Source organism: Somniosus microcephalus, unplaced genomic scaffold, assembly GCF_052327205.1.
Source record: "Somniosus microcephalus isolate GS21.2 unplaced genomic scaffold, FLI_Smic_1.0 scaffold119, whole genome shotgun sequence".
NCBI lineage: Eukaryota > Metazoa > Chordata > Chondrichthyes > Squaliformes > Somniosidae > Somniosus > Somniosus microcephalus.
In genome coordinates, this window is record NW_028225306.1 from 90,671 (window position 1) to 157,015 (window position 66,345).

The following is a 66,345-nucleotide window of genomic DNA, read 5'->3' on the forward strand; positions in this document are numbered from 1 at the left end:
AGGTATTCAACTATAGTCGAATGGAATATTTCGACAGGCTCCACTGCTGGTGCTTCCTCCGCAGTAGGCAGTGGCAGGCGTGATAGCCCATCAGCATTTCCATGCTGTTTCGTGCCCTTATATTCAATCTCACAGTGGAGCGCCCCTAGAAAAAGTGACCATCTTTGTAGTCGTTGCGCAGTCATCACCAGAACGCCCTTCTTCGGATTAAAAATGGAGACAAGAGGCTGGTGATCAGTCAGCAAGGTGAATTTCTGCCCGTGCAGATAGTGATTGAACTTTTTCACTCCCCATACTAGGCTGAGGGCCTCCCTGTCAATCTGGGCGTAGTTACGCTCGGCTGAGGTTAGCGATCATGACGCAAAGGCTACTGGCCTCTCCGAGCCGTCTGAGAATTTGTGCGACAGCACCGCTCCAATGCCGTAGGGTGACGCATCACATGCCAACCGAATTGGTAATGCTGGGTTGTAATGGGCCAATACCTCTTTCGTTGTGATTATTGTCTTGCTCTTCTGGAAAGCTCATCTACATTCGTCACTCCACTTCCATGGCACCCCAGTTTGCAGTAGGGTATTCAGTGGGTGTAGTATTGTAGACAAATTTGGCAAGAACTTATGGTAGTAGTTTACCAGCCCGAGGAATGACCTCAGTTGTGACACATTTTCCGGTGCTGGAGCCTTGACTACTGCCTCAACCCCTCTTTATCGATAATGTGGCCACAATACGAGATCTGTTTTCTAAAAAACTCGCATTTGGGGTGGTTAGCTCGGAGCCCATATTCCTGCAATCTAGTGAGCACCTGCTCCAGGTTGGCAAGGTGATCACTGTCATTTTCGCCCATGACCAGGATGTCGTCCAAATAACACTGGATCCCTGGGATCCCTTGCAGGACTTGTTCCATTGCCCTCTGCCAAATAGCCGGAGCTGATGCTACCCCGAATACCAGCCGGTTGTATTGGTAGAGACCTTTATGGGTGTTGATTGTGACGTATTTTTTTGATGCATCTTCTACCTCCACTTGCAGATACGCCTGGGCCAGATCAATCTTAGTGAAGCGTTTCCCTCCAGATAGCGAGGCGAAAATATCTTCAATCCGCGGAAGTGGATATTGTACGGTGTGAAGGACCGGGTTCACTGTTACCTTGAAAGTCCCCACAGATGCGAACCTTCCTTGGTTCCCCAGGCATGCTGCTCAACGACTTTTTCATCACAGGGACGATGGGTGTAGCCCACTTGCTCCAGTCTACCTTGGACAGTACACCTGAACGTTCCAGACTCTCCAGCTCTGCTTCGACGGCTGGGCGGATCGCATAAGGCCTTAAAAAATTTTGGCCTTGCGTTTTCTTCAATTTTAATCGTCGCTGTTATGCCTTTGTGTTCCGAGTCCTTGCTGGAACACTTCTTTCGCGTCAGTTAGGATCTTTGACAGTCGCCCAGGTGTGACGTCATCATCCTTTTTGTCAGCCACAGTCAGTGCCTGTATGGAATGCCAATCCAGTTGTATTTTCCTGATCCATTCATGTCCCAGTAATGGTGGTCCTCCATCTTGCAATACATACAGGTCTAGTTTTGGTGTTTCCTTACCGTTATATATAACGGTTGTGATAAAAATGATAACTTCCGGGAAATTATGTCATCACTTCCTGTGAACTATGAACTATGAACTGTGTACATACCTCACTTCCTGTCATATGTCACTTCCTGTTGGACTGGTATAAATACTGGTCTGTTCAGTATTGTAAGAGGCTTCTACCAGAGGCATGGTAAAGACCTCTCTTGTGTATATAGTGTGTTTATAAGTTACTTAAAGCTTACTTTAAAGTTACTTGATGGTAAGTCTCCTTTTTCTTACATCAATTTAAGTAACTTAATATTTACACTGACAAATACTAGACCTTCAGACAAACTCGGAAGTTAAGGATCCAGGGAACCACCCATCATGGAGAAATTCCTTAGACCTATTCGTCTGGACTTGGACCCGAATACACCAGCAGCTGGCAGGGTATGGAAGCATTGGTATCGTACTTTTGAGAATTTTCTGGATGAATGTAAAGCGGATGCTCCTGCTAAATTGAAGATACTTGTCAATTATGTGACCCCAAAAGTGTTCGAATATGTTGATGACTGGGATAATTACGAAGAGGTGATTCGGGCACTTAAGAAGCTGTATGCGAAGACCCCAAATGAGGTCTATGCTAGACATCTACTGGCCACAGCCCGACAAGGGCCAGGGGAATCAATTGACGAATTCCTGCAAGAACTTCGCAGGCTCAGCGTAGATTGTAACTTTCAGGCAGCCTCAGCTGAGCTGTACCGCCAAGAAATGATTTGTGATGCTTTCATCTGCGGGATTGCCTCTCCATTTATACGCCAGCGTCTACTAGAAAGTAAAACACTTGAGCTACAAAAAGCTTTTGACCTAGCTTGTTCACTGGATTTGGCAAAGAGAAATGCAGACCTCTATCAGCTGCCCAGATCTCGATCTGCTGCTGTAGCTGCAACCAGACAATTCAAGCGGTCTCAGGTGAACCCTATCATGGGGGAATCTAATTCTGATAATTCTGATGAAGAGGAGGAGGACGACCCCACTTTAGCAGCCTCTTGGCAATCTAGGAAGGAATGCTTCTTTTGTGGAGATGCTTTTCACCCTAGGAAAACCTGCCCTGCTCGCAATGCAATCTGCAGTTATTGCGGGAAAAAAGGACACTTTGCTAAAGTTTGCCTATCAAGGGCCTCTACGAGGGCCAATCCAGCTAAGGCCTACCGAACTGCCCCAATTAGGGCCTATCAAGATGCTCCAGCTAGGACCTATCAAGCTTCCTCTCGAGCTCTCTCCCGAAGAAGCACACCAAGAGTTTTAGCCACTCTCTGTGCAACGACACCAATTACAGCTGCTTGCCCACAGAACCTGTCTCATGCAGCCACAAAAATTTCAATTAAAGGGCATACCTTAGATGCCTTAATTGACTCAGGAAGTACTGATAGTTTCATTAAGGAACAGATTGTTGCGAAATTGAAACTACATGTCTTCCCATCGGACCAGGCAATTGCGATGGCCCAGTCATCACTTAATACCAGAATCTCCGGCTTTTGTGTTGTTGATATGACACTTCATGGTCGTATGTATCCCTCCACCCGACTTTCGGTGCTCAAGGACTTATGTAGTGATCTCCTCTTAGGGCTGGACTTCCAAAAACAGCATAAGAAACTCACCATTGAGTTTGGTGGATCCAAACCCGGACTTACTATTTCTAATATACCGTCTAAATTACCATTTTGTGCATTATCAGCAGCTTCACTTGATGAACCCTCATTATTTGCCAGTATTCCGCCTCAATGCCAACCGATAATAACGAAATCACGGCGCTTTAATCAGGAAGACCAATCTTTTATTGCGGCTGAAATCTCTCGACTTCTAGCAGAGGATATCATTGAACCATGTTCGTCGCCCTGGCGGGCTCAAGTCGTCATTGTCAAGAACCCTCTAAAACCTCACAAACAGCGACTATGCATCGATTATTCGCAAACCATCAATCAATATACCGACTTGGACGCCTACCCATTGCCACGCATTGATGATATGGTTAATAAACTGGCCGAATACAAAGTGTTCTCAACTTACGATTTAAAAAGTGCCTATCATCAGTTACCCTTGAAGGTCTCAGATAAGCAGTACACAGCCTTTGAGGCTAATGGACGGCTGTACCAATTTCGTCGCCTCCCATTCGGGGTTACTAATGGAGTGGCTGTCTTTCAACGGGCAATGGATGGCCTGGTTAAGCAGGAAAACCTAAGGGACACTTTTCCCTATCTTGATAACATTACCATTGCAGGTCACGATCAACAGGAACACGACTCCAACCTCCAAAAATTTCGGGATGCCCTCCATCGCCGTAATTTGACCCTGAATGAATCCAAATCTGTTGAGTCGCAACCGACCATCAACATCCTTGGCTACTGCGTAGGCAATGGTATCATTAAGCCAGACCCAGAAAGACTTTGCCCGCTCCAAGAGCTCCCGTCACCTAAGAATCCGGCTTCTTTACGTCGGGCTCTCGGTCTGTTTGCATACTACGCTAAATGGATTCCTCATTTTTCGGACAAAATCCAACCCTTGCTGCATGCTAGATCATTTCCACTGGGAACAGCGGCTGTTGCAGCCTTTAACCTTCTCAAAAAACAGTTGGAGAAAGCGGCTCTTCACTCCATTGATGAGAATCTCCCTTTCGTGGTTGAATGTGATGCCTCGGAGGTGGCGATCTCGGCTACTCTGAATCAGGCAGGTCGTCCTGTAGCATTTATGTCCAGGACCTTACAAGGTGCCGAGCTACATTATCCTCCGGTTGAGAAAGAAGCCACAGCCATCATAGAGGCAGTACGGAAGTGGAACCATTTTCTAGCTCGCCAGCACTTTACATTGATCACGGACCAACGATCAGTCGCCTTCATGCTCGATAATCGAAAACGAACCAAAATTAAGAATAATAAAATACAACTTTGGAGGATGGAACTGGCCTCTTTTGGTTATACCATTCTCTATCGGCCTGGCAAGGAGAATGTGGCCCCGGACACCCTCACACGGGCATTCTGCTCCACTATGTCATTCTCCACTCTCATGGATGTCCACAATGGTTTGTGTCATCCTGGCGTTACGCGCATGCTACATTTCGTACGATCACGGAATCTCCCTTTTTCCACTGGAGATGTAAAGAAAATATGCTCAGAATGCCGGCTTTGTGCGGAATTAAAACCTCAGTTCTTCCGCCCCTCAGATGGTATACTCATACATGCAACCCAACCGATGCAACGACTTAGCATCGATTTTAAGGGCCCAGTGCCCCTCTTCAACTCGGAACACATATTTGCTCACCATGATCGACGAATATTCACGTTTTCCGTTTGCCTTCCCCTGCTCCAATATGCTGGCGTCCACAGTAATCTGCTGCCTTGAGCAGGTATTTTCTCTCTGTGGCATGCCGGCTTATATTCACTCAGATCGGGGTCCATCCTTTATGTCAAGGGAACTCAAGGACTACCTCTCAGAACGGGGAATTGCTACAAGCAAAACAACACCATACCATCCCATCGGAAATGGGCAGGTAGAGAGGTATAACGGTATCATCTGGAATTCCGTACGTCTCGCTTTAAGATCTCGGGGCCTACCAGACCAGCAATGGGAAACAGTGCTTCCGGATGCATTGCACTCTATACGGTCCCTGCTTTCTACAGCCACAAATACTACACCTCATGAGCGGTTCTTTGGATTCCAGCGTCGCTCATCTCATGGGACATCACTCCCGTCATGGCTAACTACTCCTGGACCTGTATTACTCCGAAGATACGTTCGGACGTCTAAAAATGACCCTCTTGTAGACGAGGTCGAACTAACCGATGCCAACCCCACCTATGCAAATATACGATATTCTGACGGCCGAGAATCTACCGTATCATTACGGGATCTGGCTCCCTGCCCACCAGGACCTAGTGGGACATCGGGTGATGGCATTTCACCAGGAAACTCTTGGGACCTATCGGGTACCCCTCTCCAGGATCCTGATTGGACACCAACTAGCTTGGTGCCGGTAGAACCCCGTGCTCAAGGTTGCGACCCTCCCAGTACCGCGCATGAAAGTACTGATCCACCACAGACCAGCTCTGCACCTCCCTCTGAACAGAGGCAGTCCGACTTTGAACCTATTGGGGCTCGTACTCGAAGCCATGATCTCCCCGACCCTTCACAGGGCAATCCAGGCCACACAGACTCTGACCAATGGCCAACCGCATGTAAGCGGACCAGCGACCCTCTACGACGGGAATCCAAACGGGTGCGACTCTTCCTTGTTCGGCGGCTGCGGACCAAAAGGTAGACCACAGCCTCCTAATCCTGCAGGAGGGAAGAATGTGATAAAAATGATAACTTCCGGGAAGTTATGTCATCACTTCCTGTGAACTATGAACTATGAACTGTGTACATACCTCACTTCCTGTCATATGTCACTTCCTGTTGGACTGGTATAAATACTGGTCTGTTCAGTATTGTAAGAGGCTTCTACCAGAGGCATGGTAAAGACCTCTCTTGTGTATATAGTGTGTTTATAAGTTACTTAAAGCTTACTTTAAAGTTACTTGATGGTAAGTCTCCTTTTTCTTACATCAACGGTCACCCTTATTTTTCCTTTGGGGTAGCCTTTTTGCCCCGTGTACGTCTTCAAAATAATTTTTGTGTCTCTCAAGGGTATGTGTGAGAATAGCCGCTCGTAGTCCCGTTGGTTTATGACTGTTAGGGCTGATCCTGTGTCCAATTCCATCTTTACCTGGACTCCTGCTATCTTGAGAGTGACCCAAATGGTTCGGTGATCCTCCGTTGTGATCACATTATGTAGTTTCAGACAACTCAGTTCTCTGCTTTCGGAGTCGTTATCGCTCTTTTGTTCGTCTGAACTATTCTCCGTCATCTTATGTACCTTCTTGTACTTTTCTTTGGTAGGTTTCTTATTGCTGGTTTTCTTTCCCGACCTGCAGACTCGTGCTATGTGTCCTACTTTTCCACACTGTCTGCACACTTTGTCTTTGAACCAGCAATCATTCTGGTCGTGTGTTGTTCTGCCGCCGCGATAGCACTTCTCTGTTCCATATGACATTTCGTTTGTGCCATATTCTTGCGGTCTCTGTTGTATCTCTGCAGCGCCCCGTGCTGCTGCTTCATATGATACCGCAATGCTGAAAGCCTTTTCCAGCGTAAGGTCCTTTTCAGATAAAAGCCGTTTCTGTGTTCCTTCACTTTGAAGCCCACACATAAACTTGTCCCTTAAGGTATCTGCCAGTCCCGCTCCAAAGTGGCAGTGTTTCGATAGTTTGCGCAGTTCTGTTAAATAATCAGCATTGCTTTCATCCTTATGCTGGTTCCGTTTGTGAAACTTGAATCTTTCTGCTATCAGCAGCAGTGTGGGGTTTAAATGTTCCTGTAGTATCGTTACTATGTCTTCAAAACTCTTTTCCATTGGCTTCGTTGGGGTTACTAGATTTCGTAATAAACCATACGTCTTTGCACCCATTAAATTTAACAATACCGACGCTTTCTTGTCATCTGACACCTCATTTGCCTTGCAGTATACCTCTATTCATTCGACATATGTAGTCCAATCTTCGACTTCATTGTCAAACGCGGTGATACTGCCACTCTTTGGCATTTTGGGTGTGGTTTAAAATGGTGTCTCCCAATGGCTTAAAATGGCGTCTCCCGCGCTTTCCTTCCTCCCCCGCTGCTGCTAACGCCGCTCTCGGCGGTCCTCGTGGCAATGGCGGCGCCTCGTGGGTTTCTGTGCGTCTCTCCCTCTCTTCGACGCTGCTTGGCCCCTGAACACCGGCTGTGCCCTGTGCGCTCTGCCCTCTCTCTCTCTCCCCCGCCGACGCTGCTCGGCCCTTTGCTGTGCCGCTCGGTCGGGCTCTAGCCCGCCGCTGTCCAGGAAGGGTCTGCACACTACCTGTTGCCAGCCCGTTTCGCTGGACCACCTCGACTGGAAAGCCAAGCCTGGCTCTCAACAGCCTCCCCCGCAATTCTCGAGTCTCTACTGGATGACTGGGCGGTTGCCCGTGGTCGACGCCCGAGTCTCTGGCCTTGACCTCCAATCCACTGATCTCCAGGAACGAATCCCCAGGAGGTGATGCAGAGTTGCAGGTAGGTTCGAACTTGCCTTGTCGCCAATGTTGTGTCTGTGTATAATAAGACACAGACTGCAGGAGAACGGTACAACAGGTGTTTACTCAACGTGGCTCACACGGGAACTGATCTGTACAGATTACTACTCAGTGCTATATACAGGTGTGGTCACTGCCGGTACTGCAGTATACATGAGCTGTAAAAGATAGTTCCCCCCTTAAAGGTATATACATTACACTGATCATACCTCCTACATTCATATCTAATTAATTAATGTACACTACAAACAGCAAAGGACCCAGCACTGATCCCTGCAGTACATCACTGGACACAGGCTTCCAGTCACAAAAACAACCTTTGACCATCACCCTCTGCCTCCTGCCACTAAGCCAATTTTGGATCCGATGTGCCAAATTGCCCTGGATCCCATGGGTTCTTACCTTCTTGACCAATCTCCCATGTGGGACTTTGTCAAAAGCCTTACTGAAGTCCATGTAGACCACATCAACTGCACTACCCTCATCCACACACCTAGTCACCTCCTCGAAAAATTCAATCAAATTGGTTAGACATGATCTCTCCCTGACAAAGCCATGCTGACTATCCTTGATTAATCCTTGCCTCTCCAAGTGGAGACTAATTCTGTCCCTCAGAATTTTTTCCAATAATTTCCCTACCACTGATGTTAGGCTCACTGGCTTGTAATTTCCTGGTTTATCCCTACTACCCTTGTTGAATAATGGTACTACGTTAGCTGTCCTCCAGTCCACCGGCACCTCCCCTGTGGCCAGAGAGGTTCTGAAAATTTGTGTCAGAGCCCCTGCAATCTCCTCCCTTGCCTCACACAGCAGGCTGGGATACATCTTGTCTGGGCCTGGGGATTTATCCACTTTTAAGCCCACTAAAACCACTAGTACCTCCTCCCTCGCAATACTAATTTGTTTAAGTATATCACAATCCCCCTGCCTGATTTCTATGCCAACATCGTCCTTCTCCATAGTGAACACAGATGCAAAATATTCATTTAAAACCTCACCCACATCTTCTGGCTCTACACAGAGATTGCCACTTTGGTCCCTAATGGGCCCTACTCTTTCCCTGGTTATCCTCTTGCCCTTAATATACTTATACTTTATTTCGCCCTCCAATGATTTTTAATGCCCCCTCTTCGCTCTCCTAATTGCTTTTTTAAGTACCCCCCTGCACTTTCTATACTCCTCTAGGGCTTCCACTGTTTTTAGTCCTTTGTATCTGCCAAAAGCCTCCCTTTTTTTCCTAATCCATTCTTGTATGTCCCTTGACATCCAGGGTTCCCTGGGCTTGTTGGTCCCACCCTTGACCTTTACGGGAACATGTTGCCATTGTACTCTCTCTATTTTCTTTCTGAAAGATTCCCATTGCTCCGATGTGGATTTTCCTACAAGTACCTGATCCCAGTCCACTTTGGCCAGATCCTGCCTTATCATATAAAAATCGGCCTTCCCCCAATTTAGAACCTTTATTTCTGGTCTATCTTTGTCCTTTTCCATGACTACCTTAAATCTCACCGAATTATGGTCACTGTCACCAAAATGCTCTCTTACTGACACTTCTACCACTTGCCCGGCTACATTCCCTAGAATTAGGTCCAGTACCGCCCCCTCTCTTGTAGGACTTTCTACATGCTGGCTCAAAAAGCTCTCCTGGATGCACTTTAAGAATTCCGCACCCTCTGAGCCTTTCACACAGATGAATGCTGGAGGAGGGGTGTGTCTGAAGTAAAAAGGCGGAGGTTGTGAATATTTATTTTATATTTAATCATATTTTCTAAAGTATTGTCTTATTTTAAATTAAATTGAAAAGGGTTTATTTTTTGCTTTGTGGTGCCTGCTGTACATGGTCCATGTCTCTGAGGCATACAGGAGGGCGGGTATCACTACTGCCCTGTAGACCATGAGCTTGGTGCCAGGTTTGAGGTCCTGGTCTTCAAACACTCTCTTCCTCAGGCGACCGAAGGCTGCACTGGCACACTGAAGGCGGTGTTGGACGTTGTCGTCGACGTCTGCCCTTGTTGACAGTAGGCTCCCGAGGTATGGAAAGTGGTCCACGTTGTCCAAGGCCTTGTCGTGGATTTTGATAATCGGGGGGCAGCACTGCATGGCGGGGGCAGGTTGGTAGAGGACCTTTGTCTTACGGGTGCGCTCCGCCAAATTGAAGAAGCTCCGCTCGGGGCCCGGATCCGCGGACTCTCAGGTTTGGATTCCCCTTTATTCTCTCCCCTTCTCTGATCTCAATCGGATCTGGGGGAAAACTCACTTTCCCTCACTGATTGCGGCTCTTCACCAACACCGACTTTACAAAGAAAGCCCCGAGCGGCAGCCTGGAGCTCAGGCCCAGCGCGCAGGCGTGGGGGAGGATGATTGACAGGGGCCCAGGGTGTGTGCTGAGCATGCGCGGTGCGGGCCGGGCGCCTGTGGAGCAGGAGAGGGGGGGGCCATGGGGCGCATGTGTGGGGTCAGCCACAACTCAGCGCAGCGGCCGGAGCGCTTTCTGGAGCGCGGGGGCTTGTGGGGATTGCAGCTGCCATTACTGTTGATCCTTTCAACCAACCTGTGCAGCAGCTGGGGCCTGAAAATCAGCTTCACTGCCCCTGGGCTGGGAAAAGGGGGACATGAGTACAGGTACCGTACCATAGTGGTTATGTTACTGGACTAGTTATCCAGAGGCCTGGACTAGTGATCTGGAGAAGTGAGTTCAAGTGAAAACTATATCTAACTCCTTCTTGAATATATTTAACAATTCATTAAATATATTCAAGAAGGACTTAGATATATTTTTTAAGGCTAAAGGGATCAAGGGATATGGGGAGAAAGCAGGGACAGGGTACTGATTTTGGATGATCAGCCATGATCTCATTGAATGGCGGAGCAGGCTCGAGGGGCCGAATGGCCTACTCCAGCTCCTATATTCTAAGTTTCCATGTAATCCCAGCCCGGCAGTTGCAGAACTTAAATTCAGTTAATTAAATAAATCTGGAATTAAAAGGCTAGTAATGGTGACCATGAAACCGTCGTTAAAAACCCATCTGGTTCACTAATCTGACTGGCTTATATGTGACTTCAGACTCACAGCAATGTGGTTGTCTCTTCACTGCCCTCTGAAGTGGCCTAGCAAGCCCCTCAGTTATACCAAACCACTGTAAAGAAGTGTAACCGCACTGTGGGAGCACCTTCACCACACGGACTGCAGCGGTTCAAGGCGGCGGCTCGCCACCACCTTCTCAAGGGCAACTCGAGATGGGCAATAAATGCTGGTGTTGCCAGCGATGCTCACATCCCGTGAAGGCTGAAGGGATCAATTGAATGGCAGAGCAGGCTCGAGGGGCAGAATGGCCGACTCCTGCTCCTATCTTCTATGTTTCTATGAATGATTATATAAAAAAAATGGAGACCACATTCTCCCTCTTACCCCTTTCTACACTCCTTTCACAGGGTTTTAGAAGTGGAGCCTTTACAGACAGGAGGCTGAGACCTAACATCACGTCAAGATCTGACGGAGTTACAGGATTCTTCAGGACCCGATGCAATCGGTCCTCCAATCTGCTGGCACATCAGTGAACCAGCGAGTTCACACTGATGAGAGACCTTTTAAATGTTCTGAGTGTGGGAAGAGCTTCAAGATCTACAAGCACCTGAAGCGACACCAGTGGCTACACACTGGGGAGAGCCCGTTCACCGGCCCCGTGTTCCAGAAGGGATTCACTCAGCCATCCGCTCTGATGATACACCAGCGAGTTCACACTAGGGAGAGACCTTTAACCCGCTCCGTGTGTGGGATGGGATTAATTGCACCCTCCGTGCTGCTGAGACACCAGCTTGTCCACACTGATGTGAGACCGTTGACCTGCTCCGTGTTTTTGAATCGATTCTCTCATTCTGCCACCCTCCTGAGACACCAACTTGTTCACAGTGATGAGAGACCGATTAAATGTTCTGACTGTGGGAAGAGATTTAAAAGGTCCCAGGATCTGAAGAGACACCAGCTGGAGAGAGCAGGAGAGATTCTGTTCACCTGCTCCGTGTGTGGGAAGAGATTCATTCGGTCCTCGAATCTGCTGGCACACCAGCGAGTTCACACTAGGGAGAGACCGGTGAAACAGTCCGACTGTGGGAAAAGCTTTAAAAGGTCCCAGGAGCTGAAGGGACACCAGCTGGAGAGAGCAGGAAAGAGGCCGTTCACCTGCTCCGTGTGTGGGAAGGGATTCACTCAGTCATCCCACCTACTGATACACCAGCGAGTTCACACTGATGAGAGACCGTTTAAATGTTCTGTCTGTGGGAAGAGCTTTAAAAGCTCCGTGGAACTGAAGTTACACCAGCGAGTTCACACTGACGAGAGACCATTTACATGTCCTGTCTGTGGGAAGAGCTTTAAAAGCTCCACGGAACTGAAGTTACACCAGCGAGTTCACACTGATGAGAGACCATTTACATGTTCTGCCTGTGGGATGAGCTTTAAAACCTCTAGGGATCTGAAGCAACACCAGCGAGTTCACACCGATGAGAGACCATTTACATGTTCTGCCTGTGGGAAGAGCTTTAAAACCTCTAGGGATCTGAAGCAACACCAGCGACTTCACTCCGATCAGAGACCATTTACATGTTCTGTCTGTGGGATGAGCTTTAAAAGCTCCAGTAATCTGAACGGACACCAGCGAGTTCACACTGGGAAAAGGCCATTCACCTGCTCCGTGTGTGGGAAGGGATTCACTCTGTCAGCCCACCTGGTGAGACACCAGCAAGTTCACACTGATGAGAGACCATTTAACTGTTCTGACTGTGGGAAGAGCTTTAAAACCTCTGGGGATCTGAAGCAACACCAGCGAGTTCACACTGGGGAGAAACTGTTCACCTGCTCCGTGTGTGGGAAGGGATTCACTCTGTCAGCCAACCTGTTGAGACACCAGCAAGTTCACACTGATGAGAGACCATTTAACTGTTCTGACTGTGGGAAGAGCTTTAAAACCTCTGGGGGTCTGAAGAAACACCAGCGAGTTCACTCCGATCAGAGACCATTTACATGTTCTGACTGTGGGAAGAGCTTTAAAAGCTCCGGGAATCTGAAGGGACACCAGCAAGTTCACACTGATCTGTAGTGCAGGGCCCTGTAGTAAGCTGGGGCGACATGAACATGGAATGGATGAATGTTTTATAAATTCTTGTACTGCTGTTTAATCTTTAAGACTGTTGTGCTGATGATTCCCTTCGATTGACTGTTCATGGTGTTACATAGAATGTACAGCACAGAAACAGGCCATTCGGCCCAACTGGTCCATGCCGGTGTTTATGCCCCACACCCACCCTACTTCAATTAACCTGATCAACATCTCCTCCCATTCCTTTCTCCCTCATGTGGCTTCCCGTTAAATGCATCTATGCTGTTCACCGTAACCACTCCTTGTGGTAGTGAGTTCCCCATTCTACCACTCTCTGGGTAAAGATTTTTCCCCTGAATTCACTATTGGATTTATTAGTGCCTTTTATATTTATGGCCCCATAAATATGATGAGATTCTGTTAAGCTGCCCAGTATGTTGTTGTACTTTGTCTTTTTCTGATGAATGAAACATTACTGAGCCCCTGTACCCGTGTTATGGGATGAAGTGCCAGACAAGTGAAGGCACAATGTCTGGGTGTGAATCGAATAATAACCTCACGGGCCGTATAGATGTGATAACTGGACGGGCTTGTGGTTATAGTCTGGTCACAGATGGACTAAATTCCCTGAATTAGCAGGAGTTCAGGAGGCGGTCAACAGACGGGTCCAAACAATCCCATTTCCTGAGCGGTAACCAAGCTTGTGTATAAGAACAGGCCACTTAAGCTGTTGTCAGTTGGAACAGACTCGAGAAGATCGCGCGTGAATCCACTGTACTTCTATTCTCCAGATTGAGGGAATTATCACCTGATCTGTGTTATGCAGCGCTCTTAATAAAGCCCGGAGAGACAATTTGTGTTCTTGTGAGCTTGATTATTGGGTATCCAAAACCCTGGGACTCCCGATCATTAGAGTCAACCTCAGTGTGTGGAAAGGGATTCCCTGGTGTATCCCACCCGCTGACACACCAGAGTGTCCACAGTGTGACTGCGGTGGGTCGATTCCACTGTTTCCGATGCCTTTAATCACAGGCATGTGCGGCCCAGTTAAAGGGACATCGACCGTCACATCCTCTTCTCTCGGAGTATTGGTGTCAGTTAAAGAGTCTGTCACCTTTTTGTCTTCTCCTTTGTAACTAAAGGGACAATGTGTCTCCTTACCTCAGCGTAACACCTCAATATTTAAAGGGACATTGTCTCTCTGTATTCATAGAATCACAGAATAGCACAGAAGGAGGCCATTCGGCCCATCGAGTCTGTGCCGGCTCTTTCGAAGAGCAATCCAGTTAGTCCCACTCCTCCGCTCTTTCCCCATATCCCTGCAATTTATTTCAGTTCAAGTATTTATCCCGTCCCCTTTTGAAGGCTCCTGTTGAATCTGCTTCCACCGCCCTATCAGGCAGCGCGTTCCCCATCACAACAACTCGCTGTGGAAAAAAAGTTTCCTCATGTCACCTCTGGTTCTTTTGCCAATCACCTTAAATCTGTGTCCTCTGGTTATCAACCCTTCCTCCGCTGGAAACAGTTTCTCCTTATTTACTCTATCCAAACTATTCATGATTTTTAACACCTCTATCAAATCTCCCCTTATCCTTCTCTGCTCCAAGGAGAACAACCCCAGCTTCTCCCGTCTCTCCACATAACTGAAGTCCCTCATCCCTGGTACCATTCTAGTTAATGTCCCCTTAACCTTCTCTGCTCCAAGGAGAACAACCCCAGCTTCTCCAGTCTCTCCGCATAACTGAAGTCCCTCATCCCTTGTACCATTCTAGTAAATCGCCCCTTAGCCTTCTCTGCTCCAAGGAGAACAACCCCAGCTTCTCCAGTCTCTCCACATCACTGAAGTCCCTCATCCCCGGTACCATTCCAGTAAATCGCCCCTTAACCTTCTCTGCTCCAAAGAGAACAACCCCAGCTTCTCCAGTCTCTACACATAACTGAAGCCCCTCATCCCTGGTACCATTCTAGTAAATCTCCCCTTAACCTTCTCTTGTCCAAGGAGAACAATCCCAGCTTCTCCAGTCTCTACACATAACTGAAGTCCCTCATCCCTGGTACCATTCTAGTAAATCTCCTCTGCACCCTCTCCAAGGCCTTGACATCCTTCCTAAAGTGTGGTGCCCAGCTGAGGCCTAGCCAGTGTTTTATAAAGGCTTAGCATAACTATTTGCTTTTGTACTCTATTCCTCTATTAATAAAGTCAAGGATCCTGTATGCTTTTTTAACAGCCTTCTCAACTTGTCCTGCCACCTTCTAAGATTTGTGTACATACACCCCGAGGCCTCTCTGTTCCTGCACCCTCTTTAAAACTGGACCATTTAGTTTTATTGCCTCTCCTCATTCTTCCTACCAAAATGAATCACTTCACACTCCTGTGTTAAATTTCATCTGCCACATGTCTGCCCATTTCACCAGTCTGTCTATGTCCTCCTGAAGTCTGCTACTATCCTCATTGTTTACGACATTTCCAAGTTTCATGTCCTCTGCAAACTTTGAAATTGAGCCCTGTACACCCAAGTCCCGGTCATTAATATGGATCAAAAAGAGCAGTGGTCCTAATTGTGAGCCCTGGGGATCCCCACTGAATCCCTCCCTCCAGTCTGAAACACAGCCGTTCCCCACTACTCTCTGCCTTCTGTCCATGAGCCCATTCTAGATCCATGCTGCCACTGTCCCTTTAATCCCATGGACTAAGGCCAACAAGTCTATTATGTGGGACTTTGTCAAACGCCCTTTGAGAGTCCATATACACAACATCAACCGCTCTACCCTCAACCCTCTCCGTTACTTCATCAAAGAACTCCATCAAGTTAGCCAGACACGATTTGCCTTTAACAAACTGACTTTCAGTTACTAGCCCAGACATTTCTAAGGGCCAATGAATTTTGTCCCGGATTATTGTCTCTAAAAGTTTCCCCACCACCGACGTTAGGCTGACTGGCCTGTAGTTGTCGGGTTTATTCCTCTCCCCTATTTTAAACAGGGCTGTAACATTTGCAATCCTCCTGTCCTCTGGCACCACCCCCATGTCCAAGGAGGATTGGAAGATTGTGGCCGGAGCCTCCGCAATTTTCACCCCTACTTCTCTCAGTAACCGAGGACAAATCCCATCCGGACCGGGCGACTTTTCTACTTTGAGGACTGCCAACCTTTGAAGTCCCTCCTCTTTATCTATTTGTATCCTATCCAGTATCGCTCCGGCCTCCTCCTTTACTGCTACATTGGCAGCATCCTCTTCTCCAGTGAAGACAGATGCAAAGTTCTCATTTAGTCCCTCAGCCCAGCCCTCTGCCTCCACAAGACAATCTCCCTTTAGGTCCCCAATCAGCCCCTCCCTTCCTTTGACTGCACTTTTACTAGTTAAGTGTTTATAAAAGACCTTTGGGTTCCCTTTTATGTTAGCTGCTAATCTGCTCTCATACTCTCTCCTTGCCCCTCTTATTCCATTGTTTAGATCTCCTCTGTACTTTCTATATTCAGCATGATTCCCCACTGTATTATCAACCTTACATTTGTCATAAACCTCCTTTTTCTCTCTCACTTTAACCTCTATCTTTAGTCATCCAGGGAGCTCTAGCTTTGGATGCCCTTCCTTTCCCCCTCATAGGAATGTGTCTGCTCTGTACCCGAACCAGCTCCTCTTTGAAGGCCTCCCATTGTTCATTTTCTGTTTTGCCTCCCAATTTTTGACTCCAATCCACCTGGGCCAGATCCATTTTCCTCTCACTGCAGTTATCCCTCCTCCAGTTAAATATTTTTTATGCTTGATTGTTCTTTGTCCTTTTCTATAACTATTCTAAACCTGATGATATTATGATCACTGATCCCCTAAATACTCTCCCACTGAAACACGCTCCACTCGCCCCACTTCATTCCCCAGAACTAGATCCAGCTCTGCTTCCTTCCTCATTGGGCTGGTGTGGTAAACCACTGTTATTGTTGTTCACCGTTGTTGTTGTTGCACACTGTTGTATCTAGGCATGCCTCAGCATGCCTCTGCTGGCTCCGCCCCTGGCTCCACCCACAGGCCCAGGTATAAAGGTGACTGCTCTGCAGCCCCCTGCCTTCTTGGAAACCAGTCAACCACAAGAGGCATGCTCTGTTCTTTGTTAATAAAAGCCTTTTAGTTACTCTCCTAACTCTCCGTCTTTTATGAGTAATTGATAGCGCATCAATTTTATTAACAAAAACAAAATGTCGGCACCAAACGCTGAGCAGCAGGCACTGCAGCAAACGACGGCACCAAACGCTGAGCAGCAGGCGCTGCTGCATGCCCTCAGACCAACGTGCCTGGACCTAAACCCTCAAGAGGCGGGTTCATCTACCAAGTTCGCACAATGGCTGCGTTGCTTCGAAGCTTACCTGGAAGCCTCAGCCGTGACACTAGATGGAAACAAACTAAAAATCCTGGCCTCCAAGGTGGGCCACCAAGGCTACACACTCATCCAGGATGCGACTACCTACACGGTGGCTATCGATCTGCTAAAAGGACAATACACACGCCCGGTAAATACGGTTTATGCCAGACACCACCTGAGATCCCGCAAACAGCAGTCCGGGGAATCGTTGGAGGCATTCCTACGGGCACTACAGATACTCGGCCGAGCCTGCGATTGTAAAGAGGTATCGGCCGCGACACACGCGGAGGGACTTATCCGAGACGCTTTCGTTGTGGGCCTGATGCGCTATCAATAACTCAAAAGACTGAGATTAAGCGAGTAACTAACAGGCTATTATTAACAAGAGAATGAAGGTGTGCCTCGAGTGGTCGACCGGTCCAGAATACAGAGGGACTGTGGAGCAGTCACCTTTATACCTGGACTCGTGGGAGGAGTCAGCCGAGACATGTACAGGCATGTACACAGTGGAATACAAACAGTGGTTTACCACATTCACCCCTTGTTTAAAATTGAGTCCGGCGGGGTGAAGTGTATTAAAAGTATTGGAGTCTCTCCAGAGGTCTTGTCTGCTGCTGTGATCGACGTGGCGATGGCAGGGGTAGTGAAGCTTCTGGCGTCGAGTCCCGCGTAGGCTGGGGCACTGGTGTGTAGTCCTCGTAGGTGTCGAGCGGGTCGCGGGGCCCAGGCCTGCCGTCTGCTGGGGCTGGATATCGGATCGTGGGGGGTGGTGGTAGTGGGTAGTGGGTTACTGCGGCCCCCGAGGGTGCGAGGTCTCCCTCTCGACCAGGGGGTCCGTTTTATGGGTCCTCACATGTCTTCTCAGTAGGACCAGCCCTGGGGACGTCAGCCATGGCGGTAGTGATGTCCCCGATGTGGACTTCCTTGGGAAGACAAACATTTTCTCATGAGGGGTGGCTTTAGTGGCAGTGCAGAGCAGTGACCGAATAGAGTGGAGCGCATCGGGGAGCACATCCTGCCAGCGGGAGGTTGGAAGGCCCCTAGACTTTAAGGCTAGCAGGGCGGCCTTCCAAAGTGTCGCATTCTCTCTTTCCACCTGTCCGTTCCCCCGGGGGTTGTAACTGGTGGTCCTGCTTGTGGCAATACCCCTAGCGAGCAGGTACTGATGGAGTTCGTCGCTCATAAACGATGAGCCACGGTCGCTATGGATATAGCTGGGGAAACCGAACAGGGTGAAGAGGTCGTTCAGACATTTAATGACCGTGGCACTGGTCATGTCTGGGCAGGGGATGGTGAACGGAAAACAGGAGCACTCATCAATAATGTTGAGGAAGTACACATTGCGGTCGGAGGAGGGGAGAGGCCCTTTAAAATCAACGCTCAGGCGCTCGAAGGGGCGAGTGGCTTTTATCAGGTGAGCCCTGTCTGGTCTATAAAAGTGCGGCTTGCACTCAGCGCAGATTTGGCAGTTCCTGGTCATGGTCCTGACCTCCTCAATGGAGTAAGGCAGGTTGCGGGCCTTGATGAAGTGGAAGAACCTGGTGACCCCCGGGTGGCAGAGGTCATTGTGGAGGGCCCGCAGTCTATCGATCTGCGCGATAGAGCATCCGGGGGTTCATTGAGCTTCCCAGGCCGGTACAAGATCTCGTAATTGTAGGTGGAAAGTTCGATTCTCCACCTCAAGATCTTGTCGTTTTTTGATTTTGCCCCTCTGCTTGTTGTTAAACATAAAAGCAACTGAACGCTGGTCAGTGAGCAGGGTAAATCGTTTTCCGGCCAGGTAGTGCCTCCAATGACGCACAGCCTCCACAATAGCCTGGGCCTCCTTCTCAACAGCGGAGTGTCTGGTCTCCGGGCCCTGGAGGGTTCGTGAAAAGAAGGCCACGGGTCTCCCCACCTGATTGAGGGTAGCGGCCAGGGCAAAGTCGGACGCATCGCTTTCCACCTGGAAGGGGATGGATTCGTCCACTGCGTGCATGGTGGCTTTGGCAATGTCTTCCTTGATACGGTGGAAGGCTAAGCGGGCCTCTGCCGTCACGGGAAAAGAGGTGGACTTGATCAGCGGACGGGCCTTGTCCGCATAGTAGGGGACCCACTGGGCGTAATAAGAGAAAAACCCTAGGCACCTCTTCAGGGCCTTGAGGCAGTGGGAGTTCCATAAGGGGACGCATCCGGTCGGGGTCAGGACCGATGACTCTGTGTTCCACAACACAGCCAAGGATGGCGAGGCGGGTTGTGCGGAATATGCACTTCTCCTTGTTATACGTCAGGTTGAGGAGTTTGGCGGTGCAGAGGAATTTTTCGAGGTTTGCGTCATGGTCCTGCAAGTCATGGCCGCAGATGGTCACATTGTCCAGATATGGGAAAGTGGCCTGCAACGCATTTTGATCGACCATCCGGTCCATCTCCCTTTGGAAGACGGAGACCCCGTTGGTGATGCCAAAGGGAACCCTAAGGAAGTGATAGAGGCGGCCATTTGCCTAAAAGGCAGTATACTGGCGGTCCTCAGGGTGGATGGGGAGCTGGTGGTACGCTGATTTCAGGTCAATGGTCGAGAAGACGCAGTACTGCGTGATGTGGTTGACCATATCAGCTATGCGGGGGAGTGGGTAGGCATCCAGCAGGGTGTAGCGATTTATTGTCTGGCTGTAGTCGATGACCAGGCGCTGCTTCTCGCCGGTCTTAATGACCACAACCTGGGCTCGCCAGGGTCTGGTGCTGCCCTCAATAATCCCTTCCTTCAGGAGCCGCTCCACCTCGGTTTTAATGAAAACCCTGTCCCCGGCACTGTATCGCCTGCTCTTTGGGGCGATGGGCTTACAGTCGGGGGTGAGGTTAGCAAACAATGCGGGGGGGGGTGACTCTGAGTGTGGAGAGGTTGCACCTGGTGCGCGGTGGGCAATTTGGAAGCTGCTGGCTGCGGACTGTGAGTGGGGGTAGGGGTCCACCGTACGCCATCGTAACACTTTTAAGGTGGCACTGAAAATCTAACCCCAGTAGAACGGCAGCGCAGAGGTGGGGCAGGACCAGAAGTTTAAAATTATCATACACAGTCCCATCTACTACGAGTGTCACCACGCAGTAGCCACCAATGTCCGCCGACTGGGACTCGGAGGCCATAGAAATCCGCTGGTGCGCAGGCAGGACTGGGAGAGAGCAATGTCGCACCGTGTCGGGGTGGATGAAGCTCTCCGTGCTCCCAGAGTCAAAAAGGCAGATTGTTTTGTGACCATTTACCTTAATGTCCATTGTGGACCGGGCCAGCTGGTGCGGTCTCGCTTGGTCCAGCGTAACGGAGGCCAGCGTAGGGGTCGGTGTGTCGCTGCAGGTATCAGATGAGGCGGCGTTGGGGGCCTGCTGCGTCCCGGCTGTCATCCAAGATGGCGGCGTCCATGATCCCCATGTGGCTGGAGGCGTCCAAAATGGCTGCTGTTCCGGTGGTTCGCACATGGCTGGGGACGCCCAAGATGGCGGCCCGCACGGCCCACACGCGGCGCTGCTGGGGTTCGGGGTGGCTTTGGCTCTGCAGACGCTGGTGTAGTGTCCCTTCTTCCCGCAGCCCGAGCAGATCGCATTTTTTGCCGGGCAGCGCGCTCTGGGGTGTTTGGCCTGGCCACAGAAGTAGCATTTCTGGCCTTGGGGCACTGCTGTCTGGCCTTGGGACACTGCTGCGGTAGTTGGGCAGTTGCTGGGATGTGGCTGGGGTGGCACGGTGCTATGAGACGGTCCTACCGTGTCCCAGGCTGTCGTTCCCCGCGGTGTCCACGGTGCAGAGGAGTAGGCATTCATGCCCCGGTAGGCTGCGTCCAATGATAGTGTGAGTTCAGAGGCCTTGTTGAAGTCGAGGTCACTCTGCTCCAACAATCGCTGTCGGGTGTAATTGGACCTGTGGCCCGCTACAAAAGCATCCCGGATAAGTTCCTCTGTGTACACGGCGGCCTTTACATCCTTACAACCACAGGCCCGGCCAAGCACAGACAGTGCCTGAAGGTATTCCTCGGTCGATTCCCCAGGTTGTTGTTTACGACTCCCCAGAAGGTGCCTGGCGTACACTTCGTTCACTGGGCGTGTGTACTGGTCCTTGAGGAGCTTGATAGCATCCGCGTACGAGGTCGCGTCCTGGATGACCGAGTACACTCGGTGGTTCACTTTGGAGGTCAGGACATCCAGTTTGTCCTCGTCCGATTTGACCGTTGCAGCGGAGGCGATCAGGAATTTTTCAAAGCACCTCAGCCAGTGAGTAAACTTGGTGGATGCATCCGACTCCTGATGGTCTAAGTCTAGGCATGCTGGTGTGAGGATCTTCTCCATTATAAAAATCTTGTTAATAAAATTGATGCGCTATCAATAACTCAAAAGACTGAGATTAAGCGAGTAACTAACAGGCTATTATTAACAAGAGAATGAAGGTGTGCCTCGAGTGGTCGACCGGTCCAGAATACAGAGGGACTGTGGAGCAGTCACCTTTATACCTGGACTCGTGGGTGGAGTCAGCCGAGACATGTACAGGCATGTACACAGTGGAATACAAACAGTGGTTTACCACAGGGCCTCAAATCCGACTACTCCCGGCAGAGACTGCTGGAGAAGGGCGAAATCGACCTGAAGAAGGCAGTGTCCCTTGCGCTCTCGCTAGACGCGGCCCACCGGAATATGGACACATTCTCCCCTAACCGCTCCGCACCGTGGACGCCGCAACCTTGGGTCATGGGACCCCCGGCAACAACTGCTGCAGCGATGTCCAAGGGCCCGAAATGTTACTTTTGTGGCCAGGCAAAACACCCCAGAGCACGCTGCCCGGCGAAAAACGCTACCTGCTCTGGCTGCGGGAAGAAAGGACACTACGTCAGCGCCTGCAAAGGTAAAACCGCTAATGCCAGCAGTGCCGCGTGTGAACCGTGGGGGCAGCCATCTTGTCCACCACCTTGGACACCTCCAGCCGCGTGGGGATCGGGATCATGGGCGCAGCCATTTTGTCCGCCATCTTGGACGCCTCCAACTCCAATCGTGGGTGACCCGGACTCAACCACCGCCTCATCTGACGACCACAATGACTCGCTCGACCATACGCTGGCCTCCGTGACGCTGGACCAATCTCTCCCTCACCAACTGTCCAGGTCCATGATGGACATTACGGTAAACGGCCGCGCCACTACCTGCCTTTTCGACAGCGGGAGCACGGAGAGCTTTATCCACCCCGACACGGTGCGCGGTTACTCTCTCCCGGTCCTGCCAACGCGCCATTGGATCTCTATGGCTTCCAAATCCCATTCAGCAGACGTCGGTGGCTACTGTGTAGTGACCCTTTCAGTAAGGGGCACAGGATACAAAAATTTTAAACTTCTTGTCCTGCCCCATCTCTGCGCTGCCGTTCTACTGGGGTTGGATTTTCAGTGCCACCTTAAAAGTGTCACATTAGCGTACGGCAGACCCCTCCCCCCACTCACAGTCTGCAGCCAGCAGCTTTTAAATCGCCCGCCGCGCACCATTTGCAGCCTCTCCACGCTTAAAGTCTCCCCCCCCCTTGTTCGCTAACCTCACCCGCGACTGTAAGCCCATCGCTACCAAAAGCAGGCGGTACAGTGCCGGGGATAGGAGCTTCATTAAATCCGAAGTAGCAAGACTCCTGAAGGAAGGGATTATTGAGGGTAGCACTAGCCCATGGCGAGCACAAGTGGTGGTAGTGAAGACTGGCGAAAAACAGCGCCTAGTTATTGACTACAGCCAGACGATCAATCGCTACACCCAGTTAGATGCATACCCACTCCCCCGCATATCTGACATGGTCAATCAGATAGCACAATACCGGGTGTTCTCGACGATTGATCTGAAGTCGGCATACCACCAGCTCCCCATCAGGGCTGAGGACCGCCAGTACACAGCTTTTGAAGCTGACGGTCGTCTCTACCACTTCCTCCGAGTCCCCTTCGGCATCACCAACGGGGTTTCGGTCTTCCAAGGGGAGATGGACCGAATGGTTGACCAGAACGCGCTGCAGGCCACCTTCCCCTATCTAGACAACGTCACCATCTGCGGCCATGACCAGCAGGACCATGACGTTAACCTAGAGAAATTCCTCCGTACGGCCCAGCGGCTGAATCTAACATACAACAAGGACAAATGTATGTTTCGCACCACGCGCCTCGCCATTCTTGGCTGCGTAGTGGAGAACGGAGTCATCGGCCCCGACCCCGACAGAATGCACCCCCTTATGGAGCTTCCCCTCCCCCACTGCCAAAAAGCACTGAAGAGATGCCTAGGGTTTTTCTCTTACTATGCTCAGTGGGTGCCCAACTATGCGGACAAAGCCAGACCCCTCATCAAGTCCACCTCCTTCCCCCTGACAGCAGAGGCATGTGCAGCCTTCACTCTCATAAAAAAAGATATTGCGAAGGCCACAATGCACGCAGTGGATGAGTCCATCCCTTTCCAAGTGGAGAGCGACGCATCCGACTTCGCCCTAGCTGCAACCCTTAACCAGGCGGGAAGACCCGTAGCCTTTTTCTCAAGGACCCTCCAGGGCCCCGAGATTCGACACTCCTCTGTTGAAAAGGAGGCCCAGGCCATTGTGGAAGCGGTGCGACATTGGAGGCATTACCTGGCCGGAAAACGATTTACCCTGCTCACTGACCAACGTTCAGTAGCTTTTATGTTTAATAATAATCAGAGGGGCAAAATCAAGAACGACAAGATCTTGAGGTGGAGAATTGAACTCTCCACCTACAATTACGATATCTTGTACCGGCCCGGGAAACTCAATGAGCCCCCAGATGCCCTATCACGTGGTACATGCGCCAACGTGCAGGTTGATAGACTGAAGACCCTCCACAACGACCTCTGCCACCCGGGGGTCACCAGGTTCTTCCACTTCATCAAATCCCGTAACCTGCCCTACTCCATCGAGGAGGTCAGGACCATGACCAGGAACTGCCAAATCAATGCCGAGTGCAAACCGCATTTTTATAGGCCAGACAGAGCAAGCCTGATCAAGGCCACTCACCCCTTCGAGCGCCTGAGCATCGATTTTAAAGGGCCCCTTCCCTCCTCTGACCGCAACGTGTACTTCCTCAACATAATTGATGAGTACTCCCGTTTCCCGTTTGTCATCCCGTGCCCAGACATGACCAGTACCACGGTCATTAAATGTCTGAATGACCTTTTCGCCTTGTTCGGCTTCCCTAGCTATATCCATAGCGACCGGGGCTCATCCTTTATGAGCGACGAACTCCGTCAGTACCTGCTCACAAGAGGTATTGCTACAAGCAGAACCACCAGCTACAACCCCCGGGGGAACGGCCAGGTGGAAAGAGAGAACGCGACGGTTTGGAAGGGCGTCCTCTTAAACTTAAAATCTAAGGGCCTTCCGACCTCTCGCTGGCAGGAGGTCCTCCCTGCGGCACTCCACTCCATTCGGTCACTGCTTTGTACGGCCACCAATGCCACCCCCCATGAAAAAATGTTCACTTTCCCCAGGAAGTCCACACCGGGGACCTCGCTACCGACATGGCTGACGTCTCCAGGACCCGTCCTACTGCGGAAGCACGCGAGGTCCCATAAAATGGACCCCCTGGTCGAGAGGGTGAGCCTCCTCCACGCCAACCCCCAGTATGTTTACGTGGCATACCCGGACGGGCGGGAGGACACAGTCTCCATACGAGACCTCGCACCTTCGGGTGCCCCTGAAACACTACCATTGCGGGAGGACACAGTCTCCATACGAGACCTCGCACCTTCGGGTGCCCCTGAAACACTACCATTGCCATCCACCACTACCCACAACCCAACCCCGGTAGATGGCATGCCGCAGCCCCAGGACCCATCATTGACCACCCAACCACTCAATGAGACGCCAGATTCAACGTTGGATGCTGCACCATCACCGCCGCCACCACGATGATCAGGACGGCATACAAGGCCACCTGATAGGCTTACTTACACGAACCTTTAGTACACTTCACCCCACCGGACTCAATTTTAAACAAGGGGTGAATGTGGTAAACCACTGTTATTGTTGTTCACCGTTGTTGTTGTTGCACACTGTTGTATCTAGGCATGCCTCAGCATGCCTCTGCTGGCTCCGCCCCTGGCTCCACCCACAGGCCCAGGTATAAAGGTGACTGCTCTGCAGCCCCCTGCCTTCTTGGAAACCAGTCAACCACAAGAGGCATGCTCTGTTCTTTGTTAATAAAAGTCTTTTAGTTACTCTCCTAACTCTCTGTCTTTTATGAGTAATTGATAGCGCATCAGCTGGAAACACAATGATCCAGAAAGTTCTCTTGTACACATTTCAGGGATTCCTCCCCAATTTGCCCTTTACACTGTTACTATCTATATTCGGATAATTGAAGTCCCCCATTATCACTACTCTGTAATTCTTGCATCTTTCCGTAATTTGCCTGCAAATTTGCTCCTCTATCTCCTTCCCACTATTTGGTGGCCTGTAGTAAACACCCAGCAGTGTAATAGCTCCTCTATCTCCTCCCCACTATTTGGTGGCCTGTAGTAAACACCCAGTAGTGTAATCGCTCCTCTATTGTTCCTGAATTCAAACCAATCTTTGCTCCCTCGACTACATCACCCTCTCCAGTGCTGTAATAGTTTATTTGATCAATACTGCCACCCCTTCTCTTTTTCCTTCTCTATCTTTCCTGAATACCTTGTAGCCAGGAATATTAAGACCCCAATCCTCCCTTTCTTTGAGTCTGGTCTCTGTTATTGCCCCTATATCAGAGTCCCCTGTGGCACCTTGTGCCTGCAGCTCACCAACCTTATTTACCAGACTATGTACATTTACACACATGCCCTCCAAACCCATCTTAGTCTGCCTTGCTTTTGCCCCATCTGATTCCTCCTATTTCTGAACTTTTCTTTACTCTGGTGCTATTTCTCTCTCTCATATTATTATATCTATGACTACGAGTTCTGGTCTCCCCCGACAAGTAGAAACATTTTCTCCATGTCTATCCTATCAAACCCTTTCATAATCTTGATGACCTCTATCTGGTCACCCCTCAGTCTTCTCTTTTCCAGAGAAATGAGCCCCCAGCCTGTTCAGCCTTTCCTGATCGGTATATCCTCTCAGTTCTGGTGTCATCCTTGTGAATCTTTTTTGCACATACCACTGATGTCAGGCCAACTGGCCCAGGGGTCCTTGTTTTCTCTTGCCCTCCTTTCTTGAACGGCGGGGTTACATTTGATACCATCCGATCCCTGGGGACCATTCTAGAATCTAAGGAATTCTGGAAGATCATAACCAAGACTCGAGGAGTTATTTGTAAAGTCCTGGAGTCTGTAATATGGGATAAAGTTAATTACAAACTCGCAGAACAAGGAGAATCGCGGTCCCTTTAACCAGCACAAATCCCTGTGTGGAGGAGAGGGGGAGATACAGTCTGTCCCAGGAACTGTCGCACAACAGAATGAGAGACCCTGTCCCTTTGATTCATGAATTTAAAAAGTCTGTATTGCAATCTGAGCCCGTGTGTTGTGAGCCAAAGAGCCTTGTGTCCAATGAGGGGAATAAAGGCCCACAGCCTCCCCTGGCCCCGGGCCCTGAACAAGGGACTGGAGAAACTCGCTGCCCTGCGGATCAGACAATCAGCCGGCACAAGTCCCGCCCCTCAGGCTCCCCGATTAGTTGGAGGACCCACCGCCGGCTCGCTCCTCCAGCCCCGCCCCACTCGCTCCCTATTGGTCAGAAGCTCCCGTCAATCAGGCCCTGGGCCACGTGTCGCTGGAGCGCGCTCCGCCAAACTGAAGTAGCTCTGCTCGGGGCCCGGATCCGCGGACTCTCAGGTTTGGATTCCCCTTTATTCTCTCCCCTCCTCTGATCTCAATCGGATCTGGGGGAAAACTCACTTTCCCTCACTGATTGTGACTCTTCACCAACACCGACTTTACAAAGAAAGCCCCGCGCGGCAGCCTGGAGCTCAGGGGCCCAGCACGCAGGCGCGGGGGAGGATGATTGACAGGGGCCCAGGGTGTGTGCTGAGCATGCGCGGTGCAGGCCGGGCGCCTGTGGAGCAGGAGAGGGCGGTGCCATGGGGCACATGCACGGGGTCAGCCACAACTCAGCGCGGCGGCCGGAGCTGATGAGAGACACAAGAACATAAGATGTAGGAGCAGGAGTAGGTCATTTGGCCCCTCGAGCCTGCTCCGCCATTCAATAAGATCATGGCTGATCTGATCTTGGCCTCAACTCCACTTCCCTGCCTGCTCCCCCTAACCCTTGACTCCCTTATCATTCAAAAATCTGTCTATCTCCACCTTAAACACACTCAATGACCCAGCCTCCACAGCTCTCTGTGGAAGAGAATTCCAAAGGTCAGAGGCTGGGTATCCTGTGGCAAGTGTCTCACCTCCTGACTCCCCAAAGCCTTTCCACCATTTACAAGGCACAAGCCAGGAGTGTGATAGAATACTCTCCACTTGCCTGGATGAGTGCAGCTCCAACAGCACTCAAGAAGCTTGACACCATCCAGGACAAAGCAGCCCGCTTGATTGGCACCCCAGCCACCACCTTAAATATCCACTCGCTGCACCACCAGCGCACTGTGGCTGCAGTGTGTACCATCTACAAGATGCACTGCAGCAACTCGCCAATACTTCTTCGGCAGCACCTCCCAAACCCGCGACCTCTACCACTTAGAAGGACAAGGGCAGCAGGTACATGGGAACACCACCACCTGTAAGTTCCCTTCCAAGTCACACACCATCCTGACTTGGAAATATATCGCCGATCCTTCATCGTCACTGGGTCAAAATCCTGGAACTTCCTCCCTAACAGCACTGTGGGAGACCTTCACCACAAGGACTGTAGCGGTTCAAGAAGGCGGCTCACCACCACCTTCTCAAGGGCAATTCGGGATGGGCAATAAATGCTGGCCTTGCCAGTGACGCCCACATCCCATGAATGTAGAGGGAGCTGTATTCTGTATCTCATCCCTGCTGTACCTGTCCTGGGAGTGTTTAATGGGACAGTGCGGAGGGAGTCTTAATCTGTATCTAACCCATGTTAATCATCCACTTAATTTTTTAATAGAATAATAAACTATAACAATTTAATCTCATCTTCTAACCGGAGCGGTGAGGTGGAGGGGCGCAGGGGAGCAATAACCAGCGGGGAGGCTTTATAAACACCTGGTGTAGGCCTCAAGCCCCCGAATAAGAACCTACGGGTCCCGAGTTTGCCCCAAGTGGGGCGGCAGCTGCGGGGCTTTCTCCCCGTGACAGGCCCGGCTCAACAGCCGCCATCTTGAGAGGCCGAGTGTGCAGCGGGGCGCATGCGCGGCCCCCTTGGGCCAGGGAGCAGGAGGAGAGAATGTTGTCAATTTCTGTCCTGGACTCTCAGTGATGGCTTTTGTAAACTCCTTTCACAGGCTGTGAGAAGGGCAGGATTGGCAGACGGGGAAACTCAAACCAAACTTCACATCAAGATCTCAGAGAGTCACTCCATTCATCAGGACCTGAAATTCATCGGCCTTTTGAGTGCGGAAGGAGAAATGTTCGGGAGGTAAGTAGCACGGAGTCCAGTTCTACGGAGTACTGCTTCTACAGAGTACTTAACTCGGGAATTGGGTGAGTGAGCGAATTCGATGAGGTGGGGGTAAGAGGTGCTGCTTGATACATAAAAAAAATAAACAACAAGGGTTTAATTAGGACTGTGGGCTAAGTTACAGTAAAGACCTAAAGCATATAACTACATTTAATAAATTAAACAAGGTTATTAACGAGATTAAAAACTATTAATAGACAATTGGGTATTTCAAAACTTAAAAACCTAATTAGTTAAATAAAATACAATAGAGATGGCGGGGCAGGTGATGTGTTGCAGCTGTAGCATGTGGGAGCTGGTGGACCCCAGTGTGATCCACAGCAACCACATAGAGTCATAGAGGCACAGAAGGAGGCCATTCGGCCCATCGAGTCCATGCCGGCTCTCTGTAGAGCAATCCAGTCAGTCCCATTCCCCCGCTCTATCCCCGTAGCCCTGCAAGTTTATTTCCCTCAAGTGCCTATCCAGTCTCCCCTTGAAAACATTGAGTGTCTCCGCTTCCACCACTTCCGTCGGCAGCGAGTTCCAGGTCCTCACCACTCGCTGCGTAAAAAAGTTTTTCCTCACGTTCCCCCTGTATCTCTTGCCCAAAACCTTAAATCTGTGTCCGCTAGTCCTTGTACCATCAACTAGTGGGAACAGCCTTTCCCTGCCTAACCTATCCAAACCCGTCATAATCCTGTACACCTCTGTCAAATCACAGCTCAACCTCCTTTGCCCTAATGAAAACAAACCAAGCACTAGGGTTTATTTCTAGACGTATAGAATTGAAAAGTAGTGAAGTTATGCTAAACCTGTATCGAACCTTGGTTAGACCACACTTGGAGTACTGCGTACAGTTCTGGTCGCCATACTATATAAAAAGGATATAAAGGCACTGGAGAGGGTGCAGAGAAGATTTACAAGGATGATACCAGAAATGCGAGGGTGTACCTGTGTCGGAACTTTTAGTAATTTGTGTATTTGTACTCCGAGATCACTTTGTTCCTCTACCCCACCTAGACTCGCACCCTCCCAGTGATAAGTGACCTCCCCATTCTTCCTACCAAAATGTAATACCTCACATTTATCTGTTTAGCCTTGGTCACTCTGCAAAAACTCTGAAATGTTTAATAATGAAATCAGGGAGTCAAAAAGCTCAGGTGAGGCAGTTTAAAAAGACAGTCCCTGACCAGGGATTGCTGGATGCTGACACTCGGTGCTCACGAGGATAGAATGTCCCATTCCCCAGGCACGGACATCCAGCACCTCGATCACAGCAAAAATTCACAAAACAATGGCAATATAACTTGGAGCAGAGACGGTTAAGTGGAGCTGTGATCGAGGTGCTCAAAATTATGAGGGGTTTTGGTCGAGCAAACAAGGAGAAGCTGTTGTCACTGGCAGGAGGGTCGGTAATGAGAGGACACAGATTTCAGATCATTGGCAAAAGAATCGAGAGAGGAAATGAGGAGACTTTTTTTACACAGCGAATTTTGATGATCTGGAATGCACTGCCTGAATGGGAGGTGGAAGCAGATTCAATAGTAACTTTCAAAAGGGAATTGGATATATACTAAAGGCAGAAATTTGCAGGGCTGTGGGGAAAGAGCAGGGCAGTGGGACTAATTGCATCGCTCTTTCAGAGAGCCGGCACCAGCACGATGGGCCGAAAGGCATCCCACTGTGCTCTATGATTCTATAAAATCAGTTTCTCTCTGCTCACTAGTACTGAGAGAACAGGAAATAATCTTTAAATCCAGCCCAGTTATTGGGGGCTCTTAACATTAACAAGCCCCAGTTGCCTGAATTAACATGGTTCAGTCCTGGATGTGATTAAAGGCATCAGAAACAGTGGAATCGACCCACCGCAGTCACAATGTGGACACTCTGGTGTGTCAGCGAGTGGGATACACCAGGGAATCCCTTTCCACACACTGAGGTTGACTCTAATGATCGGGAGTCCCAGGGTTTCAGACACCAGATAATCAAGCTCACAAGAACACAAATTGTCTCTCCAGACTTTATTAGGAGCGCTGCATAACACAGATCGGGTGATAATTCCCTCAATCTGGAGAATAGAAGTACAGTGGATTCACGCGTGACCTTCTCGAGTCTGTTCCATCTGATAACGGCTTAAGTGGCCTGTTCTTGTACACAAGCTTGGTTACTGCTCAGGAAATGGGATTGTTTGGACTCATCTGTTGACCGCCTCCTGAACTCCTGCTAATTCAGGGAATTTAGTCCATCTGTGACCAGACTATAACCACAAACCCGTCTGGTTATCACACCTATACGGTCCGTGAGGTTATTATTAGATTCACACCCAGATGTTGTGCCTTCACTTGTCTGGCACTCCATCCCATAACACGGCTACAGGGGCTCAGTAATGTTTCATTCATCAGAAAAAGACAAAGTACAACAACATACTGGTCAGCTTAACAGAATCTCATCATATTTATGGGGCTATCAATATAAAAGTCACTAACAAATCCAGGAGGGAATTCAGGAGAAACTTCTTTACCCAGAGAATGGTGTGAATGGGGAACTCGCTACCACAGGGAGTAGTTGAGGTGAACAGCACAGATGGATTAATGAGGAAGCCACACAACGGAGAAACGAATGGGAGGAGATGTTGATCGGGTTAATTGAAGTAGGGTGGGTGTGGGGCATAAACACTGGCATGGACCAGTTGGGCCGAATGGCCTGTTTCTGTGCTGTACATTCTATGTAACACCATGAACTGTCAAAAGAAGGGAATCATCAGCACAACAGTCTTAAAGATTAAACAGCAGTACAAGAATTTATAAAACATTCATCCGTTCCATGTTCACGTCACCCCAGCTGTCTACAGGGCCCTGCGCTATGGAACAATGTGAACTCGCTGGTGTCTCTGTAGGTGGGATGACCGAGTGAATCCCTTCCCACACACGGAGCAGGTGAACGAGCTCTCCCCAGTGTGAACTTGCTGGTGTCCGTTCAGATTCCTGGAGCTTTTAAAGCTCATCGCACAGACAGAACATGAAAATGATCTCTCATCGGTGTGAACTCGCTGGTGTTCCTTCAGCTCCCCAGAGGTTTTAAAGCTCTTCCCACAGACAGAACATTTAAATGGTCTCTCATCGGTGTGAACTCGCTGGTGTTGCTTCAGATCCCCAGAGGTTTTAAAGCTCTTCCCACAGGCAGAACATGTAAATGGTCTCTCATCAGAGTGAACTCGCTGGTGTTTCTTCAGATCCCCAGAGGTTTTAAAGCTCTTCCCACAGATAGAACATTTAAATGGTCTCTCATCGGTGTGAACTCTCTGGTGTTGCTTCAGTTCCCCAGAGGTTTTAAAGCTCTTCCCACAGTCAGAACATTTAAATGGTCTCTCTTCAGTGTGAACTCGCTGGTGTCTCAAGAGGTTGGATGACTGATTGACTCCCTCCCCACACATGGAGCAGGTGAATGGCCTCTCCCCAGTGTGAACGCGCTGGTGTCTCAACAGATGGGATGACCGAGTGAATCCCTTCCCACACACGGAGCAGGTGAATGGCCTCTTTCCTGCTCTCTCCAGCTGGTGTCCCTTCAGCTCCTGGGACATTTGAAAGCTTTTCCCACAGTCAGAATGTTTCACCGGCCTCGCCCCAGTGTGAACGCGCTGGTGTGCCAGCAGATTCGAGGACCGAGTGAATCTCTTCCCACACACGGAGCAGGTGAACAGAATCTCTCCTGCTCTCTCCAGCTGGTGTCTCTTCAGACCCTGGGACCTTTTGAATCTCTTCCCACAGTCAGAACATTTAATCGGTCTCTCATCACTATGAATAAGCTGGTGTCTCAGGAGGGTGGAAGAATGAGTGAATTGCTTCAAAAACACGGAGCAGGTCAATGGTCTCTCATCAGTGTGGACAAGCTGGTGTCTCTTCAGCACGGATGGAGCAATTAATCCCTGCCCACACACGGAGTGGGGTAAAGGTCCCTCCCTCGTGTGAATTTGCTGGTGTATCATTGGAGCGGATGGCTGAGTGAATCCCTTCTCACACACAGGGCCAGGGTTTCTCCCCGCTTCAGGTATTTGTGGATTTTGAAGCTCTTTCAGAAGATTTAGAAGGTCTTTCATAAGTGTGAACTCGCTGGGGTGCCAGCAGATTGGAGGAGTGACTGAATCAGGTCCTGATGAATCGCGTAACTCTGTCAGAATTTGACGTGATGTTTGGTTTGAGCTTCCTGTCTGTAAATGCTCCACTTCTAAAACCCTGTAAAAGGAATGTAGAAAGGGTAAGGGGGGAGCAGGAATTTTTTTTGGCTTATTTTGCCTCAAAGAACAAACATGGTAGAGCCAGTCCCACAGGTGTCCAGCCATGCCCACAATAACCAGCGGGCCAGAAACAGCCCAATCCACCTCACTGACTTGGCCCTGAAGTCAAATCAAGTTTCAAAGTCAAAAATGACATCCTTTGTGACTGTGACAAAGGTAAACTATCCCTCCTCATCCTTCCTGACTTGTCTGCAGCCTTTGACACAGTTGACCACTCCATCCTCCTCCAACGCCTCTCCACCGTCGTCCAGCAGGGCTGGACTGCACTCGCCTGGTTCCATTCTTATCTATCTAATCGTAGCCACAGAATCACCTGCAACGGCTTCTCTTCCCGCTCCCGCATCGTTACCTCTGGTGTACCCCAAGGATCTATCCTTGGGCCCCTCCTATTTCTCATCTAAATGCTGCCCCTTGGTGACATCTGAAAACACAGCGTCAGTTTCCACATGTACGCTGTCGACACCCAGCTCTCCCTCACCACCACTTCTCTCGACCCCTCCACGATCTCGAATCCGGTTCTGGGTGAACAGAAATTTTCTCTAATTAAATATTGGGAAGACTAAAGCAATTGTTTTCGGTCCCTAGCCACTGACTCCATCCCTCTCCCTAACATCTCTCTGAGGCTGAACCACACTGTTCACAACCTTGGTGTCATATTTGACCCTGAAATGAGCTTCCGAACACATATCCGCAGCATAACAAGGACTGCCTATTTCCACCTCGGTAACATTGCCCGTCTCCGCCCCTGCCTCAGCTCATCCGCTGCTGAAAACCTCACCCGGGCCTTTGTTACCTCTAGACTTGACTATTCCAACGCACTCCTGGCTGGCCTCCCACATTATACCCTATGTAAACTTGAGGTGATCCAAAACTACCCGTGTCGTAACTCAACACCAAGTCCCGTTCACCCATCACCCCTGTGCTCGTTGACCTACATTGGCTCCCGGTTAAGCAATGTTTCGATTTCAAAATTCTCATCCTTGTTTTCAAATCCCTCCATGGCCTCGCCCCTCCCTATCTTAGTTAATCCCTTCAGCCTCACAGCCACCCACCCCCCGCGATAGAATCACAGAAAAATTACAGCACAGAAGGAGGCCATTCGGCCCATCATGTCCGTGCCGGCCGATTAAGTGCTATCCACACTAATCCCACTTTAAAGCACTTGGTCCGTGGCCTTGTAGGTTACGGCACTTCAAGTGCACATCCAAGTACTTTTTAAAATGTGATGAGAGTCTCTGCCTCTGCCACCCTGTCAGGCAGTGAGTTCCAGACCCCCACCACCCTCTGGGTGAAAACATTTCTCCTCAACTCCCCTCTAAACCTCCGACGAATTACTTTAAATCTACGCTCCCTGGTTGTGGACCCCTCTGCCAAGGGAAATAGGTCCTTCCTATCTCGGTCCCTCAGAATTTTATACACCTCAATCAGGTCTCCCCTCAGCCTCCTCGGTTCCAAAGAAAACAACCTACTCCTCCCCGAGACATCTGCGCTCCTCCAATTCTGCCCTCTTGAGCATCCCTGATTATAATCGCTGCACCATCAGTGGCCGTGTCTTCTGTTGCCTCGGCTCTAAGCTCTGGAATTCCCTCCCTGAACCTCTCCGCCTCTCTTTCGTAGAAAATAGGAACAGGAGTAGGCCATTCGGCCCCTCGAGCCCGCTCCGCCATTCAATGAGATCATGGCTGATCAAAACCCACCTCTGTGACCAAGCTTTTGGCCATCTGCCCTAATTTCTCCTTATGTGTCTCGGGGTCACATTTTGCAATGTCTTACTATACCCCTGTGCAACGCCTTGGGACATTTTCCTACGTTAAAGGTGCTATAGAAATACAAGTTGTTGTTGTTCTCATTGTTGGATGTGAGCTCTGAACAGGCCCTGCCCCCTCCCCCTACTCCGCATGTGCCGCTCCAAGGTGAGCGCGGGCTCTGAACAGGCCCTGCCCCCTCCCCCTACTCCACATGTGCCGCTCCAAGGTGAGCGCGGGCTCTGAACAGGCCCCGCCCCCTCCCCCTACTCCACATGTGCCGCTCCAAGGTGAGCGCAGGCTCTGAACAGGCCCCGCCCCCTCCACCTACACCGCATGTGCCGCCGGGCCCCACTCCCAAGGATGAGCCGCTACCGCGACTGCGCAGGGCCTTGCATTCTGGGGAAGGCCCGGGTAACTGCGAGAGTCCGGATCACCCGCGGAAAGTGAGTTTTATCAGGGTTTTTTTATATATGGTGGAGAGAAGCGCGGGCGGGGAGATAAATAAAAAGAAAATACAAACCGCACCATCCCAGCGCCCTCCTGGAACTGAGCAGAGTGGATTGAGCGGCCGCAGCCCCTTATCTTCTGCAGGGAGCCGGACTGGGGCACGTCATCAACTCCACGGCGGTGACTGACGGGAGCTCCGACCAATAGGGAGAGAGCGGGCGGAGCTTGGAGGACTGAGGTGGCGGCGGGTCCTCCAACCAATCGGGGTGTCCGAGGGGGGGGACTTCCGCCGCCTGCTTCTCCCACTGCTGAGACAAGTGGAATACAGCAGAGGGCGCTCTTCTGAGTTTGGGGCTCAGGCCTGTTAGTGGAGCAGTGCAGAGGGAACTTTACTCTGCACTGGGCTTTACTCCCTCAGCACTGCACTGGAGGGGCAGCACAGAGTTTTAGACTCGAGTCTCTGCAGTGGGACTTCAACCCACAACCTTCTGACTCAGAGGAGAGAGTGCTGCCGCCTGAGCCACGGCTGACACTCTGTATCTAACCCGTGCTGTACCTGCCCTGGGAGTGTTTGATGGGACAGTGTAGAGGGAGCTTTACTCTGTATCTAACCCCTGCTGTACCTGCCATGGAAGAATCACGTGAGGCTCTAGAACTGATATAAATGATCTTTATTGACATTCAGACATGACTATTTCACCCAATAACAAAGTCATACAACCTTATTCTGGGGAGCACCATTCAGAACTGAGTGTGATCAGGACCATGTTCTGGGAGAGTCTAACTACCTCCCCTTGACATTCAACGGCATTAGCATCGCCGAATCCCCCATCATCCTGGGGGTCACCATTGACCAGAAACTTAACTGGACCACCCACATATATACTGTGGCAACAAGAGCGCATCAGAGGCTGGGTAATCTGCAGCGAGTGTCTCACCTCCTGACTCCCCAAAGCCTTTCCACCATCTACAAGACACAAGTCAGGATTGTGATGGAATACTCTCCACTTGCCTGGATGAGTGCAGCTCCAACAACACTCAAGAAGCTCAACACCATTGTGGCAATATGGTGTTGTGGCAATAACGGAAACGAAGTTAAAAACGGTGAGGAGTGGGCACTTAATATTCAAGGGTACAAGGTGTTCAGAAAAGATAGGGAAGGAAAAAAGGGAGGTGGGGTGGCAGTGCTGATTAAGGAAGACATTGTAGTGTTGGAAAGGGAGGATGTTCTTGAGGGGACAAGGACAGAATCCATGTGGTTAGAGTTGAGGAGCAAAAAAGGGTTTGATCACGCTATTGGGGGTATTCTATAGACCTCCAACTAGTGAGAGGGAGGTAGAGGAGTAAATCTGCAGGGAAATCGCAGAGACATGAAAGAGCTATAGAGTGGTGATACTGGTGGACTTTAATTACCCAAATATCGATTGGGATAATGCTAGGGTAAAGGGAAAGGAGGGGGAGGAAATTCTGAAATGCGTTCAGGAGCATTTCCTTGACCAGTATGTTCTTGGCCCAACAAGGAAGGAGGCATTGCTGGATCTGGTGCTGGGGAATGAGGTGGGCCAGGTCGACCAAGTATCTGTGGGAGAACACTTGGGTACGAGTGATCATCGTATCATAAGATTTAGATTAGCAATGGAGAGGAGCAAGGAACAATCTAGAGTGGAACTTCTAAACTGGAATAGGGCTAACTTCAATGGGATGCGAAAGGATCTAGCCAGGTTAAAGTGGAACCAAAGACTGACAGGAAAAACTGTAACGGAACAATGGGTGATCTTTAAGGAGGAGATGTTCCAAGTACAGGCCAGGTACATTCCATCAAGAGGGAAGGGTAAGGGAACCAAAGCAAGGGCTCCTTGGATGATGAGGGAGATAGAGAAGATGATGAAACAAAAAATGATGAATGTCAGGTGAATTCTTCAAGGGAGAACCAGACCAAATACAATAAGTTGAGAGAGGCAGTGAAGATGAAAATAAGATTGGCAAAGAGCGAATGAGAGTAGAATGGCAGTTAACATAAAAGGGAACCCAAAAATCTTCTACCGGCATGTAAACAGTAAGCGGGTAGTGAGAGGTGGGGTGGGGCCCATTAGGGACAAAGAAGGTGATATATGCTTAGAGGCGCAGGGCAAGGCTAGAATACTCAATGAGTACTTTGTATCGGTGTTTACTAAGGAGGTGGATGCTGACAAAATATCAGTAGAAGTGGAAAAGGTAGAAGCAATGGAAGGGGTGAAAATTGACAGACAGGGTGTACTAGAAAGACTGGGTATGCTCAGAGTGGACCTGGGGTGATTTGCTAAGAGGTGTACAAGATTATGACAGGTTTGGAAAGGCTAGACGGGGAAAGGCTGTTCCCACTAGTTGATGGTACAAGGACTAGGGGACTCAGATTTAAGGTTTTGGGCAACAGATACAAGGGGGATGTGAAGAAAAACTTTTTTACGCAGCGAGTGATGAGGACCTGGAACTCGCTGCCGACGGAAGTGGTGGAAGCGGAGACACTGAGGCCTAGAAATTGGGTATAGCCCCGCATGAGGCGTTAGAACTGGCGATGCGCAAAGTTTATAGCCAGACGAAACTTATCGCCGCCTGGCGCGATATTGGGTTGCATCGCCCCCAAAGGGGATTGAGGCGCAAAATCAGCCGTTGCACGGTGCTCTTAAGGCGCAAAAGGTCAGGCGCTACTCAATATCGACGCGGACGGGCGCAGCGCAGGTGAACTCAATTATGGGAAAGCACGAGACCTCCAGGTGCCGGCTGGCTCTTAAAGGGGTGGGTCAGTCAGCCTGAGCTTCAACACCCAACGCCCTGTAGGCCTCAGATTCGGCGCTCGCCCTTGTCTGGCGGTACAAACTTGTTCATCATGGAGAAGGTTAGGCAGAGAACAGAGCGCTTCAGCACTGAGGCTCTGGACCACTTGGTGGCTGCAGTTGAACACCGTCGAGAGGTCCTGTATCCGGATAATGGCAAGAGGCCGAATCAGAAGGCTTATCGACGATCTTGGAGGGAGGTTGCTGTGAGGGTCAACTCCAGCAGCATGGTGACCAGGACCTCTGTTCAGTGCAGGAAGAAATTCAACGACCTCACACGGATCGTTAGGGTGAGTGATGGTTTACCAAACTTGTGCTTCCCTCCATCTGCAGCTGACTTCGGGCACCCTGCTGCAATGATGCACCAATGGCCATCTGTCAGCATGCACCCATGGCCCTTTCTGGGCACACACATGGACAGATGTCTCAAGGCCTCATGTAAGGGCTCTTGCACCATGGGGGGCATGCGATGAGGTCTCAAGGCCACATGTAAGGGCTCTTGCACCATGGGGGGCATGCGATGAGGTCTCAAGGCATCGTGTAACAGAACCTCCCCTTCTTTCCCCTGCAGTCCAAGCTGACGATGATTCGAAAGGAGCAGCGTCGAACCGGTGGCGGACCTGCACAAGTGGCTCTCACGGATCTGGAGGAGAGTGTGCACCAGATACTTGGAGGACGTCTGTCTGGTCCTGCGACCACTGCATCTGCTGACCCCATTTCCGACAGCGAGGGTAAGACTCTCACCTTTTCCACCTGTTGCCTTCCACTTGGTCCCCCCGCCAGCATGCATCCTCAGTGTGCAGCCATGTCAGAGCCTTGCCGCAATCTGGCATGCCTTTCAGCAAAGCTGTCCTTTTGCTAAAGCCACTCTTCCACCTCCCACTTTCAGATGAAGGAGCACCAACTCGGGCTCAACGCGCTGAAGCTGCCAGTGCCAGTGCCACCGGAGGCGAGGACCAGGAAGAATCCGGACCAGCCATTGCAGAATCCGGGGAGCTGAGACATCTGCAGACTGGGGATAGTAGTCCCCTGGAGGGGAGGGGGGGTGGCTCTGAGGATGAACCAGTTGCCGGACCAAGCGGCATGCAGCAACGCACGGGGGTAGGCAAGTTCGGCCACCGTCTCCCTGCAGGGCAAGGCAGGTCGTCATGACTGCTGCACAGAGTGCAGAAGAGGTCCGTCGCCTGGCTGAGATGAGCAAACAGGCCCGGGTCAGACACACGGAGCTGATGGCTGCAGTGGAGAAGATGCCTGAGTCAATAGATTCATTGGCTAGGAGTATGTTGGGCTTCGGGGCAACAATGGAGAGGACTCTGCAGGGCTTTGGGGCAACAATGGAGAGGACTCTCCAGGTGTTCGGGGAAACAATGGACAGGTCTATCCAGGGCTTCGGGGCCACAATGGACAGGACTATCCAGGGCTTCGGGGCCACAATGGACAGGACTATCCAGGGCTTTGGCCCAACAATGGAGAGGACTGTCCACGGCTTTGAGTCGGCAATGGAAAGGACTGTTCAGGGCTTCGGACAATCCCTGGAAAGGTCTGTGCAGGGCTTGTCCGAGGCAGTGGAGCGGTCAGCATCTGCCTTGTCCAAAGCCATGGGAAGAACTGTCCAGGCCTTCTCCGAAGCACTGGCACCTGGCACACAGGTCCTCACTGTTGCCACGCAGTCACTTGCTGGGCTCCTCCACAGCCAGATTGACGCAACGCGATCTCTCACTGCAGCCACCCTCTCTGCATCAGATAGGATCACCCCGGGCCCTTCCACTCCCGTACAAGGCCAGGAATCAGTGGAGCATGCGATTGTGGCGGATGAGCCGAGCCACTCCCCTCAGATAGCCAGTGTGTCGTCCGACCATGGTGCAGGTGTCCTCTCTCGGCAGGAGACCATTGCACATGCCAGTGCTGGGATGCCTGCATTGCAGCTGCCACCACCTGCAGGCCACACTGCTTCCAGCCATGGTCACAGTAAGCATCCTGTGCCCGCACCCTCCAAGCCCAGAGGTCGGCCAGGCCATCCCTCAGGGGCTTCTGCGCTTCCAGACAGTCAGCAAGCGTCCCCCAGCCTTGAGCCCGCCACTGGGGTCCAATTACGTAGGAGCAGCAGGGAGGGAAGGGGCCGGGCGCGAAAGAGAAGTCATTCTCCCTCAAGGGGCCAGTTGTAGAGGGAGGTGCTGAGACGTTTGTTTGTCCAAATTCAAGGACACCCTCACCTGCTGTTATATTTGCAGAAGGTTTGTTGAGTTTTGCGGCTTTGCCGAACAGTTCACAGTTATTTTGAAAGTTATGGTTTCTGCTCACATTACGTTGTTTAGCTGTAATGAAAGACTTTTGTGTCAATAAACAGAAGTTTCAATGTTGCATGGTGCATGTGACTACTTTCAGTGATGCTGGCATTCAGAGGCCCTCAAACATCCAAAGTGCGCATGAGTTAAGACTCTCATCATTCCGCCACAGGGGTGTCGACACGAGTCCAGAGGAGCCTCTGACGTATGGACCTTCCACTTTCAGCAGCCCTTCCATCTTCCTCCTCCTCCGCCTGCTCTTCCTCCTCCTCCGCCTGCTTGTGCAGGGTCCGAGGGAAGGTAATGAATTGACGCGTTCGCCTATAAAGGGCATCTGTCACTTGCCGGATGCAACAGCGGACTGTAGCCTGAGCGAAAAGTCGCATTGTCCCCAATGGCTGACTGAAAGGATCCGCTGGCATAAAAATGGAGGCCATCAGTCAGTGTAACCATCACGGACAGAGAGGTTCTGCAGCGTTCACGCGGCTGCAGATCCTGACCAAGCAGGTGGCACAGATCAGTAACAATGTCCCTCCAGATTTGGAGCCTTCGCAAACACTGCTCCTCCGACATGTCAAGGCTCATCACCTGCTGCCTAAAGACCCTCGCAGCATCCCGTCGGATTGGCTGACCTCCATTGCCCCTCCTCATTCTGGCCAATCCCGGCCTTCTCTCCCGCCGTCTCTCTGCCCCTTCACAGTGTTGGGCGGTGAGGCCGTTGCCCTCCAAACAAGCTCCCATTCCGATGCCAGCTGGTCAAAAGGCTTTTAGGTGTAGTGCTGCAAGTGCTTCGGACAGGGTTGAAGGTCCCAAGTACTGTAAAGCTAAATTCCCAGAACTCCGCTCCACATTAGCTCGCCAACTCTCTCTAGCAGCGATCGCAATGAGCAGGCCAAGTGGCAGAAGATTCTGCACGAGAGCTGTCCCCTTTAAATAGCACCGCCCTACTCCGAGAAGGGCCTGTTAGCCCTCCCTCGAACTGTCACTAATAGCGCTGGGCGCTAAGGCTCCGGGCGCCACCCAATATGCGCTCAGGCGCTCCCAAAAGGCATTGCACACTGAAATGACGTCACGAGCTGCTTGCGCTCGCGGGCGCGCGCAAACACTTAGCGCAGGTGCTAAATGTATAGTCAATATCTGAGTTGGCGCTATCCTCATAGCGTTCACCCCAACATAGGGATTCACCCCAATTCTAGGTCTCTTTAGGCGCTCAGCGCCGGCGTTACCAACCCAATTTCTAGGCCTCAATGTTTTCAAGGGGAGACTGGATAGGCACTTGAGGGAAATAAATTTTCAGGGCTACGGGGATAGAGCGGGGGGAGTGGGACTGACTGGATTGCTCTACAGAGAGCCGGCACGGACTCGATGGGCCGAATGGCCTCCTTCTGTGCCATTATGACTATGACTAGAACAGTGCGAACTCGCTGGTGTCTCAGCAGGTTGGAGAACTGAGTGAATCCCTTCCCACACACGGAGCAGGTGAACGGCCTCTCCCCAGTGTGAACTCGCTGGTGTATCAGCAGATTCCCGGAGCTTTTAAAGCTCTTCCCACAGTCAGAACATTTAAATAGTCTCTCATCAATGTGAACTCGCTGGTGTTCGAGCAGATTCGAGGACTGAGTGAATCCCTTCCCACATACGGAGCAGGTGAATGGCCTCTCCCCAGCGTGAACTCGCTGGTGTATCTTCAGCACCCCGGACCTTTTAAAGCTCTTCCCACAGACAGAACATGTAAATGGTCTCTCATCAGTGTGAACTCGCTGGTGTACCTTCAGTTCCGCGGAGCTTTTAAAGCTCTTCCCACAGTCAGAACATTTTAATGGTCTCTCATCAGTGTGAACTCGCTGGTGTAACTTCAGTTCCGTGGAGCTTTTAAAGCTCTTCCCACAGACAGAACATGTAAATGGTCTCTCATCAGTATGAACTCGCTGGTGTACCTTCAGATCCCCAGAGGTTTTAAAGCTCTTCCCACAGTCAGAACATTTAAATAGTCTCTCATCAGTGTGAACTCGCTGGTGTCTCAGTAGGTGGGATAACTGAGTGAATCCCTTCCCACACACGGAGCAGGTGAATGGCCTCTTTCCTGCTCTCTCCAGCTGGTGTCCCTTCAGCTCCTGGGACCTTTTAAAGCTTTTCCCAGAGTCGGAATGTTTCACCGGCCTCGCCCCAGTGTGAACTCGCTGGTGTCTCAGCAGGTTGGAGAACTGAGTGAATCTCTTCCCACACACGGAGCAGGTGAACTGCCTCTCCCCAGTGTGAACTCGCTGGTGTATCAGCAGATTCCCAGAGCTTTTAAAGCTCTTCCCACAGTCAGAACATTTAAATAGTCTCTCATCAATGTGAACTCGCTGGTGTTCGAGCAGAGTCGAGGACTGTGTGAATCCCTTCCCACACACGGAACAGGTGAATTGCCTCTCCCCAGTGTGAACACGCTGGTGTATCTTCAGCACCCCGGATCTTTTAAAGCTCTTCCCACAGACAGAACACTTGGAAAGCAGTGACAGGATCGGACAAAGTCAACATGGATTTACAAAAGGTAAATCATGCTTGACTAATCTACTGGAATTTTTTGAGGATGTAACTGGTAAAATAGATAAGGGAGAACCAGTGGATGTGGTGTATTTGGACTTTCAGAAGGCTTTCGATAAGGTCCCACACAAGAGATTAGCGTGCAAAATTAAAGCACATGGGATTGGGGGCAAGGTATTGACTTGGATAGAGAACTGGTTGGCGAACAGAAAGCAAAGAGTTGGAATAAATGGGTCCTTTTCCGAGTGGCAGGCAGTGACTAGTGGGGTACCGCAAGGATCGGTCCTAGGACCCCAGCTGTTCACAATATATATTAATGATCTGGACGAGGGAATTGGATGTAATATCTCCAAATTTGCAGACGACACAAAGCTGGGCGGGAGGGTAAGCTGCGAGGAGGATGTCGGGAAACTCCAGTACGATTTGGACAGGTTGGGTGATTGGGCAGAAACATGGCAAATGCACTATAATGTGGATAAATGTGAGGTTTTCCACTTTGGTGGCAAAAACAGGAAGGCAGATTATTATTTGAATGGCAATAGATTGGGCGAAGGGGAAGTGCAGAGACCTGGGTGTCCTTGTGCACCAGTTGCTGAAGGTAAGCATGCAGGTGGTTAAGAAGGCAAATGGTATGTTGGCCTTCGTAGCAAGAGGGTTCGAGTACAGGAACAAGGATGTCTTGCTACAGTTGTACAGGGCCTTGGTGAAACCGCACCTTGAGTATTGTGTGCAGTTTTGGTCACCTTACCTGAGGAAGGACGTTCTTGCCATGGAGGGAGTGCAGCGAAGATTCACCAGGCTGATACCTGGGATGGCAGGAATGACGTATGAGGAGAGATTGTGTCGATTGGGCTTATACTCACTGGAGTTTAGAAGATTGAGAGGGGATCTCATCAAAACCTATAAAATTCTGTCAGGTCTGGACAGACTAGATGCAGGAAGGATGTTTCTGATGGCCGGGGAGTCCAGAACCAGGGGTCATAGTCTAAGGATAAGGGGTAAGCCATTTGGGACTGAAATGAGGAGGAATTTCTTCACCCAGAGAGTGGTGAACCTGTGGAATTCTCTGCCACAGAGGGCGGTGGAGGCCAGTTCATTAAATATATTCAAGAAAGAGTTGGATATATTTCTTGAGGCTAAAGGGATCAAGGGATATGGGGAAAAGGCAGGGACAGGGTACTGAATTCGGATGATCAGCCATGATCACATTGAATAGTGGAGCAGGCTCAAAGGGCCGAATGGCCTACTCCTGCTCCTATCTTCTATGTTTCTATGTGAACGGTCTCTCCCCAGTGTGAACTCGCTGGTGTTCAAGCAGATTTGATGACTGAGTGAATCCCTTCCCACACACGGAGCAGGTGAATGGCCTCTCCCCAGTGTGAACTCGTCGGTGTATCTTCAGCACCCCAGACCTTTTAAAGCTCTTCCCACAGACAGAACATGTAAATGGTCTCTCATCAGTGTGAACTCGCTGGTGTACCTTCAGTTCCGTGGAGCTTTTAAAGCTCTTCCCACAAACAGAACATGTCAATGGTGTCTCATCAATATGAACTTGCTGGTGTACCTTCAGATCCCCAGAGGTTTTAAAGCTCTTCCCACAGTCAGAACATTTAAATAGTCTCTCATCAATGTGAACTCGCTGGTGTTCGAGCAGAGTCGAGGACTGTGTGAATCCCTTCCCACACACGGAACAGGTGAACGGTTTCTCCCCAGTGTGAACTCGCTGGTGTTCGAGCAGATTCGAGGACTGAGTGAATCCCTTCCCACACATGGAGCAGGTGAATGACCTCTCCCCAGTGTGAACTCGCTGGTGTATCTTCAGCACCCCGGACCTTTTAAAGCTCTTCCCACAGACAGAACATGTAAATGGTCTCTCATCAGTGTGAACTCGCTGGTGTACCTTCAGTTCCGCGGAGCTTTTAAAGCTCTTCCCACAGACAGAACATGTAAATGGTCTCTCATCAGTGTGAACTCGCTGATGTACCTTCAGATCCTCAGAGCTTTTTAAGCTCTTCCCACAGACAGAACATGTAAATGGTCTCTCATCAGTGTGAACTCACTGGTGTCTCAGTAGGTGGGATAACTGAGTGAATCCCTTCCCACACACGGAGCAGGTGAATGGCCTCTTTCTTGCTCTCTCCAGCTGGTGTCCCTTCAGCTCCTGGGACCTTTAAAGCTTTTCCCACAGTCGGAATGTTTCACCGGCCTCTCCCCAGTGTGAACTCGCTGGTGTGCCAGCAGATTAGAGGACCGAGTGAATCTCTTCCCACACACGGAACAGGTGAACAGAATCTCTCCTGCTCTCTCCAGGTGGTGTCTCTTCTGATCCTGGGACCTTTTAAATCTCTTCCCACAGTCAGAACATTTAATGTGAACAAGTTGGTGTCTCAGGAGGGTGGCAGAATGAGAGAACCGCTTCAAAAACACGGAGCAGGTCAACGGTCTCGCATCGGTGTGGACAAGCTGGTGTCTCAGCAGCACGGAGGGTGCAATTAATCCCTGCCCACACACGGAGCGGGTTAAAGGTCTCTCCCTAGTGTGAACTTGCTGGTGTATCATTGGAGCGGATGGCTGAGTGAATCCCTTCCCAGACACGGGGCCCGGGTTTCTCCCCACTTCAGGTATTTGTAGATTTTGAAGCTCTTTCAGAACATTTAAAAGGTCTCTCATCAGTGTGAACTCGCGGGTGTGCCAGCAGATTGGAGGAGCAACTGAATCAGGTCCTGATGAATCGAGCGACTGTGTCAGATCTTGACGTGATGTTTGGTTTGAGCTTCCTGCCTGTAAAAGCTCCACTTCTAAAACCCTGTAAAAGGAGTGTAGAAAGGGTAAGGGGGGAAGCATGAATTTTTTTTGGCTTATTTTGCCTCAAAGAACAGGGTAGAGCCGGTCCCACTGGTGTCTAGCTGTGCCCACAATAACCAGCGGGCCAGAAACAGCCCAATCCACCTCACTGACTTGGCCCTGAAGTCAAATCAAGTCTCATCAAATGACATCCTTTGTGACTGTGACAAAGGTAAACTATCCCTCCTCGTCCTTCCTGACTTGTCTGCAGCCTTTGACACGGTTGACCACTCCATCCTTCTCCCAACGCCTCTCCACCATTGTCCAGCTGGGTGGGACTGCACTCGCCTGGTTCCATTCTTATCTATCTAATCGTAGCCACAGAATCACCTGCAACGGCTTCTCTTCCCACTCCCGCATCGTTACCTCTGGTGTCCCCCAAGGATCTATCCTTGGGCCCCTCCTATTTCTCATCTAAATGCTGCCCCTTGGTGACATCATCTGAAAACACAGCGTCAGTTTCCACATGTACGCTGACGACACCCAGCTCTACCTCACCACCACTTCTCTCGACCCCTCCACGATCTCTAATCCGGTTCTGGGTGAGCAGGAATGTTCTCCAATTAAATATTGGGAAGACCGAAGCCATTGTTTTCAGCCCCTGCCACAAACTCCATTCCCTAGCCACTGACTCCATCCCTCTCCCTAACATCTCTCTGAGGCTGAACCACACTGTTCACAACCTTGGTGTCGTATTTGACCCTGAAATGAGCTTCCAAACACATACCTGCAGCATAACAAAGACCGCCTATTTCCACCTCGGTAACATGGCCTGTCTCCACCCCTGCCTCAGCTCATCCACTGCTGAAACCCTCACCCGGGCCTTTGTTACCTCGAGATTCGACTATTCCAATGCACTCCTGGCTGGCGTCCCACATTCTACCCTATGTAAACTTGTGGTGATCCAAAACTACCCGTGCCGTAACTCAATGCCAAGTCCCATTCACCCATCACCCCTGTGCTCGCTGACCTACATTGGCTCCCGGTTAAGCAATGATTTGATTTCAAAATTCTCATCCTTGTTTTCAAATCCCTCCATGGCCTCGCCCCTCCCTATCTTAGTTATTCCCTTCAGCCTCACAACCACCCGCCCCCCGCGATAGAATAACAGAAAAATTACGGCACAGAAGGAGGCCATTCAGCCCATCTTGGCCGTGCCGGCCGATTAAGTGCTATCCACACTAATCCCACTTTCCAGCACTTGGTCCGTAGCCTTGTAGGTTACGGCACTTCAAGTGCATATCCAAGTACTTTTAAAATGTGATGAGAGTTTCTGCCTCTACCACCCTGTCAGGCAGTGAGTTCCAGACCCCCACCACCCACTGGGTGAAAACATTTCTCCTCAACTCCCCTCTAAACCTCCGACCAATTACTTTAAATCTATGCCCCCTGGTTGTGGACCTCTCTGCCAAGGGAAATAGGTCCTTCCTATCTAGGCCCCTCATACTTTTCTACACCTCAATCAGGTCTCCCCTCAGCCTCCTCGGTTCCAAAGAAAACAACCTCCTCCCCCCCGCCCCGAGACATCTGTGTTCCTCCAATTCTGCCCTCTTGAGCATCCCTGATTATAATCGCTCAACCATCAGTGGCCGTGTCTTCTGTTGCCTCGGCCCTAAGCTCTGGAATTCCCTCCCTGAACCTCTCCGCCTCGCTATCCTCTTTTAAGACATAGAAACATAGAAGATAGGAGCAGGAGTAGGCCATTCGGCCCCTCGAGCCTGCTCTGCCATTCAATGAGATCATGGCTGATCATCCAAACTCAGCACCCTGTGTGGTAAACCACTTTTATCGTTCACTATCGTTACACTATGGTTATCACTGTTTATATCATTACGCTATGGTTATCACTGTTTACACTGTTGTATCACTACACAAGGTCACCTCTTGCCACGCTGTTATACCTGGGCTGACCACAGCTGACTCCGTCCATGGCTCCGCCTGCTTGCCCAGGTATAAAGGTGGTCGACTGGCTGGTATTCCTCCTTGTTGGACCCGATCACCCACGAGGGTGGGCTCTGTTATTTAGCCAATAAAAACCTATAGTTACTATCTTAACTCATCGCTTTTCATTGGATGAATTGATAGGTATATCAATTTTATTGGCTAAATTTTGAAATGAGTGGATCAGAGCAGCCAAACGACCAGCCAAATGGCCAGCTACAACAGCCACAGCAGCCGGCCTGGCTGCGAGCCCTCCGACCGCTGTACCTGGATCTAAACCCACAGGCAGCGAACTCAGCCCTCGACTTCAAACACTGGCTGAGCTGTTTCGAATCCTACCTGGGAGAATCCAGCGTGCCTCCGGGATCCAAACTAAGAGTTCTGACCGCCCAAGTGAGCCCTAAAGTATTTGCATTCATCCAGGACCTTACTACATACGAGGACGCCCTCAACCTGCTGAAAGAGCAGTACCAGAGCCCGGTAAATTCTATGTATGCCAGACATCTCCTAAGATCCCGCTCGCAACAGCCAGGAGAGTCTGTAGATGAATTTTTACGGGCGCTACAAACACTTGGCAGGGACTGTGACTTTAAAGCTGTAACGGCTGCAGAAAATACTGAAGGGAATATCCGCAATGCCTTCGTGAAAGGCCTTCGGTCCGACTACTCACGGCAAAGACTGCTCGAATCAAAGGACCTCGACCTGAATACAACTGCAGCCCTCGCTCGCTCTCTGGAGGTGGCCCATCGGGACCTCAAGGCGTACTCCAGGTACTGTGCTGCGCGACCCTGGGACTCGGGCCCGACCCCGGCTGCAATACCCCTCGCACCGCCGCCTCTGGGACCTACCTCAGCATCGGCGTCCCAGAACCGATTGGGACCGCCACCCCCGGTACCGGCTGCGACATCGGAGCCCCGCGATCGGGCCGCCGGCTGCTTCTTCTGTGGCCAGGCGAAACACCCGAGGACGCGCTGCCCTGCAAGAAATGCGACTTGCTCCGATTGCCACAAGAAAGGCCACTTCGCGAAGGCCTGCAGGGGGAGAGCCACAGACGCCAGCAGTGCCTCATGCGAGTTGTGGGGGCGGCCATCTTTCATCAAGGCCACAGATGCCAGTATCCCCTCGTGTGAGTCGTGGGGGCAGCCATCTTTGATCAAGGCCACCGATGCCAGCAGTGCCTCATGTGAGTTGTGGGGGCGGCCATCTTCTCCGCCATTTTATTCAATGTCGTGGGCGCCGCCATTTTGTCCACCACACTCGACCGCCACCTTGTCTCCAGACCCGACCACCGCCTCACCCGCAGACTACAGCAGCTCGCTCAGCCATACACTAGCCTCCGTCACACTGGACCAAGCTCGCCCGCATCACCTGTCCAAGTCCATGATGGACATCAAAGTAAACGGCCACGCCACGACCTGCCTGTTCGACAGCGGAAGCACGGAGAGTTTCATCCATCCAGACATGGTGAGCCACTACTCCCTCACTGTCCGGCCAACGCGCAACCGGATCTCGATGGCGTCGAGGTCCCATTCTACAGACATCAGCGGCTACTGTGTTGTGACCCTGTCGGTTAGGGGCACGGAGTATAAAAATTTTAAACTCCTCGTCCTGCCCCAGCTGTGCGCTGCCATCCTACTAGGGCTGGACTTCCAATCCCACCTTCAAAGTGTCACTTTGGCATACGGTGGACCCCTCCCCCACTCACAGTCGACAACCAGCAGCCTTTAAACTGCCCACCGCGTACCACCTGCGGCCTATCCACCCTCAAGGTCCTGCCCCCTCCCTGTTTGCTAACCTCACCCGCGACTGTAAACCCGTCGCCACCAAGAGCAGGCGGTACAGCGCCGGGGACAGAGCTTTTATTAGCTCTGAGGTGCAGCGTCTCCTGAAGGAGGGCATCATCGAGAGGAGCAACAGCCCCTGGTGTGCCCAGGTCATAGTCGTTAAGACCGGCAATAAAAACCGCCTGGTCATCGACTACAGCCAAACCATAAACCGGTACACCCAGCTGGACGCATACCCCCTTCCCCGCATATCTGATATGGTCAATCAGATTGCACAGTACCGGGTATTCTCCACCATCGACCTTAAGTCGACCTATCACCAACTCCCTATCCGCCCTGAGGACCGCCAGTATACCGCCTTCGAGGCGAATGGCCGCCTCTACCACTTCCTTAGGGTTCCCTTCGGCGTCACCAACGGGGTTTTGGTCTTCCAAAAGGAGATGGACCGGATGGTTGACCAGAACGGGCTGCAGGCCACGTTCCCTTATCTAGATAACGTCACCATCTGCGGCCGCGACCGGCAGGACCACAATGTTAATCTGGAGAAATTCCTCCGTACGGCCGAACGGCTGAACCTCACTTACAATAAGGAGAAATGTGTGTTTAACACCTCGTGTCTTGCCATCCTCGGCTGCGTAGTAGAGAACGGAGTCATCGGCCCCGACCCCGAAAGAATGCGCCCCCTCATGGAGCTTCCCCTCCCCCACTGTCCAAAGGCGCTGAAGAGAACCCTGGGGCTCTTCGCCTACTATGCCCAATGGGTGCCGAATTATGCGGACAAAGCCAGACCCCTCATGAAGTCCACCTCCTTCCCCCTGATGGCAGAAGCGTGCACAGCCTTCTCCCTCATAAAGGGAGACATTGCTAAGGCCACAATGCACGCGGTGGATGAGTCTATCCCTTTCCAAGTGGAGAGCGATGCATCCGACTTCGCCCTAGCTGCAACCCTTAACCAGGCGGGGTGACCTGTGGCCTTCTTCTCAAGGACCCTCCAGGGCCCTGAGATCTGACACTCTTCGGTCGAGAAGGAGGCCCAGGCAATCGTGGAGGCAGTATGATGCTGGAGGCATTACCTGGCAAGCAAACGATTTACCCTCCTCACCGACCAGCGTTCGGTCGCTTTTATGTTTAATAACAAGCTGAGGGGCAAAATCAAGAACGACAAGATCTTGAGGTGGAGAATCGAGCTCTCCACCTATGATTATGATATCTTGTACCGGCCTGGTAAACTGAACGAACCCCCAGATGCCCTATCACGAAGTACATGCGCCAACGTGCAAATTGATAGACTGCAGACCCTCCACAATGACCTCTGCCACCCCGGGGTCACCAGACTTTACCACTTCATTAAGGCCCGCAACCTGCCCTACTCCATCGAGGAGGTCAGGACCATGACCAGGAACTGCCAAACCTGTGCCGAATGCAAACCGCATTTCTTTAGGCCAGACAGAGCAAGCCTGATCAAGGCCACCCGCCCCTTCGAGCGCTTGAGCATCGATTTTAAGGGGCCCCTTCCCGTCCTCTGACCGTAATGTGTACTTCCTCAACATCATTGATGAGTACTCCCGTTTCCCCTTTGCCTTCCCCTGCCCAGACATGACCAGTACCACGGTCATCAAATGCCTGAACGACCTCTTCGCCTTGTTCGGGTTCCCGAACTATATACATAGCGACCGGGGCTCATCCTTCATGAGCGAGGAACTTCGCCAGTTCCTACTAGCGAGAGGTATTGCTGCAAGCAGGACCACCAGCTACAACCCCCGAGGGAACGGCCAGGTGGAAAGAGAGAACGCGACTGTCTGGAAGGCCGTTCTCTTCGCCTTAAAGTCTAAGGGCCTGCCAACCTCTCGCTGGCAGGAAGTCCTCCCGGCAGCGCTGCATTCCATCCGGTCACTGCTTTGCACGGCCATTAACGCCACCCCCCATGAACGAATGTTTGTTTTCCCCAGGAAGTCGACTACGGGAACCTCGCTACCAACATGGCTGACTTCTCGGGGGCCAGTCTTGCTGCGAAAGCACGTGAGGGCCCATAAAATGGACCCCCTGGTCGAGAGGGTGGACCTCCTGCACGCCAACCCCCAGTACGCCTATGTGGCATACCCAGACGGGCGGGAGGACACAGTCTCCTTACGAGACCTTGCACCCTCGGGCACCCCTGAGACACCACCATTACCCCCCACCACCCCCCCAAATCCAGCTCAGGTAGACGGCATGCCGGAACCCCACGAGCCTTCGCCGACCACGCAGACACCAGCATTAACATCGGATACTGCATCACCGCCGCCGCTGCTGCGCCGATCAGAAAGACTTACGAGGCCTCCGGACAGACTGACATACCCGAACTGGTAGTACACTTCACCCCGCCGGACTCAAATCTAAACAAGGGGTGAATGTGGTAAACCACTTTTATCGTTCACTATCGTTACACTATGGTTATCACTGTTTATATCGTTACACTATGGTTATCACTGTTTACACTGTTGTATCACTACACAAGGTCACCTCTTGTCACGCTGTTATACCTGGGCTGACCACAGCTGACTCCGCCCATGGCTCCGCCTGCTTGCCCAGGTATAAAGGTGGTTGACTGGCTGGTATTCCTCCTTGTTGGACCTGATCACCCACGAGGGTGGGCTCTGTTATTTAGCCAATAAAAACCTATAGTTACTATCTTAACTCGTCGCTTTTCATTGGATGAATTGATAGGTATATCACCCTGTCCCTGCCTTCTCCCCATATCCCTTGATCCTTTTAGCCTTAAGAAATATATCTAACTCCTTCTTGAATATATTTAATAAATTGGCCTCCACTGCCTTCTGTGGTAGAGAATTCCACAGGTTCACCACTCTCTGGGTGAAGAAATTCCTCCTCATCTCTGTCCTAAATGGCTTACCCCTTATCCTTAGACTGTGACTCCTGGTTCTGGACTCCCCCGCCATCGGGAACATCCTTCCTGCATCTAGTCTGTCTAGTCCTGTTAGAATTTTATAAGTTTCAATGAGATCCCCTCTCATTCTTCTGAATGCAAGAGAATACAGGCCTAGTTTACTCAATCTCTTCCCATACGACAGTCCCGCCATCCCAGGAATCAATCTTGTGAACCTTCATTGCACTCCCTCTATGGCAAGTATATCCTTCCTTAGGTAAGGAGACCAAAATTGTACACAGTACTCCAGGTGTGGTCTCACCAAGGCCCTATATAATTGGAGTAAGACTTCTTTACTCCTGTACTTATATATTTCTTAAGGCTAAAGGGATATGGGGAGGAGGCAGGGACCAGGTACTGAATTTGGATGATCAGCCGTGATCTCATTGAATGGGGGAACAGGCTCGAGGGGCCCAATGGCCTACTCCTGCTCCTATCTTCTATGTTTCTATGTATTCAATCTTTCCTTGTAGCTGAAATTCTCTAGTCCTGGCAACATCCTCGAAAATCTCCCGTCTCGAGCAGTCACATCTTTCCTGCAATGGGGACGACCAGAACTGCACGCAGCACACTAGCCGGTGGCCTAACTGGTGTTTTTGTACAGTTCAAGCAGAACCTCCCTGCTCTTACATGATACAGAAAGAGGCACTGCCCCTTTAAATACCTGGGGGGCACCCATTCCCCTTTAAATGGCCAAGCAATGTTTTTTGTTGAAAAGGGGCCGCAGTCCCCTTTGACTCACCCCCCACCCTCTCACCCACCACAAATACTCACAAGAGAGAGAGAGAGGAGGAAGAATGCTGGTCTTTGTCCCTTTATATGGGGTTTTGATCGAGCAAACAAGGAGAAGCTGTTGTCACTGGCAGGAGGGTTGGTAACAAGAGGACACAGATTTCAGGCCATTGGCAAAAGAATCTAGAGAGGAAATGAGGAGACTTTTTTTTACACAGCGAATTGTGATGATCTGGAATGCACTGCCTGAATGGGAGGTGGAAGCAGATTCAATAGTAACTTTCAAAAGGGAATTGGATATATACTAAAAGCAGAAATTTGCACGGCTGTGGGGAAAGAGCAGGGCAGTGAGACTAATTGCATCGCTCTTTCAGAGAGCCGGCACCAGCACGATGGGCCAAAAGGCATCCTACATAAGAACATAAGAAGTAGGAGCAGGAGTAGGCCACACGGCCCCTCGGGCCTGCTCCGCCACTCAATAGGATCATGGCTGATCTGAACCTAGAATCACGTCCACTTCCCTGCCTTCTCCCCATAACCCCTTATTCCCTTATCAGCTAGGAAATTGTCTATCTCAGTTTTAAATTCATTTAATGTCGCAGCTTCCACAACTCTCTGAGGTAGCAAATTCCATAGATTCACCACCCTCTGAGTGAAGAAGTTTCTCCTCATCTCAGTTTTGAAAGGGCAGCCCCTTATTCTAAGATTATGCCCCCTAGTTCTAGTCTCACCCATCAGTGGAAACATCCTCACCGCATCCACCCGATCAAGCCCCCTCACAATCTTATATGTTTTGATAAGATCGCCTCTCATTCTTCTGAATTCCAATGAGTAGAGGCCCAACCTACTCAACCTTGCCTCATAAGTCAACCCACTCATCTTCAGAATCAACCGAGTGAACCTTCTCTGAACTGCCTCGAGAGCAAGTATATCTTTTATTAAATATGGAAACCAAAACTGTACGCAGTATTCCAGGTGTGGCCTCACCAGTACCCTGTATAACTAAAGCAAGACTTCCCTGCTTTTATACTCCATCCCCCTTGCAATAAAAGCCAAGATTCCATTGGTCTTCCTGATCACCTGCTGTACCTGCATACTAACCTTCTGTGTTTCATGCACCAGGACCCCCAGATCTCTTTGTACTGCAGCACTTTGCAGTTTCTCTCCATTTAGATAATAACTTGCTCTTTGATTTTTCTGCCAAAGTGCATAACCTCACACTTTCTAACATTATATTCCATCTGCCAAATTTTTGCCCACTCACCCAGTCTGTATGTCCTTTTGCAGGTTTTTTATGTCCTCCTCACTCACTGCTTTCCCTCCTATCTTTGTATCGTCGGCAAACTTGGATACATTGCACTCGGTCCCTTCCTCCAAATTGTTAATATAGATTGTAAAGAGTTGGGGTCCCAGCACCGACCCCTGCGGAACACCACTAGTTACTGATTGCCAACCCGAGAATGAACCATTTATCCCAACTCTCTGTTTTCTGTTAGATAGCCAATCTTCCACCCATGCCAGTATATTGCCCCCAATCCCGTGATTTTTTATCTTGTGCAGTAATCTTTTGTGTGGCAGCTTGTCTAATGCCTTTTGGAAGTCCACATATACCACATCCACTGGTTCCCCTTTATCCACCCTGTTTGTTATGTCCTCAAAGAATTCGAGCAAATTTGTCAAACATGGATTCCCCTTCGTAAAACCATGCTGACTCTGTCCGATTAAAGTATGATTATCCAAATATCCTGTTACTGCTTCCTTAATAATGGACTCCAACATTTTACCAACCACAGATGTTAGGCTAACTGGTCTATAGTTTCCAGCCTATTGTCTACCTCCCTTTTTAAATAAGGGCATTACATTAGCAGTTTTCCAATCTGCTAGGACCTTTCCTGAATCCAGGGAGTTTTGGAAAATTACCACCAATGCCTCCACAATCCCTACCGCTACTTCTCTCATGACCCTATAATGTAAGCCTTTAGGTCCAGGGGATTTATCCGCCTTTAGTCCCATTATCTTACCGAGTACCATCTCCTTAGTGATTTTAATCGTGTTTAGCTTCTCCCCCCCCCTATAGCCCCCTGTTTGTCCAGTGTTGGGATATTTTTAGTGTTCTCTACTGTAAAGACTGATACAGAATATTTGTTCAGCGTTTCTGCCATCTCCATGTTCCCCACTACTAATTTCCCGGTCTCGTCCTCTAAGGGACCAACATTCACTTTAGCCACCCTTTTTCTTTTTATATAACTGTAGAAACTCTTGCTACTGTTTTTATATTTTTTGCTAGTTTGCTTTCATAATCTATCTTCCCTTTCTTAATTAATCTTTTAGTTATTCTTTGCTGGCTTTTAAATGCTTCCCAATCTTCTATCCTCCCACTAGATTTGGCTACTTTATATGCCCTTGTTTTCAGTCGGATACTATCCTTTATTACTTTACTTAGCCACGGATGGCTGTCTTTTCTTTCACAGCAACAATTCACAAAACATTGGCAATATAACTTGGAGCAGAGACGGTTAAGTGGCGCTGTGATCGAGGTGCTCAAAATTATATGGGGTTTTGATCGAGCAAACAAGGAGGAGCTGTTGTCACTGGCAGGAGGGTCGGTAACGAGAGGACACAGATTTCAGATCATTGGCAAAAGAATCTAGAGAGGAAATGAGGAGACTTTTTTTTACACAGCGAATTGTGATGATCTGGAATGCACTGCCTGAATGGGAGGTGGAAGCAGATTCAATAGTAACTTTCAAAAGGGAATTGGATATATACTAAAAGCAGAAATTTGCAGGGCTGTGGGGAAAGAGCAGGGCAGTGGGACTAATTGCATCGCTCTTTCAGAGAGCCGGCACCAGCACGATGGGCCAAAATGCATCCCACTGTGCTCTATGATTCTATAACATCAGCTTCTCTCTGCTCACTAGTACTGAGAGAACAGGGAATGATCTTTAAATCCAGCCCAGTTATTGGGGGCTCTTAACATTAACAAGCCCCAGTTGCCTGAATTAACATGGTTCAGTCCTGGATGTGATTAAAGGCATCGGAAACAGTGGAATTGACCCACCGCAGTCACACTGTGGACACTCTGGTGTGTCAGCGGGTGGGATACACCAGGGAATCCCTTTCCACACACTGAGGTTGACTCCAATGATCGGGAGTCCCAGGGTTTCAGATACCAGATAATCAAGCTCACAAAAACACAAATGTCTCTCCAGGCTTTATTAAGAGCGCCGCATAACACAGATCGGGTGATAATTCTCTCAATCTGGAGAATAGAAGTACAGTGGATTCGCGCGCGATCTTCTCGAGTCTGTTCCAACTGACAACGGATTAAGTGGCCTGTTCTTATACACAAGCTTGGTTACCGCTCAGGAAATGGGATTGTTTGGACCCGTCTGTTGACCGCCTGCTGAACTCCTGCTAATTCAGGGAATTTAGTCCATCTGTGACCAGACTATAACCACAAGCCCGTCTGGTTATCACACCTATATGGTCCATGAGGTTATCAGATTCACACCCAGACGTTGTGCCTTCACTTGTCTGGCACTTCATCCCATAACACGGGTACAGGGGCTCAGTAATGTTTCATTCAGCAGAAAAAGACAACGTACAACAACATACTGGTCAGCTTAGCAGATTCTCATCATTTTTATGTGGGTATAAATATTAAAGCCACTAATAAATCCAGGAGGGAATTCAGAAGAAAATTTTTACCCAGAGAATGGTGAGAATGGGGAACTCGCTACCACAGGGAGTGGTTGAGGTGAACAGCACAGATGGATTTATGGGGAAGCCACACAAGGGAGAAAGGAATGGGAGGAGATGTTGATTGGGTTAATTGAAGTAAGGTGGGTGTGGGGCATAAACACTGGCATGGACCAGTTGGGCCGAATGGCCTGTTTCTGTGCTGTACATTTTATGTAACACCATCTAAGGATAAGGGGTAAGCCATTTAGGACTGAAATGAGGAGGAATTTCTTCACCCAGAGAGTGGTGAACCTATGGAATTCTTTACCACAGAAGGCAGTAGAGGCCAATTCATTAAATATATTCAAGAAGGAGTTAGATATATTTCTTAAGGCTAAAGGGATCAAGGGATATGGGGAGAAAGCAGGGACAGGGATGATCAACCATGATCTCATTGAATGGCGGAGCAGTCTCAAGGGGCCGAATGGCCTACTCCTGCTCCTATCTTCTATGTTTCTATGAACAGTGAAACAAAGGGAATCATCATCACAACAATCTTAAAGATTAAACAGCAGTACAAGAATTTATAAAACATTCATCCATTCCATGTTCATGTCACCCCAGTTGTCTTCAGGGCCCTGCGCTACAGAACAGTGTGAACTCGCTGGTGTGTCAGCAGATTCGAGGACCAAGTGAATCCCTTCCCACACACACAGCAGGTGAATGGTCTCTCCCTAGTGTGAACTCGCTGGTGTCCGTTCAGATTCCTGGAGCTTTTAAAGCTCATCCCACAGACAGAACATGTAAATGGTCTCTGATCGGAGTGAACTCGCTGGTGTTGCTTCAGATCTTCAGAGGTTTTGAAGCTCATCCCACAGACAGAACATTTAAATAGTCTCTCATCAGTGTGATATCGCTGGTGTTTCAGTAGGTGGGATGACTGAGTGAATCCCTTCCCACACACGGAGCAGGTGCATGGCCTCGCCCCAGTGTGAACTTGCTGGTGTCTCACCAGGCTTGATGACCAAGTGAATCCCTTCCCACACACGGAGCAGGTGAATGACCACTCCCCGGTGTGAACTCGCTGGTGTGTCAGAAGGTGGAATGACCGAGTGAATCCCTTCCCACACACGGAGCAGGTGAATGGTCTCTCCCCAGTGTGAACTCGCTGGTGTCCGCTCAGATTCCTGGAGCTTTTAAAGCTCATCCCACAGGCAGAACATGTAAATGGCCTCTGAACAGAGTGAACTTGCTGGTGTTCCTTCAGAGCCTCAGAGGTTTTAAAGCTCTTCCCACAGTCGGAACAGTTAAATGGCCTTTCATCAGTGTGAACTCGCTGGTGTCCACTCAGATTCCTGGAGCTTTTAAAGCTCATCCCACAGACAGAACATGTAAACGGTCTCTCATCAGTGTGAACTTGCTGGTGTATCAGTAGGTGGGATGACCGAGCGAATCCCTTCCCACACATGGAGCAGGTGAATGGCCTCTTTCCTGCTCTCTCCAGCTGGTGTCCCTTCAGCTTCTGGGACATTTGAAAGCTTTTCCCACAGTCGGACTGTTTCACCGGCCTCTCCCCAGTGTGAACTCGCTGGTGTGCCAGCAGATTCGAGGACTGAGTGAATCTCTTCCCACACACGGAGCAGGTGAACAGAATCTCTCCTGCTCTCTCCAGCTGGTGTCTCTTCAGGTCCTGGGGCCTTTTAAATCTCTTTCCACAGTCAGAACATTTAATCGGTCTCTCTTCACTGTGAACAAGCTGGTGTCTCAGGAGGGTGGCAGAATGAGAGAATCGCTTCAAAAACATGGAGCAGGTCAACGGTCTCACATCGGTGTGGACAAGCTGGTGTCTCAGCAGCACGGAGGGTGCAATTGATCCCTTCCCACACGGAGTGGTTTAAAGGTCTCTCCCTAGTGTGAATTTGCTGGTGTATCATCGGAGCGGATGACTGAGTGAATCCCTTCCACACACGGGGCCGGTGAATGGGCTCTCCCCAGTGTGTAGCCACTGGTGTCTCTTTGGGTACTTGTAGATTTTGAAGCTCTTCCCACACTCGGAACATTTAAAAGGTCTCTCATCAGTGTGAACTCTCTGGTGTGCCAGCAGATTGGAGGAGCGATTGAATCAGGTCCTGATGAATCGAGTGACTCTGTCTGTTCTTGATGTGATGTTTGGTCTGAGCTTCCTGTCTGTAAATGCTCCACTTCTAAAACCCTGTAAAAGGAGTGTAGATAAAATTGAATACAGAAAAGTGGGAGCTGAGACATTTTGCTCGGATGAGGAGAGAAAATACCTGCTAAATGGTACAATTTTAAAGGGGGTGCTACAAGGGAGCTTGTGCTCAATTCTTTAAAGGTGGCAGGACAGGTTAACAAAGCAGTTAATAAAGCTCATGGGATCCTGGGCTTTATAAATAGAGGCAGAGAGTACAAAAGCCAGGAAGTTATGCTAAACCTTTATAAAACACGAGTTCAGCCCCAGGGCAATATTGTGTCCAATTCTGGGCAGCACACTTTAGGAAGGATGTGAAGGCTTTGGAGAGGGTGCAGAGATATTTACTAGAATGGTTCCAGGGATGAGGGATGACAGTTCCGTGGATAGACTGGAGAAGCTGGGGTTGTTCTCCTGAGAGCAGAGAAGGCCAAGATGAGATTTGATAGGCGGTAAAACTCATGAAGCGTTTAAATAGTAAATAAAGAGAAACTGTTTCCAATGGCGGAAGGTCCAATCACAAGAGGGCTCGGATTGAAGGTGATTGGTCAAAGAACCAGAGGCGACGGGAGGAAAACTTTTCTTCTGCAACGGGTGGTTCGGATTTGGAATGCACTGCCTGATAGGGCAGTCAACACAGATTCAACAGTAACACAAAAAGTTAGCATGCAGGTACAGCAAGTAACTAGGGAGGCTAATGGAATGTTGGCCTTTATTGCAAGGGGGATGGAGTATAACAGTAGGGAAGTCTTGCTACAACTGTACAGGGCACTGGTGAGATCGCACCTGGAGTACTGCACACAGTTGTGGTCTCCATATTTAAGGAAGGATATACTTGGATTGGAGGCAGTTCAGAGAAGGTTCACTAGGTTGATTCCTGGGATGAAGGGGTTGACGTATGAGGAAACGTTGAGCAGGTTGGGCCTATACTCATTGGAGTTTAGAAGAATGGAGGTGATCTGATTGAAACATATAAGATTCTGAGGGGGATTTATCCGGTGGCCCACACTGCGCCTGCACAGGACACACACCGGCCATGCTGTGATCGCTGCTCTCTCCTTCCATGTGCAGAAGCTGATGATATTCAGGTCCCGATGAATAGAGCGACTCTGTCAGATCATGGTCTGAGCTCCCTGTCTGTAAATGCTTCACTTCTAAAACCGTGTAAAAGGAGTGTAGAAAGGGGTAAGAGGGAGAATGTTGCCTCATGTCCCCCTTTCCCAGCCCAGGGGCAGTGAAGCTGATTTTCAGGCCCCAGCTGCTGCACAGGTTGGTTGAAAGTATCAACAGTAATGGCGGCTGCAATCCCCACAAGCCCCCGCGCTCCAGAAAGCGCTCCGGTCTCCGCGCTGAGTTGTGACTGACCCCGCGCATGCGCCCCATGGCCGCGCCCTTTCCTGCTCCACAGACACCCTGGGCCCCTGTCAATCATCCTCCCCCGTGCCTGCGTGCTGGGCCCCTGAGCTCCAGGCTGCCGCGCGGGGCTTTCTTTGTAAAGTCGGTGTTGGTGAAGAGCCGCAATCAGTGAGGGAAACATAGAAACATGGAAGATAGGAGCAGGAGTAGGCCATTCGGCCCCTCGAGCCTGCTCCGCCATTTAATGAGATCATGGCTGATCATCCAAATTCAGTACCCTGTACCTGCCTTCTCCCCATATCTCTTGATCCCTTTAGCCTTAAGAAATATATCTAACTCCTTCTTGAATATATTTAATGAATTGGCCTCCACTGCCTTCTCAGTCCTAAATAGCCTACCCTTTATCCTTAGACTGTGACCCTTGGTTCTGGACTCCCCGACCATCGGGAACATCCTTCCTGCATCTGGTCTGTCTAGTCCTGTTAGAATTTTATAAGTTTCAATCAGATTCCCTCTCATTCTTCTAAACTCCAGCGAGTATAAGCCCAATCGACGCAATCTCTCCTCAGACGTCATTCCTGCCATCCCAGGTATCAGTCTGGTGAATCTTCGCTGCACTCCTTCCATGGCAAGAACATCCTTCCTCAGATAAGGCGACCGAAACTACACACAATACTCAAGGTGTGGTCTCACCAAGGCCCTGCACAACTACAGCAAGACATCCTTGTTCCTGTATTCGAACCCTTTCGCTATGAAGACCAACATACCATTTGCCTTCTTAACCGCCTGCTGCACCTGCATGCTTACCTTCAGTGACTGGTGCACAAGGACACTCAGGTGTCGTTGCACTTCTCCCTTCTCCCTATCTATTGCCGTTCAGATAATAATCTGCCTTCCTGTTTTTGCCACCAAAGTGGATAACCTCACATTTATCCACATTACACTGCATCTGCCATGCTTCTGCCCAATCACCCAACCTGTCCAAATCATACTGGAGTTTCTCGGCATCCTCCTCACAGCACACACACCCACCCAGCTTTGTGTCGTCTGCAAACTTGGAGATATTACATCTAGTTCTCTCGTCTAGATCAGTTATATATATTGTGAATAGCTGGGGTCCTCGGACCGATCCCTGCAGTACCCCACTAGTCACTGCCTGCCACTCGGAAAAAGAGCTGTTTATTCCAACTCTTTGCTTCCTGTCTGCCAACCTTCTTTGTACTGACTCGAGAGCAAGTATGTCCTTTCTTACGTATGGACACCAAAACTGTACGCAGTATTCCAGGTGCGGTCTCACCAATACCTTGTACAACTGAAGCAATACCTCCCTATTTTTATATTCTATCCCCCTAGCAATGAAAGCCAACATTCCATTGGCCTTCTTAATCACTTGCTGCACCTGCATACTAACCTTTTGAGTTTCGTGCACCAGGACCCCCAGATCCCTTTGTACTTCAGTACTTTCCAGTTTCTTGCCATTAAGATAATAACTTGCTCTACGATTTTTCCTGCCAAAGTGCATAACCTCACACTTTCCAGTATTGTATTCCATCTGCCAAATCTCTGCCCACTTACTTAGCCTGTCGATGTCCCCTTGCAGGTTTTTTATGTCCTCCTCACTCACTACTTTCCCTCCCATCTTAGTATCATTTGCAAACTTTGATATGTTACACTCGGTCCCCTCCTCCAAATCATTAATATAGATTGTAAAGAGTTGGGGACCCAGCACTGACCCCTGCGGAACACCACTAGTTACTGATTGCCAGTCTGAGAATGAACCATTTATCCCAACTCTCTGCCTTCTGTTAGATAGCCAATCCTCTATCCATGCCAGAATATTACCCCCAATCCCGTGATTTTTTATCTTAAGCAATAATCTTTTGTGTGGCACCTTGTCAAATGCCTTTTGGAAGTCTAAATACACTACGTCCACTGGTTCCCCTTTATCCACCCTATACGTTACTTCCTCAAAGAACTCCAGCAAATTTGTCAAACATGACTTCCCCTTCATAAAACCATGCTGACTTTGTCCTATTAAATTATGATTATCTAAATGTCCTGTTACTGTCTCCTTAATAATGGACTCCAAAATTTTACCGACCACAGATGTTAGGCTAACCGGTCTATAGTTTCCAGCCTTCTGTCTACTGCCCTTTTTAAATAAGGGTGTTACATTATCAGTTTTCCAGTCTGCCGTGACCTTTGCTGAGTCCAGGGAGTTTTGGAAAATTATTACCAATGCATCCACAATCCCTACCACCACTTCCCTCAAGACCCTAGGATGTAAGCCATCAGGTCCAGGTGATTTATCTGCCTTGAGCCCCATTATTTTACCGAGTACCACTTCCTTAGTGATTTTAATCGTGTTTAGCTCCTCCCCCCCTTTAGCCCCCTGTTTGTCCAGTGTTGGGATATTCTTAGTGTCTTCTACTGTAAAGACTGATACAAAATATTCATTCAGTGTTTTTGCCATCTCCATATTTCCCACCATTAATTTCCCGGTCTCATCCTCTAAGGGACCAACATTTACTTTAGCTGTTTTTATATTTTTTGCTAATTTACTTTCATAATCTAAATGTGAGGTATTACATTTTGGTAGGAAGAATGGGGAGGTCACTTATCACTTGGAGGGTGCGACTCGAGGTGGGGTAGAGGAGCAAAGGGATCTCGGAGTACAAATACACAAATCACTAAAAGTTGCGACACAGGTTAGCAAGGCCATAAAAAACCAAACCAAGCACGAGGTTTGATTTCTAGAGGTATAGAATTGAAAAGCAGTGAAGTTATGCTGAACCTGTATCGAACCTTGGTTAGACCACACTTAGAGTACTGCGTACAGTTCTGGTCGCCATATTATAAAAAGGATAGAGAGGCACTGGAGAGGGTGCAGAGAAGATTTACAAGGACGATAACAGAAATGCGAGGGTATACATATCAGGAAAGGATGAACAGGCTGGGTCTCTTTCCTCTTGAAAAAAGAAGGCTGAGGGGTGACCGAATAGAGGTCTTTAAAATTATGAAAAATGTTGATAGAGTGGATACAGAGAGAATTCGCTGCTCACGATGTGGTCTCCTCTACATTGGTGAGACCAAACGCAGATTGGGTGACCGCTTTGTGGAACACCTCCATTCAGTCCGTAAGGGTGACCCCGAGCTTCCGGTCGCCTGTCACTTTAATTCACCGCCCCATTCCCACTCAGACCTCACCATCCTCGGGCTCTTGCATTGTTCCACGGAAACCCAGCGTAAGCTCGAGGAACAGCACCTCATCTTCCGATCAGGCACTTTACAGCCTTCCGGACTCAATATCGAGTTCAACAATTTCAGATCATAACCTCGGCCCCGATTACATTTTTATATATTTTTATATATTTTTATCCACCCCTTTGTTTCAGCCCTTCCCCCTTTTTCTCTCTCCTACATGGCAGCTGTCTCTCATTCTGCCCGAACATTTCACACTTCACACTGCATCCATTGAATAAACATCTCGAGCCATCTTTTGTCTCTTTACTGGTCCGATCTTCACTTCTCTTTTGTTCTTTCGTCCCCATTTCCCAGCCTCCAAACTGGCCTTTTAATCTGTTTCATTTCCTGTGTTTCCTCTCAGTCCTGACGAAGGGTTTCGACCTGAAACGTTGACTCGATTTCTCTCTCCACAGATGTTGCCTGGCCTGCTGAGTTTTTCCAGCATTTTCTGTTGCTCAGCACGCACCCTGGGCCCCTGTCAATCATCCTCCCCCGTGCTTGCACGCTGGGCCCCTGAGCTCCAGGCTGCCGCGCGGGGCTTTCTTTGTAAAGTCGGTGTTGGTGAAGAGCCGCAATCAGTGAGGGAAAGTGAGTTTTCCCCCAGATCCGATTGAGATCAGAGGAGGGGAGAGAATAAAGGGGAATCCAAACCTGAGAGTCCGTGGATCCGGGCCCCGAGCGGAGCTTCTTCAGTTTGGTGGAGCACACCCGTAAGACAAAGGTCCTCTACCAACCTGCCCCTGCCACACAGTGCTGCCCCCCGATTATCAAAAACCACGACAAGGCCTTGGACAACGTGGACCACTTTCCATACCTCGGGAGCCTACTGTCATCAAGGGCAGATGTCGATGACAAAGTCCAACACCGCCTTCAGTGTGCCAGTGCAGCCTTCGGTCGCCTGAGGAAGAGAGTGTTTGAAGACCAGGACCTCAAACTCGGCACCAAGCTCATGGTCTACAGAGCAGTAGTGATACCCACTCTCCTGTATGCCTCAGAGACATGGACCATGTACAGCAGGCACCTCAAAGCAAAAAATAAACCCTTTTCAGTTTAATTTAAAATAAGACAATACTTTAGAAAATATGATTAAATATAAAATAAATATTCACAACCTCCGCCTTCTTACTCCAGACACACCCCTCCTCCAGCATTCATCTGTGTGAAAGGCTCAGAGGGTGTGGAATTCTTAAAGTGCATCCAGGAGAGCTTTTTGAGGCAGCATGTAGAAAGTCCTACAAGAGAGGGGACGGTACTGGACCTAATTCTAGGGAATGTGGCCGGGCAAGTGGTAGAAGTGTCAGTAGGAGAGCATTTTGGTGACAGTGACCATAATTCGGTGAGATTTAAGGTAGTCATGGAAAGGGACAAAGATGGACCAGAAATAAAGGTTCTAAATTGGGGGAAGGCCGATTTTAATATGATAAGGCAGGATCTGGCCGAAGTGGACTGGGATCAGCTACTTGTAGGAAAATCCACATCAGAGCAGTGGGAATCTTTCAGAAAGGAAATTGAGAGAGTACAATGGCAACATGTTCCCGTAAAGGTCAAGGGTGGGACCAACAAGCCCAGGGAACCCTGGATGTCAAGGGATATACGAGAATGGATTAGGAAAAAAAGGGAGGTTTTTGGCAGTTACAAAGGACTAAAAACAGTGGAAGCCCTAGAGGAGTATAGAAAGTGCCGGGGGGGTACTTAAAAAAGAAATTCAGAGAGGAAAGAGGGGGCATGAAATAACACTGGTGGGCAAAATAAAGGAAAATCCCAAGGTGTTTTATAAGTATATTAAGGGCAAGAGGATAACCAGGGAAAGAATAGGGCCCATTAGGGACCAAAGTGGCAATTTGTGTGTAGAGCCGGAAGAGGTGGGTGAGGTTTTAAATTAATATTTTGCATCTGTGTTCACTATAGAGAAGGATGATGTAGGCATAGAAATCAGGCAGGGGGATTGTGATATACTTGAACAAATTAGTATTGAGAGGGAGGAGGTACTAGCGGTTTTAGCGCGCTTAAAAGTGGATAAATCCCCAGACCCTGACAGGATGTATCCCAGGCTGCTGGGTGAGGCAAGGGAGGAGATTGCAGGGGCTCTGACACAAATTTTCAGAACCTCTCTGGCTACAGGGAAGGTGCCAGAGGACTGGAGAACAGCTAATGTAGTACCATCATTCAAGAAGGGCAGTAGTAGGGATAAACCAGGGAATTACAGGCCAGTGAGCTGAACATCAGTGGTAGGGAAATTATTGGAAAAAATTCTGAGGGACAGAATTAGTCTCCACTTGGAGAGGCAAGGATTAATCAAGGATAGTCAGCATAGCTTTGTCAGGGGGAGATCATGTCTCACCAATTTTACTGAATTTTTCGATGGGGGTGACTAGGTGTGTGGATGAGGGCAGTCCAGTTGATGTAGTCTACATGGACTTCAGTAAGGCTTTTGATAAAGTCCCACATGGGAGACTGGTCAAGAAGGTAAGAGCCCATGGATCCAGGGCAATTTGGCACATGGGATCGAAAATTGGCTTAGTGGCAGGAGGCAGAGGGTGATGGTCGAAGGTTGTTTTTTTGACTGGAAGCCTGTGTCCAGTGGTGTACCGCAGGGATCGGTGCTGGGTCCTTTGCTGCTTGTAGTGTACATTAATGATTTAGATATGAATGTAGGAGGTATGATCCGTAAGTTCGCAGATGACACGAAAATTGGTGGAGTGGTAAATAGTGAGGAGGGAAGCCTCAGGCTACAGGAGAATATAGATGGGTTGGTTGGATGGGCAGTACAGTGGCAAATGGAATTTAACCCTGAAAAGTGTGAGGTGATGCATTTTGGG

The 66,345-nt window shown here is 49.9% G+C and overlaps 1 pseudogene; it reads right to left on the bottom strand.

Moving 5' to 3' along the window:
- Positions 1-26,420: 26,420 nt before the first annotated feature.
- LOC147082731 (uncharacterized) lies at positions 26,421-60,307 on the bottom strand (annotated as a pseudogene).
- Positions 60,308-66,345: the final 6,038 nt, after the last annotated feature.